Below are 72,089 nucleotides of genomic sequence, written 5' to 3'. Positions count from 1 at the left end.
TGACCCCTGTAGCTTTGAAAATTTTCAATATTTTTCAAAAAATTCTTTGAGTATCCGATTTAATCTCGACTTGTTTCTAACACGTATTTTGGGCTTCGAGGGCTCGTATAAGGGACAATATGTTTGATTTCGATTGGTTTCTGACATGAATATTATATTATATTATATAAAATATTTGAAATGTCTGTTTATTTGATCTGTAAACTCTGGTAATGCTCTGTAACCCTATTCTGACGATAGATATAGGTTAGGGGTGTTACATTGGACATTAGATATAAGCACTAGAAGATATAGACATAGATGTGATTGACTGGACTAATAGTATATCGGAAAAGACCTAAGTAGAATAGATCCTGGATGTGTTTATGGGTTTATTCACTTGTGACGTTTGTGGTGTGACATACCTAAATTCTGAGTGGATGACGGATTATGTATGCATAACTTGTACACTTTAATGTAAGTAAAAGTTTGAGTTCAAATAGATAAGGAACCGAAAGCTGAAGCATTGGGTATGTAACTTCTGTAGTATATAATGCCATTCACAACAATGGAATTCATAGCCCAAAGCATGGGTAAATGATATCCTCTCATTGGCATTACATAGTTGATGAAAAGTAAATGTAACCATGAGTTGTGTAACACCCCTATCCCGTAACCGTCGCTAGAATAGGACGAGACGTTACCAGAAATTAGGAATCGGATCAGAACAGTAAAATTTTGAACCCTTTCTTAAATAAAAGATCATTTATTTATATAACTAATAGACACAAACAAAGATCGAATTTAAAACTTATAAAAGTAAACTTCCATAAGATGCCATATTCGCATGGCTTATATACAATAGTCAAAATATCATTCTACTTATAGTCTATCCTATACATGCCATAAGCTAAGTCCAAATCACATGATTACTACAATAGTAGATAATGTGACGAAGTGCTGACGATCCCTGAGCTAATAGTAAGAGTCAACGATATACAAAAATAAACAGAGAAACATAACATTCAAAGTAAGCTTTCATAAGCTTAGTAAGTCTTAAGCAATTTAAACAGTTGAACTTAAAAACAAACCAAATGTTCGAAATCACATAACACTTTCTAAGTACAATACTATTTGGCCGATTATGCACAAACACATATCATTTTACTCCATTTATACTCAAACTCATATAAACATAGTATTTACAAGCTTCCGGATTAACTTTAATTCTTTCAAATTTCACTAGTGTATCATTTCTTACCCACACTTACTTTCAACATTCATAGTTAAATGGCATATCGAAAACTATCTTGTAACTTTGCATAATAACTGAATGCACACATATACAAATATACATATGAATTTACAACATCTTTTCATATGCTTCTCATTACACATTCTTAATTCCCGTCGATCAATCTCACATATAATATATATATATATATCACATACCGTAATCACTTAATGTGTAATACGAGTTCAATTTATCATCTTAGCATAGGATCTCGTAGTCATATAATTTATCAAATTCACTAACACTTGGCTGCGAGGTATAAACCCGAACATAACACCAAAGACGAAGCTTACGGGACTTTAAACTCAGATATAATATCTAAGCACTAGGCTCGGGATTTAACCCGGATATAATACCAGTATGAAGCCTACGGGATTTAACCCGGATATAATTCCAGCATATAGCCTGCGGGTCTTTAAGCGTAGATACACATCAAATATCATGCATATTTAATCATATATTAACACATCTCATTCAACATATCATATTAGTAGTCATTTGCTACATTCGGATATAAGCTTCATATGAACACTATCATTTACATTTCGATTCACACCAATCATCAAATTCATTTAATTCACATGTACTTAATTAGGTTGTTCGTACCTGAATAATTTACTTTACGGAACGAATCCACATATCGTATTAGCCCATAGTCTTATAGCACCACACTCTTAACAGTTTACCTCATCGAAGTTCACATTTAATCACTTTAGTGCCAAGCCATATTCGGCTACCACAAAGGACTAATAATAATAATTTTATACACATCATGGTTTCCTTTAGATATTTAATAATCACAAATCATGATATCTCTACTAGCACATATACGGCATAGTTTATTCATTGTAACACTCATTTAGTGCATCAAATTTCCAAATCCAATTCAACTTAAGCATAATAGTCATAATCAGCTTATAACCTTAAATCATTACATATTCAGCACATTAACCAAATAAAATTTACATTCTCCTTGCCATATTAATTTTAACTCTTAAGCATATAAAAGGGAATCAAGCTTAAACACTTAAGAACTTACCTTGAAGGTTTCCGAACGATTACAACGGCTATTCGATTACTTTCTCTTTTCCCTTATCCGTATTTGCCCCTCTATGCTCTTGAGCTTCAATTTTCCTCCTCCTAGTAACCGAATATTCAAGGGTTTCCTCCCCTATTTGCTCTCTCAATTTTCGGCTATGAAGAACAAAGAATGAACAAAAACCTTCATTTACTTCCCTTTTGTTATTCTTATTATTCTTTATTCCTAAACATTTTATGACACAAAATGGCATATATTAATTGGTGCCATACTTATGCCATAACTTCAATAAAAAATTTGCACATGTTGTTTATCATGACCATCATCCATTATAACTATTATAATGCTAAAATACATATATTATCTAATACCCATCACCTTGGCCGGCCACTACACATAAAATGGGAGGTTTGACATGCAAATCCTCCTATTTTGCACTACTATTTATTTGGCCACTACAAATTAGCCTATAGCATTTTCAGAAATTTTCACATAAGTCCTATTTCATAATTTCACTCACAAATGACAAAATCAAAGCATGAAATTTTCACACATGCACTTTCACATGTAATAATCACAGAATATAACATTTAATTATTTTTGTGACTCAATTTTGTGGTCCCGAAACCACTTCCCGACTAGGGTCAAATTAGGGCTGTCACAAGTTGTCCATCTTTGTGATAGATGACTTTATCACTATTTGATAGTGATTGACTTTTCACGAAGGAAGATGTAATGGTTGTTATGAGACAAAATAGGATCATATTGGGAGAACGAATATTACACCAAAGAGATCAATGATATCTTATGAGGGTAACACACTTATAATAAGGTCATTGGACGAGCATTGAGTAGTTGCTTTTGTAATGGTATGTCGTTAAGGAGAGCTCAGTCACGATACTATAGTGGAATGACTTCGTGACTAAATGAGTTTATAATTAATAGGGGAAAGTCTAGAACTTAATTATATCTAGAAGTTAATTATAAATCATTTGAGCCTCAACTACATATGTCCAATTGGTCCGTCCGCTAGCTCATTGAAGCCATAAATGAATTGTGTGTTTAATTAAAAATGAACGGAATAAATAGAAAAAGAGAAATGGGAAACATTCAGGAATGATTATGGTTTTCTCTGAAATGGAGAAATGGAATAATTTGAAAATGAATGTAGGTTTCAAAAAATGGAAATTTACAATACTATATAGGATTACTTGAAAAATGATGGAAGAATGAGTTTATGTTTTTGGATTGTTTTGAAGCCCAAAAATGAAAATAAATCATTTGATCATAATGAACATGTTGAGTTCTGACTTCTTGAACGAAATTTCTTGAAACTTTATTGGGGGTAAAATCTTCAAAATTTTACTGGAGTAAAATTGGGATGAGAATATTATTTAACATGTAAATATTAAAATTTATTTTGTGAAATAGAAAAACTGAATCGGGTTGGATCACATTACAGAGTACTGGGTCAAAAAGGTCTAGGAAATACTCGTAATTGGACCCGATATGAGAGAAGCCCTAAACCTCTTATATAACATGAAGGGGGCAACAACTCTAGTAGAAATACAAGGGTGAACTGTTCACTCCTCTCCTACTCTAAGTAGGATGTTGCTTTTCTATTTAAAATAAACCTCTACAATTCTACAAAGGTTCTACTTCTCTTCTTATAAATAGATAGCATCAATGGAGCTGTTAAAAATAACTTTTAAAATATTTTTATTCTGTCAAAAAATAGAGAGAATCTAATCTCAACTTATAAACATATTTTTTAGAATAATAATTTAAGCATATTATAGGGACCAAAATTAAAATTGGACCATTCATTTAAAATCTAAAAAGAAAGCTTTGTAATTTGGATAGGTGTAAATAGGAGGAAGAAAAAAATAAAGTATAAAAATTAAATTTAAAATTTGAGCATGATCAAAACTGAAATTAAGCCATTCATCTAAAATCTTTAAAAAAAAAAAAACCTTTGTTTGTAATTTGGATGGGTGTTAGATAGGAGTTAGGGCTTGGACATTACTTTTATATGGGGATAAATCTCAAAATTATACATGAACTTTGGCTTGATGTGTAATTTTGTATATGAGCTTTGATTTTGTGCAATTTTACACATGAAATTTTGATTTGATTCAATTCTCACAAATTATTGACACAATTATTGATATAGCATCATTTTATGTTTATATATTGCATACACGTATTATTATATTTATCCAATTAAAATAATTGATATATTTATTTCCTTAAATGTGTATGATTGAATCAAAATTAAAGTTTCATATATACATTTGAACTCAATTAAATTTTGTGTGTATAATTGCACCAAATCTAAGTTTATATATCAAATTGCACATTTAATCAAAGTTTATATATAAATTTGAGATTTGTTCATTTTATATATATGTTGATGTGTTATGATTATAGTTATTATGATCTATTAACTAGTATGGTTTCAGCCCACACTTCGCGTTGGATTTATTATCTATTTGTGTTAAATTACAGAGCAAAAAAGTCAAATGTTAAAATATGCTCTAAGCCCCTATATATTTTCTACATTTGAAATTTAGTCTTTCTATTTTTATTTTTAGGAATATAATCCTACTTTTTGGATATAAAATTTTGGTTCAATTGTTACCACCATTAAAATTCTTTATTGTATTCTCTTGTATGACATTTTAAAATTAAAAAAATTAATAGACATATAACAATAAAAATAATGTTAAAAATATTGATTAAAATTTCCCTTAAAATACTCATTTGAAAATTGTCAAGATGAAATTTTTTTATGTTGGAATAGTTTTCTTGTGAAAACTTAATGACATTATTTTGATTGAAATATTTAAAGATGAGCTTAGTAGTTTAAAAAGCCCTAAAACATTTTTAAAAAAATCAATTAAGTTCTTGAGAGCTTTTTGTACCCAGTTGAACCTCTGAACTAACAAAATTGGTCAAATAGGCCCTTTGACTAATATTAATCGTCATAATGCTGACGTGGTTGTTAACGACATTGATATGATACCCCATGTTAGTAAAAGTTGCTAATGTGACAATGCCACATCATCAAAAAATAAAAATTCAAAGTTTTTTTTTAAATAATAGGAATATTTAAAATTTTTATTAGAATAATATCCAGGTTCATTCGCTTCAAAGTTTAAATTTTAAAAAATTAAAATTTTTAAAACATTATTAAAATTTATAAAAATATTAAATAAATTTCAAAATTTAAAAAAAACCATTTAAAAATCAAGTCTATAATAGATCTGGACATATTGGTTGTCCATATGTCCAAATTCATTCAAGATAATTTTTCTAAATTATATAAAGTTTTAAAATATTAAAAATCATTTTGTTTTTAAAAATTGACTATGTATCAATGTTTTAATTCTATTAATACCTTTTAGGATGTATGAAAAAATATTTTATAAAATAAATAAATATAAATAATTTTAATTTTATTAATTATATAGATACACAAATTTAGTTAGAGAAAATATTTTATGTTAAAGGTTCAATTTTTTAAAGTTTACTCAAGATTTATTATTGATATAGTAGTAAATAATTTGTTTATAAATCTGTTAAGTATAAGTTCAATCATGTTGATTTTAGTTTTTTAATATATATATATATATATATATATATATATAGAGAGAGAGAGAGAGAGAGAGAGAGAAGTATGGAAAGATAAAAAGCCATCAAAATAATAATAGCTTTCATCTAATAAAAGGGTATGTTAGTTATTTCCTAACTGAGTTGGTGTCCAGTTAACCCGTAACACCAACTCAATTAGGAGTTTTATTAATAGTATAAAAATAAAGTTTTAGTTGAAAGATAAATTAAAGGTTTTACTAATGTAATTGATGTGGATTTAGATCTAATCATATGCATATTTTTATTGGTTTTTTAAGTGAAAAGACTAAAACACCCTCAAATAATATTACTTATTTTAATTACAGAAGGATATTTTCATAACTTCCTAACCAAGTTGGTGACTTGATTTAGGGTGACATGAACTCAATTAGGAGCTTAAATAATAGTATGGATATGTACAATTAATGAAGGTAATAAAGTGTACATAATAAAATTAAAATATATTGAAATATTAAAATAAAACTTTAGCTTAATGGTAATTAAATGATTTACTCATGCAATTGATGTGAGTTTAAATATCATAATATGCATATTTTTATTTTTAAGTGAAAAGAATAAAATATCTTCAAATATATAACTTATTTTAATTACGGAAGGGCATTCTAGTAACTTTTTAACCGAGTTGGTGACCAAATTGAGGTGACATCAACTCTATAAAGAGCTCAAATAATAATATAGATAGACAACTGATAGAGATGATAAATTATGCATATTAAAATAAAATTGTATAATTAATTAAAAATGGTGCTTTGGTTTAGTGATAAATTTAAGTTTTATTAATCCAATTGGTGTGGGTTCAAATCCCACCATATATCTATTTTACTATTTTTTATGAAAATAAAAGACTAAAATACACTTAAATAATATAATTTATTTTAATTATGAAAGGATATTTTATAATTTTTTAATCGAGTTGTGGCTCGATTTTGAGTGACACACTAACTCAATAAAACACTTAATAAATAATATAATTATATTAAAATATATATTTAAAATTAATATTTCTGAATAATTTTTATATATAATAGTTTTAAAAGGAATAGGTTTAATTCATTTCTTATTAATATATATTGATATATAAGTAACCCACGTATATTATACATGAGTTTTGCCTAATTTATGGATGGTTAATATTATGCACATACCGATATTTTTGGGTCTTAGATGAAATAATAAATTAAGTTTTTTTAAAAAATTATAAAATATAATATAATAAAGCTGAAAAGTTTTTAAGGTCTTAGGAGATGAATCATTTATAAAAAAAATTGAAAGCTCTAAGTATTTAATTAATTTATTTTAGTTTAAATTTTTTTTACATTAAAATTGAAAAAAATTGAGACGGTTGTACTCTAAAACAACTCTCACAGTTGGGCCCGATTATGCATAGAAGCTATTAATTTTGTTTTTATTTATATTATTCATGGACGTGGAAGTAATTAAATGTTGAATATATTAATTGTAATTTTAAGCATTTTATTCAAATATATTTAGTTTAATAAGTCAAATTTCATATTTTTATCTCATCAAAATGTGACCATTAGCAAACAGAATTAAAGATATAAGACAACAACGAAAAAAAATTTGTGAAGAAAAGAGAGAGAGAAGTGAAAAAGAAATTTGCAATATTTTTATATAAACTTTCAAAGTGTATTTAGTTGAAGAATTTTAAAAATTTGGAGATTTTTAAAAGGGTAAGTATTAGATACATTGTTGGTAAAATTTTTTAGATTTTATAAGTGGGTTGAAATTTTTTTTTACTACGCCCTTTAGTTTATTTGTCCAACTCTTAATTTATTTGTGGAGTCTAAAAAACTCCACTGGCAGTGTCCTAAATAATTTTCCTTTTTAAAATGCTAGCATTTTAGATTTCATCAATTCAAAATGCTAACAATTATATGGTACAAGGAGAAGGATAAAAAGCATAGCTAGGCTAGACAAGGCCAAACTATTCTAGAGCAATTACCGTATAGCAGTTGAAGAACTTTATCCGACGATTACATGTAAATATACCTACCCAGAAGCTTTGAGGACGCCATTGATGTCAAACCATTGGCTACCCAATTACCCTCTCTAAATATATGTGTAATCCAAACCATCCAAGATAATTGAAATAGATCTTTAATAACTCATAATACAACTAAATGATGTTGTTTTACTGAAATTGCTTGAATAAGATAAATAATTATAGTACTATCCATATTAAGCACCACCCTTTTTAGCCCTAGATTCCAAGTTACATGCAGTTCTTCAAGATCACCCAAAAGATGGTATTGAATACTATCCATGTTAAGCACCATCCTTTTTTGCACTAGATTCGAAGCTACGTGCAGTTCCTCAAAATCACCTAAAATATGGTATTGAATACAGAACAGCACAATTATAAATACTTTGCCATTATTTTTGCATATAATACAGATTCTACTTCTATTCATAATCCTTCCAAACTGTCATATTTCTAGTTGCTGGAATAATAAGATAACAACTGAATTAACACTACGTACGTGGAGTAGAAGAAAATAATTAAGTTATAAAAATACAAAAGCATATTAATTACAAAGTAATACAATCAAGTCAAAATGTTCTGCAAAAACCATAGGATTAAGAAAAAGAATTACTGAAAGCAAAAGCAAAAATTACCAAGCTTGGAAGCCACCGTCGACGGCGAGGTCATGGCCAGTAATCAACTCCGACTCATCACTTGCAAGAAACAGCACTGCATCCGCCACGTGTTCGGCTCTCAACACCGCTCCTTTCAGAGCCCTTCCAGCCTCGTAGATTTCCTCAACCTCCTCCACACTCTTCTCATGCACCTCGCATGTCATCGGCGTCGCCAACCCATTCGGCGACACACAGTTTACCCTTATACCATACATCCCTAGCTGTTTACTCGCCAATCGAACTAATCCCAACACCCCATGCTTCGACATGCAATAGTCCGTCCGCCGTTTCGATCCATGGCTGGCCGCCACACTCGCCGTGCATACAATACTTCCTCTCACCTTTTTCTCCACCATCGCACGCGCCGCGTGCTTAACGCATGCAGACATGCCACGGAGGTTGACCGCCATCAACCCATCAAACTGTCGGAAATCAAGATCAAGAATGCTCTGATCGGATTTACTTATAATCCCAGCATTGCTAAACATTATATCAAGTTGACCATACTTTTGAATACTTAATTCGACCAATGCTTTCACTTGGTTTTCATCGGTAACGTCGCAGCGACTGTAAGTACAATTGTGGGAACCGATTGAAGTAGCTACTTGTTGGCCGAGTTGGTCTTGGATATCGGCGATGATGATCATACGGGCGCCGTGCTCGGCGAACAAACGCGCTGTGGCTTCGCCGATACCGCTTGCTCCGCCGGTGACTATGGCTACTTTTCCGGCTAATTTCTTCTTGGTTAAGTCTGTCATCTTAGATAACACGATGAAATTAATTGGTAATTCTAAAGTTGAACAACAATCCAAATGGTTATTGGATTAGAAATATGTGAGGACAAGCATGGTCGCTTTCACCTTTTTTTTCTCAAGACTCTAATGCTTGGCTTGATATACACATAAGGTTCGAAGTTGGAAGATTCTTATCTTAATTTCTTCAATTGTATCAAGTTAATTATTGAGAAAAAGGCTTTTTATTTTTGAGGAATGGCTTGTTTCCATATAATAAATTTTAAATTTTAGTCTTAGTTAAATATTCTTTGTTATTTTTAAAATTTAATATCGTAAATATGTTATCACGTGTAATACATCTCATACCAACTTTGTAGATAATTTTTTTTATATATTTCTTTTATCTTTATGTTTTATTTTGTGTTTCCTCATGTAGTTGCGTGTCGAATTTTATACCCAGCCATTATTGCTCACAATTATCACATTTGCTTTTAACTTTTAGCTCAATATTTTTAAGTTAAACCTTTTACTCTAAGACTGATATATGAAAATGATGTGGGAGATTGGTTTGTTCAAAATGTAGAAAAGTTTAGGTAAAAGTATGAACTTGAACTATTATAAGTTATTATGTTATTATTATTTGAATATTGTATAACTCTTGTTTAATTGTTAATTTTGTTATTATTTTAGAGGCATTAACTTGTTAAGTTACAAGTACCTTAGCATTATTTAAGTATAATTGTTTTCTTTAATATATTTTCAATTTATTGAGAAGTATTTATTTTAATATTTTTAATATATTTGATGTTTTATATTATTTAAATTTGTTTTATATAAAAAATAATCTAAAAAATTAATACAAAGTAGCTAGGTTTGGTTTGGGTTTAATATTTTTAATATGGGTTGGGTTTGGTTAGAATTTCAGGTCCATTTTTCGGGTCGAGCCAAGCCTGAACCTAAGAAATGGACCTAAAGTTTTGCATTGGCCCTACTTGAATCGAACCCGACCCATGATTAGATTTATGTGGGACCTATATGATGCCTTTGTAATATTTATAGGATTTTTTTTTATATTTTCATATTTTTCATTACTCTTTTAAAAATAAATAGTGAAAATAGACGTGGATCCTACAATTTTTTTCTTTTTAAAGTGCAAGTATTAAATAGGAAATAAGATTCCTACTAAAAAGAAAAAAGAAACAAAGGAAAAGACATAAAAGCAAAATTATCCTTTTTATAAATGAATTTTGATTTTGTATAATTTTATATAAAATTTGATTTGATTCAATTTTCATAAATTATAAAAATATTATCGAATTAACACCATTTTACATTGATATATTACATACAAAAACAATTATATTAATCCAATATGAAAATAAATGTATGTATTCATTTATTCAAATGTATACAATTGAATCAAAATCAAAGTTTCAAGTATACATATTAACCATGATTCAAGTTTCATATTTATAATCTTACAAAATCAAAATTCATGTATAACATTACTCATTAGACCAAAGTTCATATATAAATATCATATTTATTCCTTTTAGTTTTAGTAATGTAAAAAGCATGAAAATGCGTTGGGTTAAATCACTTTTTAGGACCTGAATTTAGCAACTATTCTCATATTAGAGTTTAACTTTTTTTTTACCAAGTTAGGTCTTGAAATTGGCAATTGTTTTCACATTGGGGTCTGAATTTTTTTTATCCAATTTAGACATTGAACTTAGCAGTTATTCTCATATTGGGACTTGAATTTATTTGTCTAAATTAGTCCCTGATATTTCTTTAAAAACCTTAAAGTTTAGGCCCAATGTGGAAACAATTATCAAATTCATGCCTCAAATTTGAAAAAATATTGTAGGAAGAACTTTTAGATCAATATAATTAAAAAAGATTACCTTCCATAACACTCATATTTTGAATAAAACATCACAAAAACATTACTTTTGTGATATTATAATGTAAATAAAGCAACAAAATCATAATATAAATATATACAGTAGACTATACGAGAAATTAAGATCAAATACTAGATTATATAACCATAAAATAAAAAATGAAAGATATAACCACAAAATATTTCAAATATTTGCACAAGAGTCTCGCTCTCGCTGCATATTGTCTTACATTCCAAAGGCAATCATTTCCGTTTTGTTGGAATAATTGATAGTCTGCGGTGAAATTATCGGAGCTGGAATTATTTAGAGTTAAGTTATTTGCCTAGACTTAAGTTTGAAAAGATTTAAGTAAAAATATTAGAATCTATTTAAAATATAGAACAAACTCGAGTTTAAATATTCTGGGCCAACCTACTAACACCTGTACTCTTTGCAAATCCTTAAAAGGTAATATATGCTATTTGAGACCCCTCCTTAACCTTGCATAAGTTGATAATAAGCTTTGTACCCAAAGAAAAGTAATTTATGAAAAAGAACTAAAAGAGCAAAGACCAACCTCTGCATTTCAAACATATTCAATATCACCAGAAAAGGAAAACAACTCTCGGTTGCTTCTAAACAAACTTTGCTGACTTTAATGGTCTTAATCTGTAATTACAACAGAAAACATGACTTTGAAGGGTAAATATTACTATAATTGCAGCTTTTGGCATACTAGGTTAATAACAGCTAGCTGCGGCTATCAACTTAGGATGCCATGTTTCATTGTCCTTCAATGAAAGGGATTAGAGACAAAAAAGAGTTACGGAGTTTGAATTTTAATCAATAATTCAAAGCAAAGATCCAAATACACCACCATCATTTTACCCATAACTTTTTTCATCACCTTTTCCCCACTTCAAAATGATTGTCCAAACACAAAACACTAAAGTTTATCTTTCACCAAACTCCACCCATGTTTAGTTAAACGAGCACATTATCTAAAATGCTTATTCTACTCTTAATTTCAGATATAATCCTATCATCTCCATTAGAAACACATTTTAGTTCTAAAATGCAGGATGCAAGTGTGTGTGGTATGGGGGTTGGTTGCTTTGGCAACACTGAAACTCAGAAGCTATTTGCTTGAGAAGGATTGTTTTTGCGCACACCGTGGAGGAAGTCTTTAACAAAGCTGTGAAACGGGAAGAATTGCACTTCAGGAGAGTTCAAAGTTGCCACGGGGAGTATCATCATCAGGACGGGTCACTGCTTGCTTGGGAGATTGGTTCAACGTCTTATGGTGGAAACCATTGATTTAATTAATGGGGTGATGTTGAGAATAGTAATGTTCCATATATCTGCACTTTGAAAGAGAGAATGGAGTGTTAATTTCATACATGTTTTTAGAGAGGCCAATCAATCTGCAGACTACATGGCTAATTTTAGATTGCAGACGAACACGGGACTCATTTGATAGAATTCACCTCCGAGGGAATTGAATCTTTACTGGAAGTTGATTGTGTTGGCCACAAGTTCAATCGTCTGTAACTAGGATGCTATTTAGCATCTTCTATTTATTACCAAAAAGAATAAAATGGTGGTAGCCTTCCTTTATTTCAATAGGCACCATGGCCCGGCCAGCTCATGAAAATCCAGATTATAAATTTCATAATACACAAAAAAAGAATCAACAAAATAGCATGAACATAAAGAAAAAGATGCAATGGAATGAAGATCCATCTGGTAATAAAAGTGAAAAAATGTCTCAAGCAATATTTGTTTTCAGCACTGCAGTTTCAAGTCACTGTCACAGCACAAGTGACAAGGATTCAAAACCATGCACACATAGATCAATTTCGAGATAATATACAAAAGCCCCCCAGAGTGGGACAAAATCGAAGAACATCCTACGAAAGTCGAGGAGATGACAGCAGATTTTATGTGCAACAACCACCGTTAAATCAATATTTGTATGTTCATTCAACAATAATCTGAATGAGACTCGTAATCACTTGGGTAAGGCGACATGACCTCTTGTTCCAGTAACTGAAGTACCTGGCACATTGTTGGCCGTTCATCTGGATTTGCATCAGTACACTTCGCTGCTATTTCGAGAATTGCTTCGACAGTTTCCATGATAGTATCAGTACACCCTTTATCAACTATGTCTTCCAGATGGTTCTCTCTCAATAAAGTGTTTGTCTGCAAATGTTCGAGCAAAACAGAAAAAAGGTTATGTGTACATTCTCGGACAAATGAAAAACTATTAGTTTTTCATCGAACTCGAACAAGTTCAAGTCCTTACCCAGCCGACAACATTCAAGCCCCTCTTTGCAAAAGTTGGATCAGTTGGCCTTTTCCCGGTTACCAGCTCCAGTAAGAGAACTCCAAAGCTGTAGACATCCGTCTTTTCTGTCGCTATCCCACTTTGCAGATATTCTGTTCCGTAGAAACATAGCAGTAAGTGGATAATTTCTATGTTCTCGGAACAACAATGTTGGTGTACACATGCATATCACAAGATTTTACACATGCCAAGAGGCACCACTAGTTGACTCTCTATGGATCTGTCGTGAAACTTTGGAAGGAAAGTGCGTAAAATAAAGGTGAAGTGACAAAAACTACGGACGACCAAAACATTCTAGATGATGGGTTATAATAGAGAAAGAAAAACCTGGAGCCAAATAGCCAAAAGTGCCGGCAACGACAGTTGTGACATGGGCATCCTCATCCACCAAAAGCTGGGCAAGACCAAAGTCGGATACATGGGGCTCCAAGTTTTCATCGAGAAGGATATTGCTGGACTTTATGTCTCGATGAACTATCTTCGGACAACAGTCATGATGCAAGTATGCTAGTCCTCTAGCGGAACCAAGGGCTATTTTTAAACGAGCACTCCAGTTCAATAGCCTGCCTTCTTCTTTGCATTCTGAAAAAGTAGATCGATATACAAGACCACACAATTAAAATAAAGAACGATATCATGTTAACGAATGCATTTTATCTATTAAGAAGCTTACCATGTAGGAAGTCATCCAAGCTGCCCATAGCAAGATAATCATAGATAAGAAGCTTCGATGCCGGAAACCTGCAATAACCTCGCATATTAACTAAATTAATGTGTTTGATGCTGCCCAAGATCTCTAGCTCTCTCTCAAACACTTGATCAGATCCTTCGCGACTTCGATCTATTCTTTTAACAGCAAATGATTGACAATCATTCATGACCATTCGATATACCGTACCAAATCCCCCAGACCCCACGACATCTTCTTCATCAAGGGACTCCAGCTTTTCTATAATCTCACATGAAGGATACGGTAGATCCCCATGAAAAGTTATAAGTTTAGTACCTACAAAAATGAACATAATTAACAAGCATGTATTTATACGAAAGCCAAATTTTGATAAATAAACCAACTTACTCGTATCGTGGTTGACTTGCTTTTTAACTTCCGTGTATCTTTTAACAGCCCTTTCCTTCTTTGATAGTAGATATATCCAGAGGAATGCAAGGAGCATGACAAGCACAAGGGCCATTGTCAACATTGCACCAATCATCACACCTTTTATGTAATGAGATGATCGTTTCGTAGGAACTGCAAAAGCCAAAAAGGATAGCTGCATCTTATTACATGCATAAAGCTTTATAAGAATGTAACAACTAAAGCGGCACGTAACAACAAAGCATGCCTGCTACTTCATCACTTTCAGCATGAGGTAAGACTGCTGGAAATCCCAGTGAAGTTTGACAAGGCTTGTTAACCTGTTGGCCACATAGATCCAAATTGCCAATAAACCTGAACATAAGCAAAAAAATCCTGATCAAGCTACATTGGTTAGGTTATTTACCGCTTCCACATACCTTGATGCAAAAAGCTACAATCTTATGCTAAACTTAAGAGTTGGTGCAACTCTTCATTTTTCTTGAAATACTAGTTTCCAACTCACATCCGAAGATGGTTATGGGAATATGGCCCTCCAGATAGCTGTGTCGGCCACATATATGTATCCAACACTCCTGAGCCCAAACAACATAGTATTCATCCACATATTATAGCAAAGCATAGACATAAAAAGATGGTCATGGCAATGAGAAGGGTACTCACGAGTTGTTCCTAAAAGTGCTGAGGACTCCAATATCCGGGATTTCACCAGAGAAAAAGTTGGTAGACAAATTGCTGCCACAAATAGCAATCATCGAAAGTTTAAGGAACCTCATTTTCTTGTTTACAATTATATTATTAATTCAATCCTAAAACAACCCAAATTAACATTGGCAAGCAACAATTCTTCATGAACTTACAGGTAATGCAATCTTGTAAGATGACCTATGGATGAAGGTATAGCACCCTTTAGCAAATTGCTCGATAAATCCCTAAAAACCAATTTTCCAACATATTTATTCCGTTGCTAAGCACAATTAACAATTATGCCATGCAACTAAAGAAACAGTAGCATATCCAAGAATCTTACAGTATGGTGAGAAAGGTAAGGTTTCCAAAATTTGACGGTATGCCTCCTTGCAGGTAATTATTTCTTAAGTAACTGTGCAGACAATCAATTCCAAAAATGAGACAAGAACAAGACAAGTGAAACATGAACTAATGCCTAAAATGAATTTATTCTGCTTACAGGGCTCTCAGTTCAGTACAATTGGTAAGTTCATTAGGAATTTGTCCATGTAGATTGTTCTGGTGCAATGCCCTGCAAAAAAAAAAAAGGTGGGGCATAACAAGAACAAGAATCTAAATCAGCCTAATGTTTGTTAACATTATTTAGTGTTGAAAAATGGGAATTGAACTCACAGTCTTTGTAATCCCTTGAGTTTGCCAATGCTGGGAGATATTATGCCTCCTAGTTGCATGTATGGTAGATTGCTGTAAAACCAACCCGTAAGAATGAATATATATATATTATATAAGTAATAGAAAATAAAACTAAGTAGAAGTAAACGGGAGGCTTACATTGAACGGACTCTATGGTCATTAGGATAACAAGAAATGCCAGTCCAATTACAAGGATTTTCATCAGTTGCTTGCCAGTTTCCAAGAAAATTTTTACTGTCATTCAATGTGCTTTTGATCTCCAACAATGTTAAACCTTGTAAAATCCAATATAAAAACAGAAATATCAGCTCATAGAAAACAAAAACAAAAAAAAGTTCAACTTTACTTCAGATCAAACACTAAGCTGAAAGTTTAGCACTTTCCCTCTACTTTCCCATAAAAAAAAATTCAAACTTTAGGTAAAAAAAAACACTAAAATAGTGATGGGTATTTTAGTTATTACCATCCAGAGTGAGAGCAGAAGAGCCAATGCTCCAAAGGGTTGAAGCAAAAATGAAAGAGAAAAGGCAACTCAACAACACCCTCATTTTCAAGCTCAATCTTCAGGGAAGTGTTATAAAAGGAGGAAGGTTTGAAATTTTGTATAATAAAAAGGGAGGTTTGAAATTTGATTAAACCAATGAAAGAGAAGAGAGATGCTGTGTGTTTTTACCAGGCAAGACCAATATTTTATGGAACAAAAAACTAAAGGCAATCTGTTTCTTTTAAAAAAGAAAAGATTTCATAGAACATGGTGCAGGCAGAAGTAGCCGTTGTTGTGCCCCAAAAACAAAATTCAAACAGATTTCATATTAAAAGTAAGTATTGTTTGAAAAAGCCTGACACTGCACTGAAACCTGTCTGACTCACTCATAAAATTCCAACAATGCACGGAGCTGGAGCTGTTTCTCTGGAGCAAGGCTCTGTTTCCATAGGTGCAATGTAATATAAGCTGCTTATTTACCTTTTATCTCTTAATTATGGATTGAGAATTTTATCTTTGTTTATGGAAATACAGCGCGTTTGATAGTAATATAATAGAGTTGAGTTCAACTTGCTTAATTTTGGTTAAGGCTGTACCTACTGTCATTTACTTTAAACACCTTTTATTTAAGGAACAAATTAAATATTAATTTAATTAATAATTCAAATATTATAATAAAAATTTTCAAATTATAATTAAAATGTTTTTACTATATTTTATTTATAATATAATTTTACTTTATCTAATTAATGTAAAATAATATTATTTAAATCATTGATTGAATTAGTGTTACTATCAATCAAGCACAAACTCAGTTATTAAAATTATTAAAATGTACTTTCTTATTTAAATAAGTCTATGGGATTTTTTTTTGGGTAATTGGATTTTTTTACATTTTCTTCATTCAAAGAAATCATCTTTTACTAAAATTTTGGTAGATTTAAACTTTATCAGATTTTTTGTTTTCATTGGTAGGGTGTTTTTCAGATGTTGTCCGAGTAAAGAAAACATCATTTCTAGAGGTTCATCGTTTTAGGTTTCGTTGATGGGGTATTTTTAGTATGTTCTTCAGATAAAACATGATATTCACCAATTTATTAACTTTGTATATGCCAAGGCTGTAATTTTAAAATTGCATTTTGTCCATAGCTATTTCTTCAATTGGGTAACATGTTTAATACTGCTTAATTATTTTGTTGTAGTACAGTCAATATTTTTTAAATTGAATATGTGCTCTGGTCAATCATTTCAATGTTTTGAATCAATATTTTAATTAATTTTCGGTTTAATTAGATTCAAACAACATTAAATTAAAGTGAAAATGGTGAATGTGTGCTTAGATGCTACAGTTACTATGTTTAGCTAGTAATGATTAAAATAAATATATGGCTAGTTCTTTTAAGGTCTTTCCCTTTTCATCATCTCAATTCTCTCTTTCTAACTCATTTTATTTAGATTTAAATGTTAAAAAGTGTAAAATTATTAAGTGGATCCCTCCCCATCAAAATATATGAGTGCTCTCCCCTTGCCTTCGATGGTTAGGTGTTTCACACTTAAACCTAAGTAAGGTTCCAGAGCTGGTAAGAAGAGAAATTAAAGATTATTTGTCTTATTTGATGGTTCCTTTGAGTTGTTTTTTATTTTATTTTATTTGGATAATGTTTTAATTTCTTTTAACTATACTGATCCTAAGATTGGGTTTTTCTTACTTTTTGTCGATTTTCCATCATCGATATGGCAAGTTTCATTGCAACCGTCACTGGAATCTGACCTTCAATCCATTATTTTCTTGGAATTGTTTTTTTAAGTGTTTTTATAAAATTTTAAATATTTTTATTATTTTTTTAAATTATTAGAAATAATTGGATTTTTTTATATTTTTACACTATTTATCATTTTTATATATTTTTTTAACATTTAACAATATTTTTGTTTTTTGCATTTAAATTTCACAAACATTGTTAATCTTAGTCTGCGAAATGGCACCTTTTGTCTGCAGAATAGCTCGTTTTATTTTAGGACTCTTTAGGATTATTTTTGCCCAGGTTTTCACGTTTTGCTTGGTGTTTTGTTCGTTTTTTCCCTGCTTTGATTTTCAGTTGGATGTGTTGACTAGTTCTCACCGAAAATGAAATGTCGGATCTGGGTATTGGTGTAACAGTCTAATTTTCAGTGGTATCGGGAATAGAGATTTAAGATCATCAAATCCGACGGGTGAGTTAAAAATTTAATAAATTAATACCTATGAGTCAAATACGAATATAAAAGCATTTTTGAATTAGTGAATTTGGTAATTTAAAAAAATTAATTAGGTAAATTGGGTCGAGAATGAGGTATCGAGACCTCAACTTCATAAATCGAGCCATAAATATTTTTAGAAATATTTATGGAGTGTTGGTGAGGTAGTAATAAAATTTAGTCAGAAAATTTTTACGTTTGGGTGGTTAATTAAATAAAAAGGACTAAATTGAAAAGGGTGTAAAAGTTGCTAGAAGGATTAAATAGCTCAATTGTCAAATGAGGAAGGACCTAAAGTGAAAATAGTCCTAAAGGAGATATTTTGGGCAGCAATAGCTGAGAAAAATCAGGAAATGGATGAAATAAGGGTAAAATTGGAAAATTGCCAAAATTGGCTAAATAAAAATGGGACTAAATTGGAATATCTAGAATTCTCTTCATTTCTCTTCATATTCATCAGCTGAAAAACAGCCATGGAGGAGGGTTCAAGCTGGTTTTCATACTCTAGCTTCATGTAAGTTTAATTCTTGCTTTCTCCTTGAAATTTTTATGTTTTTGTGACTTTTACAACTAGGTCCACTTGTTGAATTCATTAGTTTTTGATTCTATGAAAGAAATTGAAAGTTGTTATGAATATGTGCTGGAAGTATATGATGATTTGGCATGGAATTAGAGCTTTAAATTATTTATATGCTGATTTTATTGAAAGAATTGAATAGAAAGTGAATGTTTGGGACCTAATTGTAAAAGAGTTTGAAGTTAAAGTTTCATATGGAAATTCTGAATTTCAATAGTTATGAAATAACTTATAATGTCTAGAAAAAGTGTTAATTGAGAAAATTATCTTAATTGAGGGGTTAATTGAGCAAGGACTGAATTGTATGAATTGTGAAATTTGGGACAAAATGGAAATAAACATTTTGCACTAAAATTGTTTTAGACAGCAGCAGTAGTCTAACTTTGAAAAATCACTAAAAATTATAGAAATCGAATTAGAGGATGAATAAAATATGAAATTAAATCTTATTGAGTCTAGTTTCTTATAAAAGAAATTATGTAAGCAATGGAATTGTAAATCATCAGATACAATAACTTTTGTGAGACAATGTCAGGATGATTTCGAGTTCCCCTGTTCTGAGTTTGGAAAATCATAAAAAATTGGATAAAAATAATTAGGGGCTTAAATTTATATGTTTAGAATCCTGAATGAGTCTATTTTCAATAGAAACAAACTAGGACATCATTTGAATTCTGTACAAGAAGATAATTAATTTTTAGTGAAGAAGGGTCAGAACTGTCAGACAGCAGAACAGGGGAGACTTTAATGAATAAACTGTATTAATTGGCCTAACCAAAAATTATGAAATTTTTATGGTAAGAAGGTATATGAGTCTAGTTTCAGAGAAAATTAGCGGATCTTAATTTTGAGTTCTGTAGCTCAAGATAAAAATAATTTAGTGACTATGACACAGATGGATAGCTTGAATATTCACATAAGTAGATAATGAAAATTATGGATAATGTTACTTACAAGTGTGTTGTTTATACTAAGGATGTGGATTGAGAGGAGGAGGAGGAAAAATATACATATATATGAATGACTCGTGTATAAATTGATCACATGCCCGGTTATAATCGATGAGTGTTGGATTAGAAATGATATAATGTTTTATTTGGAATATTTATTATGAAATTATGATTATCGTTATAATACAAAAATTGAACTTGTGAATTTATATGGCTAAATTTTAGTGATTATTTGTTAATTTTATGAATTTTATGATGAGTTATTTCATATGTATTGATGATAAAATCGTGAATAATGTAAAAGCATGAAAATTGAATAAATGATCAAATTGAGCATTTCAGTTCAGTGACAAGATGAATTGAAGGAAAAGACCATGGTTGAACCATGGAAACAAGTGATAAGTGATAGATTCGGCTACACTTATCTGATCAAGGACAAATGAAAGTGATAAGTAATAACTTCAGCTACACTTATCTGATTAAGGACAAGTGAAAGTGATAAGTGATAGCTTCGGCTACACTTATCTGATCAATGGCAAATGACAACTGAAAAGTGGTAGCTTCAGCTACCTGATCAGTGAAAAGTGGTAGTTTCAGCTACCTGATCAGTGAAAAGTGGTAGCTTCTGCTACCTAATCAGTGAAAAGTGGTAGCTTCACTACCGATCGATGAAAAGTGGTAGCTCGGCCACCGATCGATGAAAATGGTAGCACCAGCTACCTGATCAGTGAATAGTGGTAGCTTTGGCTACAAGTGACAAGTGACAAGTGACAAGTGATTTCTGTATAAGACCATATCTGGGATATGGTATCGGTGTGATATATGCTACTGTATAAGACCATATCTGGGATATGACATCAGTGAGATATGTGATTACGTGTAAGACCATAGCTGGGCTATGGCATCATTATGTAAAGATGTGTAAGACCATAGTTGAACTATAGCATCGAAAAAAAAAACGAAATACTCAATTCCGTAAGATGTTCACTAATTTGAAGAAGTTTGGTAAGTATTACATGGAATTATGTGACATAAGGAAATACGAGTTGATGAGACATGAGCATAAAACTTGGTTGATGGATGAATTCATTTGTGATTATATATTTCTACGCCTTGAGTGTATTATCCGTATGAATTGGTATTCTAAATGGGTTAATGAGAAAACTTCTAGTATGAAATAATCTGAGTTCGAAATGAAATATCATGAAAACGTACTTGAAATACATTGGTATGTATTGTATATGCTATTTGAATTCATAAATGTGGAAAGCAAATGTATGTGGAAATATAAGATGATGATATTTGTACATGGAATTTATTGATGAATACGTACATCAAAATTTATATGATAAATTTTAGTGAACATTGAAATTGGGCTCAATAAGTGATTTGGCAATTTAAATCGTAATTGGTAAGAAGAGTTAATGAATTGCATATTTATGAATTGTTACACGTATTTGTCTGAAATACGAGGAAGTGATGGTAATTGATACATGGAAATATGAAACTATGATATATATAAAAACATGGAATATGTTTAATAAATGTGTTCATTCATAATTATAGAATTATGTACCTCATGTGTGCTATTTGCATAAAGATGATATTTCAAATACTTTAGTGAATAAAGCTTAAATATGAAATAGTATGAAATCGAAACAAATTGTTATGAAAATGTATTTAAATTATCTGTAAGTGTTTCGTGCTTTTCGGTAATGCCTCGTACTCTATTCCAACGACAGATACGGGTAGGGGGTGTTACAATTGGGGAAGAAGATGATGAGGTCTTGCGGGTTGAGAGGGTTTCGGAGGATCAAGAGAGTTTGTCTTATCTTTCTTTGGTAGGTTGTTTTATTACGGCGAGTGTTGTGTATTTTCCGACCATGCGTAACACTTTAGTGAATCTAAGGTATCTATTGGGGGTATTCAAATCTTAAATTTGGGGGAGAAAAGGTTTTTGTTATTTTTTTCCACAAGGTTGACATTGAGAAAGTTTTGAAGAGTGCTCCTTAGATTTTCAAAAATTATTTATTGGTGTTTCATCGTTTGAAAGAGAATGAAGACCCGATGAATATGGCGCTGATTTATACGTACTTTTGGGTTCAAATCCATGGTTTGCTGTCGGATTTCTTCTCTAAGGTTGTTTCTAGAAAATTGGGGAATTTTATTGGGTTTTTTTTAGGAGAATGACTCAAAGCATGCCAGTGAGGGTTTTATTCAATTTATGTGGGTTAGGTTGCAGTTGGATATTAAATCTCTATTGAAACGTAGAAAGAAGATCCAAGTTTCCTCCCAAAATCACATATATGTGAAGTTTAAATATGATAAACTCACACTTTTTTGTTTTCTATGTGGATGTTTGGGTCATAGTGATAGTTTTTGCCCAGTCAGACTTAGAAAATGGTGGATGAATTGGATAGGGCTGGGACATTTCGTTACAAGCGCCGATATGAAGAGTTGTTACAGTAGATAGCATTTGGCTACGAAAATGGGGTGAGAGGGTTTTTCGGGAGAGAATTTGATTAATTGGTCAAGAGGAAGAAATGATAATAATTTCTCAGGATCAGGTAATTGGTAGAGGATTAATCTGATTTTGGGAATAAATCTAAAAGGTGCCTCTTCGGGTGACGAAGAGAGACAGAAGGGCTCTGTTACTAGTACGAGGCAGGAAGCGCTCTGTTACTAGTACGGGGCAGGATCCTATGATTTATGATTTAGAGGATTACCCGATTGAGGGTTCTGATAGGAAAAAGAGACAAAGAACTATAGATTTCTTTGGTATGGTTTATAAGTTTTCGAATTCTGAGGAGAAAATGGATGAGCTTTTTTTGGCTTGTCAAAATAATTCATTGATTTCTACCAAGAGGCTGGTCGGTCGGCAGCAATGAAGATCATGAGTTGGAATCTTCATAGGTTAGGGAGCTCACGAGCTATGAGGAGGCTTTGCACATGCTGAAACCTTATAATCCTCAAATCGTCTTTTTTATGGAGACAAAGCTTGATTCAAATAAAATGGAAAAGGGTACGTAGGAAGGGTGCTTTTGTTCATGGTATTGAGGTGAGGGCGGGTGAAACCAAGGGAGGGCTTAGTTTGGGCTGGAAAGTAGATGTATCGGTAAAGTTAAGGAGTTTTTCGAGAAATCATATTGATGTTGAGATCGAGGGGATATAGATAGTGAAAAATAGAGATTGATAGGGTTTTATGGCTCACTTGATATGCGTTATTGGTCTGTGACATTGGATCTTTTACGTTTCTTAAATTAAGATCAACATTTACCTTGGTTGGTATGGGACTTTAATGAGATCTTCTATTTTTTTGAGATGAAATGGGTATTCCAAGGGATAAGGGATGTATGGAAGAATTTCATAATGTGTTAGGTGGTTGCCAATTAGAGGATTCGGGTTATGTGGTACCTTGGTTCACTTGGGAGAGGGGGAATTTGCCAAAAACAACATTAGAGAGAGATTGGACCAATGGTTGCTAACGTTGTGTGCTAGGAGAGGTTCTCTACTTTTTCATTGAGGCATCTGTCTCATTCATTCTCTGGTCATTGTCCGTTGTTGGTAGATACTTTGCAGGAGGTTGCACGTCAAAGAGTGGGGGGATTCTGTTTTGAAGCTTGTTGGATGTTGGAAGTGTAATAACCCGAATTTTACGGTTATCAAAAAAACGTATTTTCGAGTCTTTGTTACTAAAAAAAATAGATCCGTAAATATTTATCAAAATATTTAAAAAGTTAATTGAGTGGTTAATTAGAGTTTAATTAAGTGAATTTAGCTTAATTAAGGATAATTGGATAAAATGATTAAATTGAATAAAGTGTGAAAGTTTAATTATAGATTAAAAGAAAATAAAAGGACCAAAATGGCAATTATGCTATTTAGCATAAGTGAGGTGGCATATAAAGTAAAAATCTAAGATTTTTACTTAGATTTTAATTAAAAAGTATATATATTAGTAATAAATGATATTAAATTAATTTATTATAATTATATTATAAGATATTTATATGATAAACAAATTAGTATAAAGGCAAATGTATAGTAAATAAAATATACAAGTGTATGGATAAAAATACATACATTTGTAATACATGTATTAGATATTAAATAGATATTTATTATTTTATAAAAGATATTTATTAATTAAATAATTATATTATAAGATTTTATATGATAAATATATTAAATAATGACAAATGTTTGGTTATAAATAGGTACAAATGTACTAATAATATACACATGAATAAATAAATAATACTTATTATTCAAGTATAAATACATGCATGTGTGTATATATATAAAGGACGGAAATAAAAGGAGGAAAAATGAGAGAAATAAAGAAACAAAGCAAACGAAACAGAAAGCAGGGGAAGGAAAGAAAGAAAAAGAGAAAAGAAAGAAGAAAAGGGAAAATTGAAGGTGTGAAGCTTAGAAGTTTAATAGGAAAGTCAATTTAGCCATTTTTACTTAATTTTGATGTTTTAGAAGCTTTGGAACAAAATTTTGATGAAATTAAGTTGATATTTTGAAAGATATTAGATTTCTGGATAATGTTCATGTTGAGTAAAATAATGAAATAAGGGTTAAATTGATAGAAATTCAAGTTAGAAATGGAATAAGGATTGAATTGTAAAGTAATCCATAAGTTTTATGTTGAAGGGCTAATTTTTAAAGTTATTATGGATGAGTGCTGGACGCATATGATGAATAAACATAGAATTGAAGCTTAAATTTTGATATATGATAATTTTATCAAGTAAAATTAACGGAAATTGATTTTAGGACCTAATTGTGAAAATGTTTGGAATTAAAGTCTAGTCCTGAAATTATGATTTCCAAAAGTTGTAAAGTAGTTTAAAGTGATATAATAAAGTGTTAATTGAGAAAAATCAGCTCAATTGAAAGGCTAATTGAGTAGGGATGAAATTGTTATTTATTAAAGCTTAAGGGAAAAATGGTAATAAACAGCTTACACTAAAACAATATTGGACAGCAGCAGTAAACTAACTTTGAAAAATCACCATAAATTATAAAAATCGAATTAGAAGATGAACCAAATATGGAATTAAATATTATTGAGTCTGGTTTCTTATAGAAGAAATGATGTAGGAAATGGAATTGTGAATCATGAGATATAATAAATTTTGTGAGACAAGGTCAGAATGATTTCGGGTCTCCCTGTTCTGACTTTGGAAAATCATAAAAAGTTGGAGACAAATAAATAGGTTCTTAAATTTATATGTTTAAAATCCTTAATGAGTCTATTTTCAATAGAAATAAACGAGAACATCATCCGAATCCTGTACAATGAGATAATTAATTTTTAGTAAAGAAGAGTCAGAACTGTCAGATAGCAGAATAAGGGTGACTTTAAAGAATAAACTGTACTTAATGGATAAACCAAAAATTATGAAAATTTTAAGGTAAGAATATACGTAAGTCTAGTTTCATGAAAAATTAGCGGATCTTAATTTAGAGTTCTTTAGCTCAAGATATAAATAATTTAGTGACTATGATGCAAATAGACAGTTTTGAATATACATATAAGTAAATAGTGAAATTATTGATAATCTTACTTGTAGCATGTTATATAAATTAAGGATGTGGAATGGAGAGGAGGAGGAGGATAATATGTATGAATATTCAGCTAGCATGGCTAATTTGTATGTTCTAGGCTCAGGGACTAAATTGAATAAAAGTAAAACTTTAGGGGTAATTCTGTAAAAATATCAAAAATGACCATATTGAAGGAAATGAATTGTTTTATTGTCTAAGTTAATAAATTGAATGAAATTATTAATTTATATTAAGATTGGGTGAAAAACCATGGAAAATGGAAAAATGGAAAAACTATCAAAATGCCCCTGAATCTTGGTATTTTTGCAATTTAGTCAGGTAAGTTCATGTAACAGAATTATGCATAATTATAAGCTTGAATTAAATATTATACTTGTGAATTGTATTTTTGTCATGCATAAGAAATTGATATGGCTATATTTGATAATGCCCAATAAAACGATAAATCTCTTGAACAAAGGAAAATCGATGGATGTAAGTTTCCCGAATTGATTGTAGTTCTGCATATGTTGCAGACACACCATAGCTTGAAAGAGCGTCCTGATATTAGCCCTCTCGAGCTTCCCGTTATAGCTCTTTGGAGCGTCCCGATAGGTTGTGATCCGCATGTGTTATGGACACACCGTAGCTCTTAAGAGCGTCCCGTTATATGGCTCTTCGTGAGCTTCCCGATAGGCTCTTTGTGAGCTTCCCGATAGTGCTCGCTTGAACTTCCCGATATATGGCTATGCGGAGCTTCCCGATATGGTTCTTTGTAAACTACCTGATTTTGGCTCTATTGAGCTTCCCGTTTTAGCCTGGATTAGCTTCTCGATATGGCTCTTTATAAGCTCCCCGTTAAATAGCTCGAGATGGTAAAAAGGATTTAGCCCGGACGGGTGATCCTATCTTGATATAGCCCTCCCAAAGAATACGTGTAAAATGGATTTAGCCTGGACGGGTAATCCAAATTAGGGTCTGAATTTAGCCTGGACTGGTAATTCAGATCCAATCTCATTAGAGTAATTTTCGTTGTGGGATTTAGCTTTGACCGTAATCCCGACAATACTCTATGAGTTTATATTACAGGAGATTTAGCCTGGACTGGTAATCCCACTATAAGGATGAGGTTCGCGGGAGTGTGCTATCTGATATGAAATGTATAAGACCATGGTTGAAAGATACCATGGCAACCTGATATGAAATGAATAAGACCATGGTTGAAAGATACCATGGCAACGTGACGAGGAAATGAATAAGACCATGGTTGAAAGAAACCATGGCAACATGACAGAAAATGAGTAAGACCATAGTTGAAAGACACTATGACATCATGTCGAAGATAAATAAGATCATGGAAGAGAGACGCCAAGATATCTGTTGAACAACTAATATTCAGGTAATATGTACCAGATGACAAATAGTTATATGAATTGGTTATACAAAATGGTTGTGTGAAATGTTTACAGGAATTGGTCATATGGAAATATATGTACAAAATAGTTGTATGAAATAATTAAGAAGATCGATAAATGAAATAAGTATAGGTACATGGAATTTAATTTATGTTAAGTTTAATACTGAACTATTACCAAGTAAATATACATAAGATATAAGGAAATGATTGTGCATGAAATATTGATGTAACGAAATGAATGATATATGCTTATGAAGAAATAGTAAGAGAATAATATATTTTGTGACATGTACATGTATAATTATCTTTGATATGTTGATACAAGGAAATTATGTAAGTTGAGACTATTTTTAAACTTAAGTGTGATATGTTGAGAAAATAGGTATATCATTGTTGAATTTATATGAAATATGTGCAAGTATACTAACAATGTTGTTGTTTGACGCTTAGACAAGTGACAAGCTATTGATTGAATGGTAATATGTTTAATTATAAGGAGCATTGAAATGGTAAGTACTTAGATGAAAATATAATTTAAGATTTAGCGAAATTTTTCTATGATCTCGATTTTATTCTGGCTAGTTTCTAATGTATGTTTTGGGCTTCGAGGGCCCAATAGAGAGACGTTATGATTATTTTTAAAATATGAATAATAAATGACTCAGAATTATCTGAAAATGTTTAGTAAACTCCGGTAATGCCTCGTACCCTATTCCGGCAATGGATATAGGTAGGGGGTGTTACAGGAAGAGTTGTGTGAAGTTGAGATTCGGTGTTTGAGGATAAATAGTGTAAGAAGAATTCCTCAACTGTTATTGATGGTGTGTTCGGGACTCAATCGTTGGGAAAATTGTTTGAAATAAAAAATGGAGCGCTTTAGGAAGTTACATGATCGATTGAGTGCTCTTAATAATGAGGATAGGGATGAAGAGAATCTCTCTAATCTGTTAGGAACAAAGCTGGGAATGAACCTTGAAATTGATAAGGATAAGCTATACTATGAACAACGAGCTCATACAAATTGGGTAAAATTGGGAGATGGTAATACAAGCTTTTCCATTGCTTTGCATCGCAAAGTTGGAGACTTAACAAGGTTAAGGGATTAATGGGAGGAGATGGTCACTTTGTTACAAAAGGAGATGGTTTGTTCAACATTGCGAATGATTATTTCGTGCGTTTATTTACATCACGAGGGGAGGAGAACTCTAATAATATTTTAGAAGGGGTGCATCTTTGTATTACTAAGGAGATGAATGTGTGTTTGAATACTAGACATGAGAGTGAGGAAATTCTTATTGCGTTAAAATCTATGGGACCAATGAAAGTGGCTAGGTCGGATGGTCTTCCTGCTCTGTTTTATTAAAATTATTGGCATATAGTGTAACACCCTTCGCCGTATCCCTCGCCGGAATAGGGTTCGAGGTGCTACCAGATTTAAACTCATCCATTTATATAAAACCAGACCGTAAAAATTTTTGATCAATTTTAAACTTTTCATACACACGTATATTATCCTTTAATCGGGCTTACAAGGCCCAAAATATTCATGAGGCATTATTAAATATTTACCAATATCTTAGTCTTGTATCATTTACTTACTCAACTTTACAACCCTAGACTCGAAACACTAAGATTTACTTACACCGATAGTGTAGACTTGACAATGTGATAATATCTTTGACGGCCTCCAACCCGATCTAACCTGGCAACCCTAGGGAATATGGGAAAGAAAAGGGGAGTAAGCTTTACACTTGGTAAGTTCATAAGAAAACAATAAGCAACTCATTAACAAGTTTTATTAATGTTTACAACATAATCACAAATTCACTACAAGTTGTCTTCCTGAGCAATAGTCACTAAATTATTTATAACTGGAGCTACAAAACTCCAAATCAATTGCCGTTAATTTTCCTGAAAAAAGACTCATATATCTTCCATCCATAAAATTTTCAGAATTTTAGGTTTGGCCAATCAATACCAGATTTTTCTTAAAGTTTCCCTGTTTCCTTTGCTTAACTAATCGACCACTCTTCACTATGAATCAAATTTCTCATTGTACAGAATTCAAAATATGTTCTATTTGATTTCATTTGAAACTAGACTCATTAAGGAGTCTAAGCATATAAATTTTATCTTATAACCATTTTTGTACAAATTATAATGATTTTCTAAAAACAGAATAGGGGACCCCAAAGTCATTTGACTCTATCCCACGCGACTTCAAATATCTCATTATCAACAATTCTTTTGCTTACACGGTTTCTTTTATAATAAACTAGACTCATTAAGCTTTAATTACATAATTTATTCAGCTTCTAACTCAACTCTAACAATTTATGGTGATTTTCCAAAATCACGTTATCTTCTTGTCCCAAGCAGATTTATTACAAATTTACTCTTTCACACATTCTTTGCATTCACATTATTTAAACATGTATATCACCAATCAATTTCATCACATATCTATAATTTCACTCAAGCATAATCTCAATACAATACATCATGCTCAATGATTCGCACACAACCGTTCAAATTAGCAATTATAAGATGATTCCGCACATAGTCCACCCTTATCGATAATTTACGATGGTTTTGCCCTTATTCACATAAATGACATAGGCATTTTCACCTATGCTTCTCATTTCACACTCATGATTCAATTCCAATTGATCTAACATGCATAAGAATATATCACATACCTGGCCAACTTAATGCATTGAATAAATTCAATTGCCGATTTAACACAAGGTCTCATAGTCTTAGACTTTTATCAAATCACCGGCATTTAGCCTGCTAGGTTTTAAACCCGATAATATTATTCACCAGCTTAAAGCTTGCTAGGCTCAAAGCCCAAATATCACCATTATAAAGTCATCTCATAAACAATTCATATAATATAGCATGTATACTTGTTCACTTTACTCTATTTAATCATTCAATCACAATTTATACTTTCCCTTTGAATCATTCGATATTTTGCACACTAAGTGTTATTCTCAATATCTCGCACACTAAGTGCCATTCTCAATATTTCGTATTAATCGAGTACCATATTTGATTGCCCCACACACTAAGTGCCACATCTTGTCGATATGTCGTCGACATTAAAATATTCACGATATACAATTTATACAATATTAAAGCATTAGAAACATCAATTTAACAATGCTTATTGCATACGAACTTACCTGGCTAAATTGTAGAGATACCAAAGTTCAGGGGCATTTTGATAATTTTCTCATTTTTCTTTATTTTCCACCCGATCTTGATCTAAATTAATAATTTCATTCAGTATATTAATTTAGACATTAAAACACCTCATTTCATACAATTTGGTCATTTTTGTCATTTTTACAAAATTACCCCTAAAGTTTTACTTTTATTCATTTTAGTCCCTGAGCTCAAAACATGCAAATTAACCATTTTTAACCATAATTAAGCTTATCCAAATGTTCATGGTATCAAAACAGTCCATAATTCATTTATGGAAAAATTATAATTTTTCCCCTAATATTTCAACTTCTTTACAATGTAGTCCTTATATCATAAAAATGCAAATTCATGAAATTGAGTAAAATTATACTATAGACGAATATCACTAGTGTCTCTAGCAGCCCACACATTTCATTTATTTTACATTTTAACCATAAAGTTTTCACATTTATCAATTTAGCCCTTAATTGTCAATTTCACAAAAATTCACTTAACAAAAAGTGTTTAACTATCAACAAAGACTCATATTCTTCCATTAAACTTCAAAGCCCTATTGTACTCATCAATGGAAAATATCAAACTATTCAATGGTTTTGCAAAATAGTCCCCTCATTAGATAGATTAAGCAACAACGATCCCGAAAATATAAAAATAATTCAAAACGGGACTAGAAATGCCTACCATGCATTAGCTGAAAGTTGGAAGCTTCTTCCATGGCTTCTCAAGCCTTCATATTCGGCTGGTAAAAAGAGAATGAAAAAGATGACACCTTGATTCTTTTATTATATTCATTTTATTATTATTTTTAACCAATTTACAATATTAACCTTTATACACTTTATTTATTACACCAAATGCCAAGCCATCATATCCCACTATCTCTTTAATGGGCTAATTACCAAATAAGGACTTCTACTTTTAAGTTCTATATCTATTTAATACCTTTAGGTTATAGAACACAACTTTTTAATCGCATACAATTTAGTCCTTTTGTTTAATTAACTATCGAAACGATAAAATTTTTCAACGAAACTTTAATACCATCTTATTGCCACTACGTAAATATTTATAAAAATATTTACGACTCGATTTATAGAAACAAGGTCCCGATACCTCATTTTCTAAACCCACTTGACTTTAGGGTCATACCACTTGAACTTAATAAATCGCTTATAAAACAAAAATCACAATATCAAAAACATTTTTAAAATAACAATTAACTCATAAATATTAAATATAATATTTACCAACCTACTCGTTCGGATTTGGTGGCCCCGAAACCACTGTTCTGATCAACCCTAAAAAAAACGGGCTGTTACATATAGTGGGGCAAGAGGTTGGTGATTATTGTCTTGAGGTGCTAAATGATGGTAAGTCCATCACGGACATAAATAAAACAACTCTTATTCTTATTCTGGAAACCAGTGACCCTAGTGTATGCAACAGTTTTTATGTTCTGTTTTGTATAAGATTATTTCAAAAATAGTGGTGAATAGGTTCTAGAATGTGTTGCATTTGTGTGTAGATAAGGCGCAAAGTGCTTTTATTCTAGGTAGGTTAATAATGGATAATATTCTACTTTCTTACGAAATTTTTAATACATATAAATGTAAGAGGTTGGGTAAGAAAGGTCATTTTACTCTTAAACTGGATATGAGCTAATCGTATAACAAGGTGGAGTGGGAGTTTTTAACGAAAATGATGTTGCAAATGTGTTTCTTAAGAAGTTGGGTTGACTTTATATTCATTGTATTAGTATTATTTCTTATTTTACGTCTTTAAATGGTGAAATGAGAATGTTGTTTTCTCTTGAAAAAGATCTTAGGCAAGGAAATCCGCTTAGTCGTTATTTGTTTCTAATTTGTAGTGAGGGGTTATCTTCCCTTATACGTATAGAACTTATGGAGAATATGGTGAAAGGGGCTAAGATTTGTCGGAGGGTCCAGAAATATCCCATTTATTGTTTGCTGATGATTATGTCCTGTTTGAGGAAGCAACTGTGACTAGTGCAATATGTCTGTAATAGCCCAATTTTTCAGTGATGTCGAAAACAGTGGTTTGAAGCCACCAAATCAGCTAGAAAGTTCGTAAATGATATTTACGAGTCAAATATGGTTTTAAAAAGATTTTTAAATTTGTAATTTGTGTTTTATAATGATTTATTAGGTCAAGTGGTTTTAGAAAGTGAGGTATTGAAACCTTGTTTCTATAAACTGAGCCGTAAATATTTTTATAAATATTTACGGAGTGTCATTAAGGTAGTATTAAAGTTTCATTGAAAAATTTTAACGTTTTGATAGTTAATTAATTAAAAAGGACTAAATTGAAAAAGGTACAAAACTTGGTAATTATAATAACTTAGTATTAAATGGCTTGATTAATGTAAAAATGGTAATTTTGATGAAATTAAAAATAAAAAAAATTGAATTTAAATGTTTTCTAAACATTTCTTCTTCAATTTTCAGCCAAAACAGCCATAGGAGAGAGAGCTTAAGCTGTTTTTTCATTTTTTTGCTTCATGTGAGTTCAATTCTTACCCGTTTCTTATAATTTTTATGTTACAATTAAGTCCAACTAAACCACACCTTTGTTTTTGATTTTATTGAAAATTTTGGAAGTTTCCATTGATAAATATTAGATTTTTTTTGATGAATAACATGGATTTAGATTAAAATTAAGCTCTTATGAGCTTCTGTTGGCCTATTTGGGACTACTAGCTCTTATAAGTTTCTGTTGACGATGTACTCTTATCCATAAGTAATTCTTCGAATGAAAAGATTTCGATAAAGTGATTCATTTAATGAATTTGAAATACTTGTTATTTATTTTCGTATTGATTTGAATACGAATGTATTATTTAATTAAAGTTGTGAATGATAGGGAATTGACATGAATAATTTTATTTATTTGACTAGTTATAGTAGGTTCGGTAAGATTTTTGTTTAACCCGTCGAACTTACTAAGCTTCATTAAGCTTATTTGTATAGTTTAATTCCTTTGTAAATTTTCGGAAGGTTAGACGATCGGGTCAGCACTCAAGTCACACTATCCAGCTTATCTCGGTAGTTTTTGAAACTTAAAAACGATTTATATGGCATGTATAGGTTTTTTGTATGATCTTAGTCAAAGTTTAGCTTATGTAAATATTAAGAATAATATTTTGTTTATATAACCAACATACATATTGGTATGAAATTAATGTATGATTGTGATTTTAGTATAGTGATATATGTATGTATATAATTGAGTTAAAGTGAACTTTGGTAACATGGTTAGGTAAATTAATTAGGTAAGTTTGGATATTTGGTGGACACATTTTTAAGTTATCATTTGAGAGACCTAAGGGTATATGGGTTGTATATAGTCATAATACATGTTTAAGACTTGTGTTAAATGCCTTGTTATGGCTTGTTGGTGTGTAAATTGTTGAGGCTAGGTTGGTGTCAATTTGGGTGAGAAATGTGGCTTAAAAAATGACCTATTTTCGTTCATACGGTTAGAGACATGAGCGTGTATCTCAGCTATGTGTGACACACGGCTAAGTGACACGGCTGTGTCCCCTGTATCTTTTTAAGAAATGCAAGTTAGTATGCTCACACGGCCTAGCACACGGGTGTGTGACTTGGCCGTGTAACCTAAGTTAGAGAGTTACATGGCCGTGTGTCCCTATTTCGAATTCTCATACGGCCTTAGACACGGGCATGTCTCCTGACTGTGTGAGTCACACGGCCTGACCACACGCCCGTGTGACCCCTACAGTGTTGAAAATTTTAAATGTTTTTAAAAAATTCTCTGAGTTTCTGATTTAGTCTTACTTGTTTCTAATACGTATTTCGGGTCTTGAGGGCTCATTTAAGGGTCGATATATATGTTTTGATTGATTTTATTATGAGTATTGATATGTAATGAAACGTTTGAAATTTTTGTCTAATTGATCCGTAAACCCCGATAATGCTCTGTAACCCTATTCCGACAAAGGATACAAGTTAGGGGTGTTACAGTGTTTGAATTAAATTTTGGTTGAGTATGAGAATTCATCAGGCCAATGTGTTACTTTCAACAAATATGTTGTCTACTTTAGCACTAATGTGGATGAGCAGAATAGTGAAGCTTTAGTTGTGTGTTTACGGGTCTGTTCTTTTACTGATCAAGAGTGTTATTTGGGTTTACCCAACATGGTGGTAGAAATAAAAAATTGGCTTTTCAGGTCTTAAAGGACCGTTTAAGAAGTCGTATTACTAGTTTGTTGCAAGCAATTCCTACCTTTGCTATGTCATGTTTCTTATCATTTACGCCATTTTGTTTGGAGTTAGAACGAATTATTAGTCAACTTTAGTGGCAGAAACATGGGGGAAAGAGAGTAGAGTATCCATTGGTGCGCGTGGATGAAAATGTGTCAGCTAAAAGAGGATGGGGGTTAGGCTTTCGTAATTTGGCAAAATTCAATATTGCCTTACTTGCAAAACATCGATGGCGTTTGATTAAGTTTTCGAATTCCCTTTTAACGATGTCACTCGAAGCAAAATAATATCCGTCAATGAATTTTTTGAATGCTAATCTTGGTGCTTACCCTTCATATACCTACAAAAGCATTTGGGCTGCGCGAGGATTGCTCAATTTAGGTTTGTGCTGGCGTGTGGGGTCGGGCACAAATATAAGGATTTGGGAGGATATGTGGGTCCCTAGCTTGCCAGAAAAGAGAATACCAGTTCTAGAAATTAATACGTTAGTAAGACTAGTATCGAATTTGATTAATCCTCAAACAAGGCGGTGGATTGAACAGAAACTCACCACGCATTTGACTGATGAGGTTGCGAAGAGAGTCAGATATATTCCTCTTGCTAGAAATCTACTAGACGATATGGTGGTTTGGGGTGATGAACTATCGGGTGAATTTACAGTGCAGAGTGCTTACAATATCTTCCTTCACGAGGATATTTCACCTGAGGTGCTTGGTACTTACTATAATTACAGAGCATTTTACAAAAACCTTTGGTAAATTAATTTACCAGAGAAAATAAAGATTACAGTTTGGTGCATCTTTAAAAATTACATTCCTAACTATCATAATTTCTAGAATAAGAGGTTGAGAAATTCAACTATGTGTCCAAAATGTACAGGTGGCGCAGACTGTTGAACATATATTTAGAGATTGTTCTTCTGTAGGGGAAATATGGAGAATGTTAGATTTGAGTGGCCTGAAAATATAGCTAATGCATCTTTACAAGAATGACTTACGTATATTTTTTCCATGGTCCCAAGTACTATATGCAGAATTGTGGTTTGTACCCTCTGGTTTATTTGGTCTGCGAGGAATAGGCTGATCCATGACAAGGTGATTCTTCTACCACAGGATGTATTAAAAAAAGGTTGAGAATGATATGAATGAAAATGACGCAATGCAGAATAAGTTACCTGTCGGAAAGATTGAGTATGAGAGGTGGAGGCCCCCGGATTCTCCTTTTCTTAAAATAAATTATGATGTTGCCTTCAATGGAAAAGGAATGAAATCATGTACAGGGATTGTTGTCAGAAATGGAGGGGGTCAAGTGGTGGGTTCGAGAGAAATTGTTAATTGCCACATACCTACGGGGTTTGCAATGCCCTCGTTTGTCTTCAAGCGTTGAGCTTGGGGGTTGATTTAGGATTTCGAGAGGTGATTCTGGAAAGTAATGCTCTGTCGATGATTAAAAAAATGAGATCATGCATAAATGATGGTTCGGATATAGGGGCCTATATTTATGATGCTAAGATTAAAGTAGAGATGTTTAGCAGGTGTTCATATAGACATGTTTCCAGATATGCAAATACAGTTGCTCATATAGTAGCAAAAGAGGGGTTGAGGAGGGGTGGGAGTGCTTACTTGGTGGGGAATGTGCCTGATTTTGTTAGGGCCATGGTGGAAATGGACCGACATGGTCGGCACGGGGGAGTTGGGAGGAGAAATGGTGAATGTAGCACCTAAAAGTTCTGATCGAAGGTTAAGCTAAGTCCCTTGAGTGGGTTCTTGAATAATTTGGAGGGTGGGAAGGGGTAGGATCGTATTTAGGCGTCGGTTGAATGATGGGTGTCTTCGTGGTGGGGGAGCTGGGATGGGGACTGAGGTTGAGTGGGATTGGTGAAAGGGTAGGTTTCTTGGGGGAAGGCTGTGCTATTGGTTTGGAGATTCAGATGTATTTGGGTTGCTGTACTTGGGATAATGGGAGGGGAACGACGTAAGGTTTTGCTGAAGAGGATAGTGTTGTTCGAGTTTTTCCATGTTCTGCTAAGATGGTCATGGAATTGGGAAGATAAGATGGCTTTGGGAATTTGAAAAGGTCTAAGTTCATTGAATGAGGGCCAACTCATTGATGAGTTACTTTGCTTTATTTGTTTTGTTTCCTTTGTTGCTTTAGTTAGTAGACCGTTTCTTATGTATTTTATTGTTTTATTAATAAAAAATAACCCACTTTCCTTTTAAAAAATAATATTTATGTTTTTTTTATAATTTTTGATTTTTAATATTTTAATGTAAAAGTATTATATTAAACATGAAGTCATCACGTGTTACTATTTTATTGGTCTATTAATTTATTTTAACAATCAATATGATCAATGATGAAAACTATTAATGGAGGAGCTTAATTACTTATTTTAGTTAACGGCAGGGTTTAATTGGGTATGAATTTAAGATCCTATTCCTGATTCGGTCGCCTGACCCGAGCTATAAGATATTACAACAGTAAAACATTAACATTGTTCTCTACCCAGTCATAGATAACCAAATAATTTATTTCATAATTCAATTACAACCATTTCCATGTTATTCAATCATATTCGAACTTAAATCGAGCATGCGAAGCATTTAAAATAAACTGGGAACAGTTCTAGACTAAACTGAAATTTTTACAAAAAAATTAGGTAAAAAGTGAAAATATGGATTACACGGCTGTGTGGTCTGGCCGTGCGACAGAGCTTAGCCCGTGTGGCTTATGGGCATGACCGTGCGGTCAAATCATCTATCAAACTATGCCCGTGTAATTCAGGGACACACGGCCGTGTTGCTAGGCCGTATACCTCACTATGACTGTGTGGACAAACTTGCACAAAAAACCAATGGGCCACATGGTCATGTCATGCAACCATGTGTGGCACACAATCGTGTGACATACAGGGGTTTAATTGTTTTTTTTTTATATTTTTAAGGGTTTTTTTTGATATATAAACATTTTTAATATATTTTTAATATTTTATATTTAATTTTAAATTTTTAAAATTTGTTTAGAATATTATTAAGAAAAATTTAAAAAATTAAATTATATTTTAACTATAATTCAGATACCAAATTAGTAATTTAAACGTCGAAGGAATTCATATTTTGAATGAATATGCTAAAAGGAAATTGAAAAAAATAAAAGCCACAATTATTTCTTTTAAATTCCTCCATTTATTTGACGTGTAAAATTCATGTCATTTATGCTTTTTCTATTTCTAAAAAATTGGACACGTGTCACTAACATTGGTCAGTCTGGCCATGTCAATTCAGTAACGAAATGGACAACTTTTCTAGATGGCGAAATAATATAGTAGAGGTGTGCATGGCCAGGCCGGGTCGAGTTCGAGCCGAGTTCAATTAAAAATTTAAGTCGATTTGTTAGGCCCGGGTTCGGCCCAACCCGACCCGAAAAATGGGCTTAAAATTTTGCCCAAGCTATACTCGAATAAAAATGTTAAAACTAGGGCCTAACCCGGCCTGCCCATATTAATTTTTATATAATTTTAAAATATATATAAACCATAAAAATACTAAAACATCAAATAAATATTTCTCAACAAATTGAAGATAAATTTTAAAAATATGTATACTTAAATAACACTAAAATAGATACAACTTAACAAGCAAATGTTTCTAAAATAATAACAAAATTAACAAATGTCTTTAAAATAATAAAAAGTTAACAATAAAATAAGTTTTATACAATATTCAAATAATAACAACAAAATAGTAGCAACATAATAGTAAAATAGTAGCAAAATAAGAAGAAAACAATAAGAAAATAATATTAAAAAAAAGATTTTTTGTCATGTAGTGAATTTGGGCCGGGCCCGGACCAAAAATGCCTTACTCGAGGCTCGACACATTTTTTAAACGAGCATTTTTTTTGCCTAAGCCCATTTTTTGTGCCTCTATTTTTGCCCAAACCCTCTCACATTTTGGGCTGGCCTTCGGGCCAGGCCAGGTGGCCCGGCCCATGCACACCTCTAAGTATAGGTACCAAATTGATAAAAAAATCTTGAGATATCATATTGTTGGATGAGGTATAGCTCAGGGGCCAAATTAATATTTAATCCAAAAAATAATTATTTGGGCCTGAAGGAAGGATAGGTGTAAATATGAAAATGCCCGGCCATTGAAAAAGTTTAAGCCCAACCCAAGCTTCAGTAAGCTAAGGAGAAAACCGTAATTTTGACAGTAAAAATAATATGTATATCCGAAACATCGTAGGCCGATCGATTTTCTTTCCCCTAATTTGAAATCGGAATAATAACCAGCAGGAGGAGAAAGAAGCCCTAAAAGATTTAAGAAAATTTGTGAAGAAGACAGAGCTTCAAAGAGAAATAGAAGATGAAGACAACGAAAGGGGGCAAAGTTATGAACCCTACGGATGCCTACCGTAAGGAGCTTCGTAAGAAAGAACTTAAACGGGTACAATCCTACTTCTTTCCGTTTCTTTTCAGGGTTTTCTGCTTTCTTTTTTACTTCAATGATACTCAATTCTTGGTTTTAATTGTTTCGGATTCAATTCGATCTTCCTGTTGGCTTTTTTTTTTCTTTGTTTCGGTTTGAAAGGGTAAGGAAAAAAGATGTCATCTAAATTGATTTTTTTTCTGTTCTTTTAATATTTACTTAAAAAAAAAGTGAATTTCCGAAGAACCCTGGGGAAATTATTTTGTTTAAAGTTAATATTCGCCTTAAATAAGCTGTTGAATTTTATTTATTCAAAATTGAAAAAAAAAAAAACATAGTAGAGGATTGCATAATTTTATTTCGCTTACTTTGGAGCTGACTTTATAAATATAAGCCTTGTCTCGGTTTTAGCATTCATGTACATTTGAATGTTTAAATCGTGGTTGGTGTTTTATATGTTATAACAGAACAAGAAGGAAAGAAAGAAGGTGAGGGAGGTGGGGATTTTGAAGAAGGATCCTCAGGCAATCATGGAGCAGATTGAGAAGTTAGAAGTGATGAGTAAGTCGTTCTTTTTAGATGTTTCATGATTGATTAATGAGTAAATATCTCTGTTTACTGAACTCGAATAAGAGTAGAGCTTATGGTGGTGGTTATACTTTAATTGCTAAATTTTATAGCATTGGATTTTACCCTTTTTTACCTGTAGTGGTCAAAATTTTAGGACTGTACTTTTAATGAAGGGACTGAACAAGCCTTCGTTACTGATTGATTTTTTTTTGCTTTATTTTTACTTCATCTGGAGTTGGTTTTGGTTATTATCTTTTGTGGTGTTTGGACATTTCCTTGAACATGGCATTAGCTGAGTTTTTACTAGCGTGAGAAACATAATAATTTCTAAATCAAATGGAAGAAAATCAGTATTTCCTTTAAGCAATGATTTGATTTTTTTAAGTCAATACTAGGATGTTTGGCTATATGTCTTCCTGTGAAGTATTTGTTTGATCAAATACAGCATAAAGATGGAAGTGAATTGACTATTTCCTAGTGTAAGATGGCAATCTTAACAAAAAATAGATATTAACTACCTAGATAAGTTATCTTTTCCCAATTCCTTTTTTCTTTCTTTCTTTCTTCTTATGTGAAGAAATTAACTACCTAGGTGTAAGATGGCGATCTTAACGAAAAATAGATATTAACTACCTAGATAAGTTATCTTTTCCCAATTCCTTCTTTCTTTCTTCCTTCTTATGTGAAGAAAGGTTGAAAGGGGGTATCATAGAGGTATTACTAGTAGGTTTGTTCAATGTAGCACTGATTCCTATTGGATGTTTATTGCTTCATTATGTTGTGTCCTCTGTTCACCTTATTCTCTCTACTAATACATTGATTATTTTTTTGTTGATTTTAATTTTAGAATCTGGTCAATAACTTTGTTGAGTTACTGCAGAGGCTGAAGGTGCATTAGACAAAGCAAGAAAACACAAGAAGAGACAACTCGAAGACACACTTAATCTTGTCTTAAAGAAGAGGAAGGTAATAATTTATGATTTTCTGACATTTATTAGAATTACTTGTCTGTATGAGATAACTACAGTTTTCATTACTCCCTTGGTCAGGAATTCGAAGACAAAATGAAGGAGAAGGGTGAGACCCCTGTTATGTTCAGGTAAATAGACATTATCGTTTTAATATGTTTGTTAATGCTTCATTCTTATCATCTCCCAATTCTTATTTACCTACTATTGTTTGTCTTCTGCTGCAGTCACTTGGGGCCTCCTCGCAGAAGGACAACTGCAGAAGAGGAAGAGAGAGCAAAGCATCCTAAGCCTGAAGTAAGATTTGAATCAGATGACTAACATGTACAATAATTTTTTTGATGGACTCTCTATTTGCTTTGGAGCCTAATTCTTTTCCTTTGCTGCTCTGCTGCTGTTTTTTTTTTTTTGCAGGACTCTGTTTACTATCACCCTACTCTGAATCCCACTGGGGCTCCACCACCTGGAAAGCCACCTATGTACAAATCGTCAATAGGTCTGGCAACTTCCTCATTGATTTGTTGTCTGCTTAAACATAGTTCTCTCTCCTGCATTTTTTACTTATTATTTTCTCTCACTCATGCTTTTAGTCTGCTTTTGTTTTGGCCTTCAGGACCTAGAATTCCCTTGTCTGCAGCATCATCAAGTGCTGCCGCATCATCCTCACAGACAGAGTCGGAGGATGTTCCTCTAGCTGTACCACCTCCACCTCCTTTGCCAGATGCTGGTTCAAACTCTGGGGATGGCACGGTTGTGCCTTCATCTTTGCCTCTACCACCCCCACCTCCTGTGCCGTCCACGCCTGCCACAGCAAACTTGGGTATTCCTTTGCCTCCACCACCTCCTGGTCCCCCACCTAAAGATCAAGTTGCTGTTCGCCCTCCACTACCTCCACCTCCTCCCCTTCCACAGTCTGCACAGCCACCTCCACCTGGCACTAGTGGGAACATGCCAGATGACTCGACCTCCAAGGATCTGGCTCAGGTAAGCTCTTCTAACATCCTCTCTGGATATGCCACCTTTCTGGCTTGAGCATATAAACAATATGTATGTTTTAAGTGTGTGTGTAATCTTAAGATCTAAAGAGTTTAGTTTATCTACAAAACATGCAAAATATTTGGTTGGACAATATACATGATTTCCTCAAGGTCCCATGTCTGTTGTTGAATACTCAAATATTGAGCAGTAGAGAGTTTGATACTGTGCCCTTTCTCACTAACAAAGGTACATCCATTGAGAAAAGCTAAAAATAAAATAAATTTAAGAGATCTCTTGCCTATGGCCTTCAAAAAGCCTTGCTTGGAAGGGTCTCTAGTGAATTTTTTGTTTAGCCCTAAGGTGCAAGGTCTAGGCGCATGTCTTGTCAACATTGATCTTCTTACACAGAAAGATCTACACTTGGTCAAAAGCTGAGAACGGTGAAATTGTTTCCTAATTCTTTAGAAATATTTTCTGTGAGAAAAATGTTAATTTGTCTGTCTTGCTCTCCTTCTTAGGTGCCAACTGTACTCCCTCCCCCTCCTCCTGGAATGCCCCCTAAATTGGCTACTAATCAAGGTGAAGGTGGTCCGTCAGAAGCTGATACCAATAACCATACAGCAATTTCTAAAATGGTTCCACCACCTCCACCTCCTCCCAGACAACCTCCGGTGCCTGGACCTGCCATGGTCCCAGCTTTACAGCCAGATATTTTACCCCCTGGAATACCAGGTTTCCCTCCGCCGCCGCTTCCAGACATGCGGGCAGCACTATCTGCCAGTGGACTTCCTAGTCAAGCTGCTCCTCCAGGAATGATGGTTCCACTTATTCCAAAACCACCTTTAGGCCCCCCACCTGGACCTCCTCCAATGATGAGACCACCACTTCCACCTGGTCCACCACCTGCCGCGCTGGATGATTATAATCTTGCAAACCGACCACCCTTACCACAGAAACCATCATATGTTAAATCTGCTGCATCTACTGTTGTTAAGCGACCACTGGCTCAGCACCAGCCGGAACTTACGGCTATGGTAAGTGCACTTTGCTAGAATTATGTTGGTTTATAATTATTGTGACTATGAATATGATTTGATACATATTCATGGATGCATGAGACATAGAGTTTTGGAGCTTATTGAGCCACATTGCTGTAGCTTGGTGATTAAAATGTTCTTTTTGTTATAATTTTTTTTGGAACATGTCCCTTTTGGTATGATGTGGGCATCAGCATTGAGTGAGTTCCCATTCCTTTAGATTTGGGATGTTGAAACGGTTAAGTAGTTTCACTTCTACCCCTCTGGCTAGTAGCTTTCTTTTAGATGATCTTTAAGGTCTATGCCAACAACCTACATGTAAGGATTAGAACTTTGAAGAATCTTTTCTCAAATATGGTCAAGTATGCACTGTTTCTATATTTTGTGCCATTTATGTTAAGTTGATAACTTATCTTAGCCAACATTGTTTTCTAATCTTGAAAACTATACCAGATAAAGAAATACTATTTTTGTGAACGTTCTTAGCACTTCCTAAAGACCAATTTGCTGTGTTGGTATATTGCCAAAACTCTAGAAAATGACGGCATATATGTTATCACAGTCCTGATTTAAGCTATTACGAGTCTTAGGTGCCTGCATCTGTTCGAGTAAGGAGGGAGATTGCTGCCCCAAAAGCAAGACCAAAGCCTTCACACTTAATCATGACAGCGACCACCAAGCCTGTAGCTACTACCATTGTGAAGCCTGAATCAGCTAGCACATCATCAGCTCCGAAGGGACAGAGTATAGATGACTCGTACACAGCATTCCTCGAGGATATGAAGGCACTTGGTGCACTTGATAGCTGATATTGCCATAGCGAGATTTCAAGGAAAAGTGGCTCCCATGCAATCTGAATGAAGCAGAGGTATAAGCTAATTTTATGGATGTATGGGTTTGGGGATAATTGTTATTCTTTGGTCCAGTTTTTCCATATAGATGTATTATGATCAACTGATTGCCACATTTTTCTGTTGGCAAACTTACAAACTTTCTCAGTTGATGCGATAGGTGTAATGGAGGGCAATTTTCCTCAAGTGAATGATAAAATGTATCTGCTCTGATTATCATATCAATTTTACATGCATTTTGCGTTTGAAAATTGTATCTTAATCTTCTGATTTTTAGCCACAAACTGATAATATTTATATTATTGATTCACTGGTTTCCTGTTAATCAACATTTTTGGTAGAATCAAACTGGATGAGATAGGTCAAGATTGTTCTCATCCTTTCTTTTATACTTATTCTCTTTTAGCCATTTATTCAAGATTGACACAAAGGCCAGAAATAAGGGAGATCAAAGAGGACTAAAAGGAATAAAATATGAACTCAATAATGCATAAGAATCTAGGTTACATAAACCATTATGAAAACCGGAGGTCACGCTTAAAGCCAAGATCTATTTTGATCATTTGTAAATCTTTAGCCACTAGGCTTCATTCAGTGCGTCGGCAATGATGTAGATAGTTCCATGGATCAACGGATACATAAATTCTTTACGTCATTAAGCAAAAAAGAAGAAAAAGAAGCAGCAGCTTCTTCACCATCAAAAGTGTCAGATTGCAAATGCAAGTGTTTGTGACGAAATTTTAAAAATTATATTAGAAAAAGAACTTCTCTGATTTTTTTTACAATTGTACACATCAATCTTAGTACTTGTGTATGAACCTGTCTGATGCCATGGGGAGGTGGTCAAACAGTAAGGATTTTATAGGGAGGTCTTCAGATTTTTCGATCAATTCGATTGTAACTTTAATCGATTTTAATTTTCTATCTAGTAACCTTCTTTGTTATTCTCGAATTCACAGATGTTCAAAGAGTCGGCTCCAAAGCAAAATAACAAACACAAAACTAATTGAAACTTTGAGCAAGAAAATCAAAATTCTCTTTAGGGGTGACAATATCAATTTTTTAGATTCATATTATTAATTTTTCATGTCTTATGAATAATAACAATCTCTCTTTAAATCTAAAAGTAAGAAGTAAAAAAATCTATTTATTTTATGTTGAAGAAAAATAGCACAAAATGAATTTACAGAGTTTCACTAAGGTAAACTGACCATATAAAATTAGTAATTGAACGGGGAAGGAAACCATCGGAAAAAGTGCAGGCGATTAACATAATTTATGTGTTGATGAGAAATGACAAGAAAATCATTAATTTTTCTTTTTGTAGAGAGTGTAAACTCTTACTAGAAAATTAACCACAATAACATTTACATCGGAATTTCCCTAAACCTTAAACCCGTAATGCTGAGGGGGAGTGAACCAATTATCTATTGGTTTCTCTTACAGTTGATGTACTTGGGCTGTACGATCTACTGAAAAGAAATTCGAAATGTCCTTTGTCTATGCTATGTTAAAACTGGGTGAATCAGTTGAAGGAACTAGCTATGAAGTGTCTACGCCAAACTAGTATGATGACAGGTGCTGCATAGGGAAATACAAAAGCTCTGAATCAAGATAAGGGATGACCTGAAGAGGTTGGGGGCAATGAACTCAAGGGGTAGTATGCTCATTAACATCAGGCTGACCCCTACCAGCTCGACGAGGTTGACGTCGACTACCACGATTGCTTCCAATGTCAGGCATCAGATCAGCTGGTTCTGGGACATCCTCATCGACAAATACCATTTGCGCTTGTGCTTCAGCTTGCTGAATTCTAATCCATCACCCGTTGGATGTGGGTGCCCTCCGGATAACTAGATACTAGTCCTTTGGATAAAAAACCTAACCCACTTGTCCTATACCAAATCATATACCGTGGATCCATATGGAAACAATAGTCTTGGATCAGTTGTCCAATGATGAAAAAAACATGACGCCATTGCCACTAACGGATCCAATCTCGACGTTCTTTAGCTCAATTTGTGTCCTGTCGACCTCTCCCTTGGAATTGGTTGCCGCAACACCTGATCATTACGTTCGACTCGATGATGTTGAAGCAGATAACAGTAGTTTATGCCCTACCCAATGTCTGGGCCTCCTCCGCTGTGTCCCTTGGTAGTACTGCTTGAATATCCTCCGCCAAATACTACGTCGCTTGGAACTATATTTTCTAATTGCAAGTTAACAAAAGACTGAATGATAATTACGTATTGGAACTATAATCCTTTTGACAGGTTGAGTAACTAACCCCTTGAGCTGCATATCTATCAATATCAATCTGGGTTTGTGTCGGTTCCTAATAATATGTGGTGCGATCCAAATTCAACCTAAATTTACAATTATTTTTAAAATTTATCAGCAACATTATAAAAATAAATCCTAAAAATCGCGCATGCATTGTATATAAATGTCTTTTTATCTTTTTGCTAACGTAAAATAGAACACATAAGAGGGGACGTTATAAACAACATGCACATCCATGCCCATATTTGAAAGAAGGTGTAGAAACCATTTAATTGCTTTGTTTTCTGATTAGTTGAACTATTAAGAGCTCAGTACATGAATGCTAAAACCACAAACCCCCGGCTATAACTACGTACATGACTAAGGTCCTGCAGATACATCAACTAGCAAAGACCCCTTGACTTATCTGCCATCAGTAGACTGTCAATGTTGCATAGTATTATTGAAAAATATCTTCATTGCTCCCACTGTTATCCAATTGATTCTTGATCAATGAATGCACCAATGTGAATCTCACTCGATTGCTTAAGATCTTTTGTAACACCCCCTACCCGTATTTCGAGTCTAGAATAGGGTACGAGGCATTACTGAACTTAATATGATCACACTACAGGAAAATAGGGTTTTAGCGGCGTTTTATCAAAAAAAGCCACAAAAATTGTAAAACACAGATCAATAGCGGCATTTTTGGTAAAACGCCACTAAAAACAGAGCAATAGCGGCGCTTTTTATTAAAACGCCGCTAAAAGTCGGAGCAATAGCGGCGCTTCCGGTAAAACGCCGCTAAAAGTCGGAGTAATAGCGGCGCTTTCAGTAAAACGCCGCTAAAAGTCAGAGCATTAGCAGCGCTTTTGATAAAACGCCGCTAAAACCCTAAACCCTAAAAAAATCATGAACCCTAATCTATAACCCCTAAACCCTAAAAACCTTAAACCCTAAACTATAACTTCTAAAACACTAAACCCCAAAAAACATCACATGGATGTTGATGTGTATATACATATATATTAATGTAAAAGCTTATGTTCATATAATAAATTATGGAAGCAATACTTAATATTGATTAAATTTATTTTTTGGTTTACGGTTTAATATTTAAGGTTTAAGGTCTATGGTTTAGGGTTTTATGGTTTAAGGTTTAATGGCCATGGGTATATAGTATGTTAATCTCAATTGAATCATATTCAATAATTAAATCCTAAACCCTATAATTAATTATTGTTATCGATAATAGATATCTTGATTTTGATAAAAATGTTTTTATATATTAATAAGGTGTTATATTGTTTAATGGATTGAAGGGATATTTTGTGAAAATGTTTTAAATGATAAGTTTACCTTTAAATTTTATTAATAGTTTTTGTTTATACTATTTTAATATTTATCTATACTTGATTAATTAAAATATATATTTATTTATCTGAACGAAAATTCTCTGCACTCATTTGTGTCTCCACGTTTCTTAATTGTAACTCATTTTCTTTTTAAAATATATATTTGTGTCTCCACGTTTTTCATTTTCTTTTACACAATTATTGATATAACATCATTTTATATTTATATATTGCATGGATACATAAATATTTATATTTATTCAATATAAAAATATATTGATGTATTTATTTTTTAAATGTGTATGATTAAATCAAAATTAAAGTTTTAACTATACATTTAAACCACAATTAGAATTTCACGTCTACAATTACACATTAAATCGAAATAAAAATAAACTCAAAAATAAAAATTTAAAATTTAAAATTTAAAATTTAAAAATAAAAATTAAAAACTTAAAAACTTAAAATTAATATTTTAGTCCATATTTCAATTAAAAAGTTCAATATTCAAAATTAAAAAAATTCAAAAGAGAAAAATAAAAAATATGTTAAAAAATTTTAAAATTAATATAATGGCGTTTTTAGTGAAAACGCCGCAAAATTTGATAAGCCCAGGCATTTGAGAATCAAGCTGTTGCACTAGAGAAAAGCCATTGGGAACGATCTTTAACGGATTTTTAAAGTCCATTTTTGAAACAATATAGAACCCACGTGCTTCGCACGCCAGCACCCAATCCATTAAACCCTGTGTTTTCTACTTATATCCCTAAACTAAAAGATTACCCGTACCACCATTTCACTCACTTTCCTCAAAAAGCCTTAAGAACACAATGTCTGTGCTTCTCAAATCCTTCCTTATCCTCTCCTTTCGCGCCAGAGCTCTCCTGCTTTTCCTTCCATTCTAACTCCAAAATCGCTTCAAAGGAACCGTCAACCCGAACCCTTTCCTCTGCTTTCGCTTCCACTTTTCAATCTCCTCCTCCTTTCGCTTCCAAACTCCCACCCCATACCCCTCTCTCTGACTCTCTCCGTTGGGTCTCTTGTACCGCTTATTGTGGTGATTTGTCTAATCAAGATGTGGGTTTTCGGGTCCGTCTTTGCGGTTGGGTCGCTCTCCACCGGGTCCATGGCGGCCTTACCTTTTTTAATCTCAGAGACCACACCGGCATTGTCCAGGTATTTACTTATTTTCAACTTTTTTCTATAAATGAAATTGTGAATTTTCATCCCCGATTCAACCAAAATACAGACCCGAACCAAGACATCCGGGTTCGACTACTCCCCTTTGAACAACTCTTCCCGATTACCGTCGGTTTTCCTATATGGCCGTGATTCCGAACATTGGCTTATCATTTTGGAATTCCCAGAACGCCCAAAACCTTTGAAAGAAGAAATGATCGATACCTATGTTAAAACCCTCGCTTCTGTTGTCGGCAGGTTTTTAAATTATAATTATTCCTTCAGATTTCATTAAATTTTGGGTTTTATTTTTCTTTTTTATTTGTTCTGATCTTGTAATGAAGAGGAAGCGAAAAAGAGAATATACTCTGTTTGTACAACGAGGTATACTGGGTTTCGTGCTATTTTTTCTAAGGATTTGGTCGAAGAACTTAGAGGTAATTTCATTTCTCATTTACTAAGGTTTAGGGTTTACATGGTTTTCCCTTTTTCTAGTGTAATTGGAAGAAGAAATGGGTTTTCTGAAACAATGGGCTTTCAGAAAGAAAAAATAATAAACATTGGTACCTTGTATGTGTCCTTGAATTTTATTGAAGGAAATATTTTTGCTTTCTCAGTTTGATCTTTTGGTAAAAGTAAGACCTTCATTCTTTTGCATTTGCATTTTGCAGGAAACTATAAAAGTAATGGTTTTCTCAAAGTTTCATGCAATGGGGGCTTGAATCAAATGCGTGCTGCCGTCTATGTCTTTCCTCTAGCTCATCTTTTCCTTGTTCTTCTATTCAACATTATGTTATTAATTTAAGCTGATTAAGCCTTTTTAGATCTGTGACATGGTAATCGTTGCTCGACTTTTAAATCTCACTTTGGTTGTTCCAAAACTTGATAAGACATCATTCAGGCGGACCCTAGGTAAATTTATAATTCGAAAGGTTGTTTAGTTCTTTCTCACCGCTGTAAATTGTCTTTGACTCATGATCTGCTTGGCGTTGATTTTGGTGACATTTTGATGTGAGCCATTTCATTGATTCTCTAATCGATGAAGTTCGGATTATCAAAAGGTCGCCAAAGAAGTTTAATAGGAAATATGGGTTTCAAGCTTTTCAGATGTCTCTGTTAATGGTCAAATGAAAAGTACTACTTAGAACAGTTTGGTTGCTCGTTATTAATTACTATTTTGTAATACCCTACACGTATTCATTGCTTAGGAATAGGTACGAGGCATTACCGAGTTTACTTAATTATTTTTTTTTCAATTCAACATATTTTCATGATAGATTCATGCATTTATATAAGATAACGTCATCACACATCTATAACTGTGTTTGTTAACCATACTAATGGCTAACTTTACATTCATTTCACGTTAACATTTACTTTGTTAGCTTATACATGCCATTGATTTCCAAAATAAAGTTTCTTTATATACCGAAATCCTCGAGGTTGACAAGAAGGTGATGTGTCTCCCACCAAATCCGACCTCCGAGCTCTTAACACTACAAAACAGGGAAAAAGGAAACGGGGTAAGCACTTTGTGCTTAGTAAGCTTATGTAACAAGAATTATACTTACCTAATATTTTCAATACAATACAATAAACATCCATATATCCATTCAATGCATTATTACCCTAATATGCACAAACTCAACATTCAAGTTAGTACAATAGTTTCCATGTACCAATAATATATACTATGATTGATGAGCTCTTCAATACCATGATTTCCATTTCCTTGTTATTTTTCCATATTTATCCCGTTGAATTTATCGAAATTTCGATGGATTTTCAGAGGTACACTTTTAGTGTACAATTTCGGGTCCGTCAATTCATATTCATGTGCGCACATATCCATTTCAGAGAGCACACTCATGAACCTCAACCTTGCGGTGGGATTACCGGTCCAAAGCTAAATCCCGCAACGATAATTACTCTAATGAGCTTGGATCCGAATTACAGTCCAAAGCTAAATTCAGACCTAATTCAATTTCCGTCCGGCTAAATCCATTTTACACATATTCTTGGAGGGCTATATCAGATAGGATCACCCGTCCGGCTAGATCCTTTTACCGTCAATTCCTTTTCGAGATCCATCGAATTTTCCTTTCATTCAAACGGATTTCTTCCCATTTTATCAAATATATCAATGTTTCATAAATTTCCATATAATGAACATTCAAATCATATTCATATAAAAACATGCATTTCAAGCATTTAAGAATATAATTCAAGTTACACGAACTTACCTTGATACTTGTTTGTAAACAAGAAAATCTATTAATCCCGAACTTTTTCCTTTCCTCGATCTAACTTCAGATTTAAATCTTCTGGATCTAAATAAATAAATTTAATTATCAATTTAATACATTTCATGTTCATATGCAACATTCTCTATAATTCAACTATTATTTATAGTTCATTCAAAGCTGTCTACTTGAGTCATAGTCACTAAATTATTTATAACTTGAGCTACGGAACTCCAAATTAAGATCCGTTAATTTTTCCTGAAACTAGACTCAATTATCTTTTTACCATAAAATTTCAGAATTTTTGGTTTAGCCAATAAGTACAGTTTATTCTTTAAAGTCACCCCTATTCTGCTGTCGACAATTCTGACCCTTCTTCACTAAAAATTAATTATCTCTTCATACAGAATTCAAATGATGTTCTCGTTTGTTTCTCTTAAAAATAGACTCATTAAGGATTCTATACATATAAGTTTAAGCCCATAATTGTTTTTCTTAAATTTTTTATAATTTTTCAAAGTCAGAACAGGGGAACCCGAATTCATTCTGACCTTGTCTCACAAAATTCATTATATCTCAAAATTTACAAATTCATTGCTTACACTATTTCTTCTATGAGAAACTAGACTCAATAAGATTTAATTTCATATTTTTTTCATCTTCTAATTCGATTTCTACAATTTATGGTGATTTTTCAAAGTTAGTCTACTGCTGCTGTCCAAACTGTTTTAGTGCAAGCTGTTTATTACCATTTTTCCCCTAAGCTTTTAATAAATGATAATTTCGTCCCTACTCAATTACCTCTCAATTGAGCTGATTTTAATTAACATTTTATTCTATCACCTTAAACTAGTTTAAAACCTTTAGGAATCAGAATTTCAGCAATAGACTTTAATTCCAAACATTTTCACAATTAGGTCCCAAAAATCAATTTCCATTGAAATTGCCTAATAAAATCATCTCATAAACAAATTAAAGCTTTAATTTAATTCTATTTCATCATAAAATTACAGCACTCAACCATGGTGACTTTCAATTTCATCCATGAAATCAAAAACTAATGAATTTAATAGTAGGATCTAGTTGTAAAAGTCTTAGAAACACAAAAATTACAAGAAAAAGGAAAGGATTAACTCACTTGGTGCAAAAATTATGAAATACCAGCTGAGAGAACCCTCCTATGGCGTTTTTAGCTGCTGGAATTGAAGAGAAATGAAGAAAAATCTAGATATTTCCTATTTAGTCCTAGTTTTATTTAGTTAATTTTGCAATATTCCAATTTTACCCTTAATTTATCAATTTTCTGCTGATTTCATACCCTTGCCGTCCAGCCCAAATAACTTTTGGGTCTAATTGCCTTTTATATCCTTTCTCATTAGACTAATAAGCTATTTAATCACTCTAGCAACTTTTACACCTATTACAATTCAGTCCTTTTCATTTAATTGACTACCCAAACATTAAAATTTCCTAACGAAATTTTAATACCACATTAATAACATTTCATAAATATTTATAAAATTATTTTTGAATCGGTTTTACGAGATAGAGGTCTTGATACCTTATTTTTACCCAATTTCTTCAATAATTTCTTTTTCTAACTAATCACTAAATTGATAAAATTTTCCTATCAATATTTTCATATGATTTTCCTATCATATAAATTTTCAAGCAAAAATATTGAAATAAATTTCTCTTTAAATCGGATTTGTGGTTACTGAAACCACCGTTCGATAACATTGAATTTACGCCATTACAACTCTTCCCCTTTTAAGGATTTTCGTTCTCGAAAATCTTACCAAGAAAGAGGTTTGGGTATTGTTTCCTCATTGCCTCCTCCGGTTCCCATGTTGCTTCCTCAATCCTGCTTTTGCCACAATACTTTCACCAAATTTATCTTTTATTTCTAAGCTCTTTTGTCTCCGTGCCAATATCTTAACCGGTTCTTCACCGTAAGTCATATCCGGTTGAATCTCTACTCATCGGAGAAATAACATGTGAAGGATCTGATCGATATCATCGTAACATAGATACATGAAAACATTATGGATTCTATCAAGTTCGGTGGTAATGCCAATCGATAAGCGACCATCCAATTCTTTCTATGATTTCATAAGGCCCGATAAATCTTGGACTCAGTTTACCCTTTCGACCGAATCAGAGGACTTTCTTCCAATGAGGCACTTTCAAAAATACCTTGTCACCGATTTGAAATTCAATCTCTTTTCGTTTAAGGTCGGCATATGATTTTTGACGATCGTAAGCTGCTTTTAGACTATCTCGAATAACCTTTACTTTTTCTTCTGTTTCCCGGATCAAATCAACCCTATGTATCTTCCTTTCATCGAGCTCATCCAATATAACAAATGTTCTACATTTTCTACCATACAAAGCTTCATACGGAGCCATTTTAATACTAGACGATAACGTTATTGTAAGCAAATTCAATCAAAGGTAGATATCTCTCCCAATTACCTTCAAACTCTAGTATACAACATCGAGCATATCTTCCAATACTTGAATTACACGCCAGATTGACCATCCGTCGAGGATGAAATGCAATCTTTGAAATACAACCGAGTACCCAAGGCTTCTTGCAATTTGTCCCGAAACGAGACGTAAATCGGGATCTCTATCGATATAATGGAGACAGCACTCCATGTAGCCTAACAATCTCGAGATATATACAGTTCAACTAGTTTATCTAAAGAATAATCCATACGCATCGGAATAAAGTGAGTGACTTTGTTAATCGGTCAACAATCACCCAAATAGCATCTTTTTTCCTGAGACAAAGGTAGCCCGATACAAAATCCATAGTGATTCTTTCCCATTTCCATTCCGTATAGTAATTGGTCAAGTAACCTCAAGGTACCGATGTTCACTTTAACTTGTTGACATATTAAACACCTTGATACAAACTCGAGATATCACGTTTCATTCCCGACCATAAGTACATCTTTTTCAGATCATTATACATTTTATTACTCCCGGATGTACGGACATAGTACTACTATGGGCCTCGCGTAGAATCTTCAGATGAGCTCAATTCGAGGTACACATACCCTACCTCGAATAATAAACAATCATCGAACCAATCAAATTCGTAATCATTACCGACTCACACTGCGTCTGCTTAACTCAGTAACTTCTCATCATTCTTCCGAGCTTCACATATTTGCTGTAAAAATATCGGTTTAGCTCTCAATTCAGCTAGATTGAACCATCATCATCAATGATAACCGGTATTCATAGCTCGTAAAGCAAACAGAGATTTCGGTTCAAAGCATCAACTACAACATTAGCCTTACCGGATGGTAATCAATAATCAAATCATAGTCCTTTATCGTTCAAGCCACTGCATTGCCTCAAATTCAAATCTTTCGTGTCATCAAATATTTCAAGCTTTTATGATCAAGATAAATATGACATTTCTCACCGTACAAGTAATGCCACCATATCTTCAAATAAATACAATAGCAGCTAATTCAAGATCATGTCTTGGGTAATTTCTTTCATGTGGTTTAAGTTGTCTTGAAGCATAGGCTATTACTTTACCTTCTTGCATCAAAACACAACCTAAACCATTTAATGAGGCATCACTTTGTAAATAACAAATTCCTTACCCGGTTCAGTCGCACTAATACAGAGTGCTTTCGTTAATAGGTCTTTCAATCGGTTGAAACTTTGTTGACATTCATCACCCACTCGAACTTTACATTTTTCTCGCAATAATCGAGTCATTGGAGAAGCTATCATAGAGAATGCCTGTACAAATCTCCGATAATAACCACTAAACCCAAGAAACTTCTAACTTCGGATACATTCTTTGGTGGACTCCAATTGACAATAGTGAGATTTTACTTGATCTACCCATGCCTTGGCAGATACAATGTGTCCAAGAAAACTCACTCTCAAGCCAAAATTCACATTTCTTGAATTTAGCATACAACCGCTTCTCTCGTAGAATTTGCAACACAATTCTCAAATGTTCGCATGTTCTTCTTCATCCCGAGAATAAACCAAAATATCATCAATGAATACTACTACAAATCTGTCTAAGTACGGTCTAAATATCCGGTTCATCAAATCCATGAATACTGCAGTGCATTAGTTAGCCCAAACGGCATAACTAGAAACTCATAATGCCAGACTGGTTCTAAAGCCCTGCTTTTGGCACATCCGACTCCTTTACCCGTAAATGATAATAACTCGATCGAAGATCAATCTTTGAAAACACAAGATCACCTTTCATTGATCAAATAAATCATCAATCAGGGGTAACGGAACTTATTCTTTATGGTTACTTTATTAAGTCATCGGTAGTCGATACACAATCTCAAAGACCCATATTTCTTTTTCACAAAGCGAACCGGAGCACCCCAAGGTGAATGACTCGGTCGAACAAACCCCCATCAACAAGCTCTTGCAACGTGTCTTTAACTCTTTTAATTTTATAGGAGTCATCCCATGCGGAGCTATGGAGATCGGAGTAGTTCCGGAATCAAATCTATAGAAAATTCCACTTTCTTTCGGTGGCAATCCGGTAATTCTTCCGAAACACATCGAAAATTCACATACCATCGAATCGCTCAGTATCTTTGACTCAGATACCTTGGTGTCGAGTACATAAGCCAAGTAAGCATCATACCCCTTTTTGACATACCTCTGTGCTGCCATTACTGAAATCATATCAGATAACCCCTCTGTCTGATCAGATTTAACCTGGAGCAACTCACCATTCTGACATTTTAACACAATATATTTTTGTTTACAATTTACTACCGCATCATGCTGGGTTAACCAATCCATACCCAATATCACGTCAAATTCATCAAATGGCAGTAACATCAAATCAGCCGGGAAACAATAACCTCTTACCATCAGTGGACAATTTTTACAAATTTTATCCACTAACACGACCGCCTGGGGTTCGAGACTTTAACCACAAATTCAAGAGGTTCAACAGATAAATTTTAATAATTGCAAGTTTAACACATATATATGAATGCGTATAACCGTGGATCAATCAATGCAATAATATCAAGATCAAGTAAAGAAAATGTACCAAGAATAACATCGGGTTTGAAGCATCTTCTCCGCACAAATGGCATATGTCCTAGCAGTGCTCGTACCTCGAGCCTACCGCAGATCTTTTGTAGCTCCTCGACTACCATCGACATTACCGGATGGTCGAGGTGGTCTACCTCTCAAACCGGATTACTCGGCCCGATATCATTCACTTCTTTTTCACCCATTTCTGGACAATCTCTGAGGAAATAGTCAAAAGGACCACATTGGTAACAAGCCTCGCTCTTTAATCGACATTCACCAAAATGAGCTTTATTACAATACTGGCATCTCGGTTTAGGAGTGCCAACACTGCAAACACTGGTCACTGATAGAATAGAAGGCCTTGGATTAGTGCGTTGAGAACCTCGTTCTTTGCTCGAATACCCAATGGCTAAAGTAGAACGATCCTGATATTTCTTCAATTTCTTTAAAGCAGAAAACTGGGATTTTCCCATCGGTCTTTTACTAAAAATTCGAGCTTCCCTCTCAGCCTGTTTCTTTTCTTTGCTCAATTCTTCTGCTTTATAAGCTCTCTTTGCTAATGTAGCAAACTCTCGAATTTCAAGAATTCCGATCAGTAACTTAATGTCTTCATTCAACCCTTCTTCGAATCGTTTACACATTTCAACTTCTGACTGTACCCATTCTCGAGCATATTTACTCAATCGAACAAATTCTCTTTCATATTCAGACATCGATCTATTACCTGCTTTTAGCTCAAGAAATTCTTTTCTTTTCGGTCAAGGAACCTCGGTGATATATTTTTTTCGAACTCATCAAAGAATTCCCATATAATTTCTTCTTTCGAACAACTGAAGCTTTAGTATTCCACCAATGGTAAGTTGTATCTTTTAGAAGTGAGACGGCACATTTCGACATTCTTCGGTGTACAAGATAATTCCTCCGAACTCGAGTAGTGTTTTCTAACCGAATTCAGCTTGCTTCGAATCATCATCAATCCGCTCAAATTCTTCTACCCCATATTTTCTAATTTTATCTCTCTGGAGCTTTCCTTTTCGATGATTCAATACACTGCACCTTGTGGGATCTCGAACCGGTGGAGGAGCAGGAGGGGAGCTTGAACTTGTCGCACTACTGAGGTTAGTTCTTAAGTATTGATTAAACCATTCATTCATCATTTGAAAGAAGGTGTTTTTGCCTCCTCCCCGACCCTCCGTCTCGGGCCTTCTATCGCTAGTTTCTTCTCTTTGTAATTGAAGCGGAGCATGACTCCCACTTCCTCAGATTGAGCTCGGTCGGATGACATTACTATAAGAAAACACATTTTAAATGGTCGGAGATATCACACTATCAATAATAATTTAAATGGCATGTATAGCTAATCCCGTATTTGCTACATCGGTCCTAGAACCGCTAAACCGTAGCTCGATACCAATAAATGTAATACCCTACCCGTATTCATTGCGGAATAGGGTACGAGGCATTACTAGGAGTTTACAATTTTTTTTCAATTCAACATATTTTCATGATAGATTCATGCATTTATATAAGATAACGTCATCACACATCTATAACTGTGTTTGTTAACCATACTAATGGCTAACTTTACATTCATTTCACGTTAACATTTACTTTGTTAGCTTATACATGCCATTGATTTCCAAAATAAAGTTTCTTTATATACCAAATCCCGAGGTTGATAAAGTGTGATGTGTCTCCCACCAAATCCGACCTCCGAGCTCTTAACACTACAAAACAGGGAAAAAGGAAACGGGGTAAGCACTTTGTGCTTAGTAAGCTCATGTAACAAGAATTATACTTACCTAATATTTTCAATACAATACAATAAACATCCATATATCCATTCAATGCATTATTACCCTAATATGCACAAACTCAACATTCAAGTTAGTACAATAGTTTCCATGTACCAATAATATATACTATGATTGATGAGCTCTTCAATACCATGATTTCCATTTCCTTGTTATTTTTCCATATTTATCCCGTTGAATTTATCGGAATTTCGATGGATTTTCAGAGGTACACTTTTAGTGTACAATTTGGTCTGTCAATTCATATTCATGCGCACATATCCATTTCGAGAGCACACTCCATGAACCTCAACCTTGCGGTGGGATTACCGGTCCGTGCTAAATCCTCAAGAACGACAATTACTCTAATGAGCTTGGATCCGAATTACCAGTCCAGGCTAAATTTAGACCTAATTCGGATTTCCGTCCGGCTAAATCCATTTTACACATATTCTTCGGAGGGCTATATCAGATAGGATCACCCGTCCTGCTAGATCCTTTTTACCGTCAATTCCTTTTCGAGATCCATCGAATTTTCCTTTCATTCAAACGGATTTCTTCCCATTTTATCAAATATATCAATGTTTCATAAATTTCCATATAATGAACATTCAAATCATATTCATATAAAAACATGCATTTCAAGCATTTAAGAATATAATTCAAGTTACACGAACTTACCTTGATACTTGTTTGTAAACAAGAAAATCTATTAATCCCGAACTTTTTCCTTTCCTCGATCTAGCTTCAGATTTGAATCTTCGGATCTAAATAAATAAATTTAATTATCAATTTAATACATTTCATGTTCATATGCAACATTCTCTATAATTCAACTATTATTTATAGTTCATTCAAAGCTGTCTACTTGAGTCATAGTCACTAAATTATTTATAACTTGAGCTACGGAACTCCAAATTAAGATCCGTTAATTTTCCCTGAAACTAGACTCAATTATCTTTTTACTATAAAATTTCAGAATTTTTGGTTTAGCCAATAAGTACAGTTTATTCTTTAAAGTCACCCCTATTCTGCTGTCGACAATTCTGACCCTTCTTCACTAAAAATTAATTATCTCTTCATACAGAATTCAAATGATGTTCTCGTTTGTTTCTCTTAAAAATAGACTCATTAAGGATTCTATACATATAAACTTAAGCCCATAATTGTTTTTCTTAAATTTTTTATAATTTTTCAAAGTCAAAACAGGTGAACCCGAATTCATTCTGACATTGTCTCACAAAATTCATTATATCTCAAAATTTACAAATCCATTGCTTACACTATTTCTTCTATGAGAAACTAGACTCAATAAGATTTAATTTCATATTTTTTTCATCTTCTAATTCGATTTCTACAATTTATGGTGATTTTTCAAAGTTAGTCTACTGCTGCTGTCCAAACTGTTTTAGTGCAAGCTGTTTATTACCATTTTTCCCCTAAGCTTTTAATAAATGATAATTTCGTCCCTACTCAATTACCTCTCAATTGAGCTGATTTTAATTAACATTTTATTCTATCACCTTAAACTAGTTTAAAACCTTTAGGAATCAGAATTTCAGCAATAGACTTTAATTCCAAACATTTTCACAATTAGGTCCCAAAAATCAATTTCCATTGAAATTGCCTAATAAAATCATCTCATAAACAAATTAAAGCTTTAATTTAATTCTATTTCATCATAAAATTACAGTACTCAACCATGGTGACTTTCAATTTCATCCATGAAATCAAAAACTAATGAATTTAATAGTAGGATCTAGTTGTAAAAGTCTTAGAAACACAAAAATTACAAGAAAAGGAAAGGATTAACTCACTTGGTGCAAAATTATGAAATACCAGCTGAGAGAACCCTCCTATGGCGTTTTTAGCTGCTGGAATTGAAGAGAAATGAAGAAAAATCTAGATATTTCCTATTTAGTCCTAGTTTTATTTAGTTAATTTTGCAATATTCCAATTTTACCCTTAATTTATCAATTTTCTGCTGATTTCATACCCTTGCCGTCCAGCCCAAATAACTTTTGGGTCTAATTGCCTTTTATATCCTTTCTCATTAGACTAATAAGCTATTTAATCACTCTAGCAACTTTTACACCTATTACAATTCAGTCCTTTTCATTTAATTGACTACCCAAACATTAAAATTTCCTAACGAAATTTTAATACTACATTAATAACATTTCATAAATATTTATAAAATTATTTTTGAATCGGTTTTACGAGATAGAGGTCTCGATACCTTATTTTTACCTAATTTCTTCAATAATTTCTTTTTCTAACTAATCACTAAATTGATAAAATTTTCCTATCAATATTTTCATACGATTTTCCTATCATATAAATTTTCAAACAAAAATATTGAAATAAATTTCTCTTTAAATCGGATTTGTGGTTACGAAACTACTGTCCGATAACATTGAATTTACGCCATTACAATTTTTAGCTTAAAAATATTCATGTCAAAACACTCAAATTATCATAGCAAAAAGTGGTGTACCATCTGTTTAGGAGACACAAAGTAGTGATTAGTGAACCCCAAAGATTCACACATCCTACAAATAAGATAGAAAATCGTGTCATGCGACTTAGATATGAGAACTTCTAAAGTATAATGTCGACAGGGAATAAAAATAATAAAGATGATGCCTTCATTGTTGGTAGGCAAATAACCAAAGTATGACCATGGTGTACCCTTGCCTTGTTTTTTATGAGTTGCATCAAATGTTTGCACTAGTGATGACAAGATATTAATCGCACTTTTAAATCTATGAAGTATCTTGTGATCTTAATATTATCGGTTTCAAGAATCGGGACGCTTAATGATACGTAAATGTAACTAGGTAGTTACCCTTTTCTTTCGGTATGCATACCCTTGGTGGAGAGAGAAAGAGATAATGTCAAGAGAGGAGACAACAAGGGTTGTGTCCTCGACACCAAGAAGCGACGTTATTTTGCAAGCATTAGGTTTCGATAAGGAAACTCGATTTACATAGCTTCGGTGAGATTTGTGGCGTTGAACGGAGATTGGCATCGCTAAGAGCTGCATTTCCACACATTGTGAGATTTTGACCTGTAAATGTTTTGCTCGGGCATTTGTAAGGTTGTTTAAAGCTTGGTGAGAAATCGAGTTTCTATATTGACAACTTTTTCGGATATCTTGATGATAATATCTTATATTTTACATGGTTATGATTTAAGTCCTTATTTCATTGATATCTTTATATTTAATTTAATTTTATTATTTATTTTAGTTTTGATTCTAAATTTTATTTTTATTTTAATATTTTTAGTTAAAATTTAATAGAAAATTTTATATTTATATCATGGATATTATTCTTCTCAATATTTTGATAATGAATTTTAAATTTTTATATTTTTCATGACTTTTATAATATTTTATTTTTTTAAAATTTCATTACCTTTAGTGGCGTTTGTGGGAAAAGCGCTAAAGGCCATGACCTTTAGCGTTTGTGGGAAAAGCGCTAAAGGTCATGACTTGTAGCGGCATTTGTGGGAAAAGCGCCACTAAAGGTTATGACCTTTAGCGGCATTTTTTTAAATAAACGCCACAAACTTTTGTGGCACCGTCTATAGCGGCGTTTTTTGCGGCGCTTGTAAAAACGCTGCTAAAGACCTTAAAAAATGCCGCTAAATGTCAATTTTGTTGTAGTGTCAATCATGTAAAAAAAACAGCCATAAAATTTCTTCTAAATTAAAAACTTTCATACATATGTTTAACGTCCCTTATATGGGCCTACGGGGCCCAAAACATACATTCAGGGTGGTTCGGGACCAAACCGTAAACATATGAAACTTTTGCAACACTTAGAAAATTTTCACACTTTGGAAAGTCACACGCTTGTGTTTTCAACCCGTGTAACTCTCTGTTTATAACTTCATCACCCTTGTCAGTCGTACACTTCATATAAATAACAAGAAACGTGTATGGGCTTAATTCTCATTAAATTTCTCATATATATATACAATTTCACGTTATGTAATCATACAACATATATCAGCCATATCTCTGTAATCTAAATATATTTTCATACCAACTTATCTTGATTTCATACTATTTCATATTTAAGTTTTATTTACCAAAGTATTTGAAATATCATCTTTATGCAAATAGCACACATGAGGTACATAATTCCATAATTATGAATGAACACATTTATCAAACATATTCCATGTTTTTATATATATCATAGTTCATATTTTCATGTATCAATTACCATCACTTCCTCGTATTTCAGAAAAATACGTGTAACAATTCATAAATATGCAATTCATTAACTATTCCTACCAATCACGATTTTAATTGCCAAATCACTTATTGAGCCCAATTTCAATGTTCACTAAAATCTATCATATAAATTTAGATGTACGTATTCATCAATAAATTCCATGTACAGATATCATTATCTTATATTTCCACATACATTTACTTTCCACATTTATGAATTCAAATAGCATATACAAGACATACCAATGTATTTCAAGTACGCTTTCATTATATTTCATTTCAAACTCAGATTATTTCATACTAGAAGTTTTCTCATTAACTCATTTGGAATACCAATTCATACGGATAATACACTCAAGGCGTAGAAATATATATTCACAAATGAACTCATTCATCAACCAAGTTTTATGCTTATGTCTCATCAACTCGTATTTCCTTATGTCACATAATTCCATGTAATACTTACCAAACTTCTTCAAATTAGTGAACATCTTACGGAATTGAGTACTTCGTTTTCTCGATGCCATAGTTCAATTATGGTCTTACATATCTTCACATAATGATGCCATAGCCCAGCTATGGTCTTACACATATTCATATATCGATGCCATAGCCCAGCTATGGTCTTACACGAATCACATATCTCACTGATGCCATATCCCGATATGGTCTTATCTGATAGCATATATCACACCGATGCCATATCCCAGATATGGTCTTATACGGAAATCACTTGTCACTTGTCTCTTGTAGCCGAAGCTACCACTATTCACTGATCAGGTAGCCGGTACTACCGCTTTTCACTGATCAGGTAGCCGGAGCTACCACTTTTCACTAATCAGGTAGCTGAAGCTACCACTTTTCACTTGTCATTTGTCATTGATCAGATAAGTGTAGCCGAAGCTATCACTTATCACTTCCACTTTTACTTGATCAGATAAGTGTAGCCGAAGCTATCACTTATCACTTGTTCCCATGATCCAACCATGGTCTTTTCATTCAATTCATCTTGTCACTGAACTGAAATGCTTAATTTGATCATTTATTCAATTTTCATGCTTTTACATTATTCACGATTTTATCATCAATATATATGAAGTAACACATCATGAAATTTATAAAATTAACAAATAATCACTAAAATTTTAGCCATATAAACTCATAAGTTCAATTTTTGTATCATAACAATAATCATAATTTCATAATAAATATTCCAAATAAAATATTATATCATTTCTAATCCAACACTCATCGATTATAACCGGGCATGTGATCAATTTATACACGAGTCATTCATATATATGTATATTTTTCCTCCTCCTCCTCTCCATCCGCATCCTTAGTATAAACAACACACTTGTAGGTAACATTATCCATAATTTTCACTATCTACTTATGTGAATATTCAAACTGTCCATCTGTGTCATAGTCACTAAATTATTTTTATCTTGAGCTACAGAACTCCAAATTAAGATCAATAAATTTTCCCAGAAACTAGACTCATATTTCTTCTTACCATAAAATTTTCATAATTTTTGGTTGGGCCAATTAATACAGTTTATTCATTGAAGTCTCCCCTGTTCTGCTGTCTGACAATTCCGACCCTTCTTCACTAAAAATTAATTATTTTCTAGTACAGAATTCAAATGATATCCTCGTTTGTTTCTCTTGAAAATATACTCATTCAGGATTCTAAACATATAAATTTAATCCCCTAATTATTTTTATCCAATTTTTTATGATTTAACAAAGTCAGAACAGGGGAACCCGAAATCATTCTGACCTTATCTCACAAAAGTTATTGTATCTCATGATTTACAATTTCATTGCTTACATAATTTCTTTTATAAGAAACTAGACTCAATAAGCTTTAATTTCATATTTTATTCATCCTCTAATTCAATTTCTAAAATTTTTGGTGATTTTTCAAAGTTAAACTACTGCTGCTGCCCAAAACAGTTTTAGTGCAAAATGTTGATTTCCATTTTACCCCAAATTTCTCAATTCATACAATTCAGTCCTTACTCAATTAACCACTCAATTAAGATAATTTTCTCAATTAATACTTTTCTAGGCATTATAAGTTATTTCATAACTATTGAAATTCAGAATTTTCACATAAAACTCTAACTTCAAACTCTTTTACAATTAGGTCCCAAACATTCACTTTCTATTCAATTTTTTCAATAAAATCAGCATATAAACAATTTAAAGCTCTAATTCCATGCCAAATCATCATATAATTCCAGCACATATTCATAGCAACTTTCAATTTCTTTCATAGAATCCAAAACTAATGAATTCAACAAGTGGACCTAGTTGTAAAAGTCCCAAAAACACAAAAATTTCAAGGAGAAAGCAAGAATTAAACTTACATGAAGCTAGAGTATGAAAACCAGCTTGAACCCTCCTCCATGGTTGTTTTTCAGCTGATGAATATGAAGAGAAATGAAGAGAAATGAAGAGAATTCTAGATATTCCAATTTAGTCCCATTTTTATTTAGCCAATTTTGGCAATTTTCTAATTTTGCCCTTATTTCACCCATTTCTTGATTTTTCTCAGCTATTGCCGCCCAAAATATCTCCTTTGGGCTTATTTTCACTTTAGGTCCTTCCTCATTTGACAATTGAGCTATTAATCCTTTTAGCAACTTTTACACCCTTTTCAATTTAGTCCTTTTTATTTAATTAACCACCCAAACATCAAAATTTTCTGACTAAATTTTATTACTACCTCACCAACACTCCATAAATATTTCTAAAAATATTTATGGCTCGATTTATGAAGTCGAGGTCTCAATACCTCATTCTCGACCCAATTTACCTATTTAATTCTTTTAAATCACCAAATTCACTAATTCAAAAATGCTTTTATATTCACATTTGACTCATAGGTATTAATTTATTAAATTTTCAACTCACCCGTTGGATTTAGTGATCTTAAATCTCTATTCCCGATACTACTGAAAATTAGGCTGTTACATCTTTTTTGTCGTCTGAATAATTGTCAAGTGATTTTCTTATTTTTGGCTCTAGATCTAACTCGGTGAACCTGATAACAACAAACCTTTCAATTGAAATGCTCATAGTCAAAAGTACATCTTCCAATATGATTGCCATTTCACCACATAGGAAGTGGAAAGTCACTGTCTCTGGTCTCCACCTTTCTACTAAGGTCGTGATCAATGGTGTTCACAATGGAATGAGATGTATTTCAGTGACCCTTAAAAACCTTGCTGTTACTAGACAGGCCCTAAGCTAAGCATCCCTTCTTTTGACATTAGATACCCTAAGTTCCTTTGAATTCGAAGGTTCTTTTCCTTAACCTAGCACACAGACAAAGATATTTATTACTAACAATTTGAAAATTTTAATATAAATACCAAAAATAAAGACCAAATTACAATATTGATAGTTACTTAAACTATATGGTTCACTTCCCTAAATAAACTCAATATATAATTTAAAAGATCGATTTTGAGGTGAAAATCTAAAATTTTAGGTATATGTTATTGTCAATCAAGGTAGTTGTAGTTAAGCGGTTAAAATGCATAAAACCTCTAAAGTCAACACCTAGTGTTGTCAAGTATAGTATAGCATTTATTATGTTAGGTTTATCTTAAATTGTGAAATTTACGAATAATTCGACATCAACTAATGTTAAGCTTAGTTCCTTACATTTAATAGGGTTAGGATTTAAAATGAAGTACGAAACCACGAATACATGCAAAATCAACAATAGTTGATGTTGAGTTCGACATATTTGTTGTATTTGACTTGGTCAATTACATCAATAAAAAAAATTCATTTACTCAAATAATACTCGTGAACTCAATAAAACTTTAATCATTACTCTTTAATGCAAATTTTGTATGAAAATTGATATCCTTTAATATTGAAGTAATCCTAAAAAGAAAAAAGGTATTTGGAACAATAATTTCCCTAACTTATCATAATAAATAACATGTCAAAACCACCTTAAACCTTAAAATAATAATTCAAATTGTGGTTTAAATTGAAATTTACTTAGTGACCAAATAAATGGGAATGAATGAACAATTTAACCTTTAAATCACATTACAATTTTTCGAAAATAAAAGTATCAAATTAAAATATATTTAAATATATGAGTTAGCTTAGACATAAGGATATCATGATTTAAATCAGTTTTGAATAAATTACTTCTTTCAATTTAGGTGAATTGGGCTCCAATTAAAATTTTAATAACAAAATTATGAAAATATATAAATATATTTTATTATTTAAATAGTAAAATGAAGGTTAATATATGTTTTATGTTTTATACTTTTCAGATATTTAAAATTTAATCTCTTTATTTTTATTTTAGGAATTTAATACATGTTTTCAAGTTTCAAAATTTCTTTTATTAAATTTGTTAGTGTGATATTTGAAAAAAATTCAATTGGTAGTTATATAACAAAAATAATGATTTTGTAATGAGCAGGGGTGAATAAATTTAGATTTGATTAAAAAATATTTTTTTAAATTTTGGGTTAATGGAATTGAGTTTTTCAATTTTTAATCAATTGAATAAGTAATTCGGTTTTTGAGTTGGAGTTAGATTTGAATTTTATAACTAGAATAATTTGAATAACTTGAAAAAAATTGATGTAAATATCCATTGAGTCCTTGATAGTTTCGAAAATGTGCAAATTGGTTCCTCTAAAAAATTACAAAATAATTCAAAATAATTTTCAAAAATTCAAAATATTTAAGAAATCTAAAGAATATATAAAAATGCTAACTTATAATTAAAAGACTAATCCAAAATGATAAATTTGAGGCATTAAACAAGTAAATTATAAAATCATAATACTAATTATTTTTTCTTATTTTATTTTAAAAATTTTCAAATATATATATATATATATATAATATATGACATTTACCTTAACTTGAAATTTTGTCATATTGTCAACAAGATTTCAATATAACGGATTTAATTTTTTAACTTAACTCGAACAAATTTGTTCTGTTTAATTCAAATTTTATTTCACTTTACTCAATCGAAAAAAATTTTAAATTAAGTTAGGATGATAAAATAATACTTGTCAACTTGAAATTTTTTTCACTTGATTCAACTTAATTCAGTTGATTGCTCGTCCAAAATTTAATGGTGTTAACAATTAAATTTATGTTTTTAAACTTGATAAGTAAAGACTAAATTTTTAAAATAAAATTAGAGAGATTAAATTATCAATGTACAAAAATATATCAACTTAGAATATATTTTCTCCTCAAGTGAATAATTCAAATTAGCTGAAATAGCTTGGGATAAATGCTGTTTTCAAAACTAAATTGGACCAATTAAAAGAATTAAGAATTGATTAAGACATCCGTCTTCGATTGAATCGATTAAATTAAATTAAAAATTAATTGAATTAAATTTTTAATATTTAAATAATTTATTTAATTAAAGCAGACAAATTCACCAAACAAGGGATTAAAAATGATGATGTAACCGATTTGACTATGGATACCGTTTCTAAGCCACCGACCTGTGAACCATTAACGCTACTAGGCCGAATAACATTAACCCATAGTACACTACACATTCTTTTTGTAAATGTGTTTTGAAGATTTCACCATTGATTTGCTTGGCTCTCTCCACCGTCTACCTCTCGCTCAAGAAACGAAATAGTTTCTGGTTGGTCCCGCTCTTTTTATACACCGAAATCACAGCTTGGCCCCTTCTCCTTCTTCTTTGTAAGCTTTTTCTATTTCTATTTCCTTTCCTTTTCTACTTTTTTCTTCCTTTTTTCCTTTTAACTTCACTGTAAGAATTTGTTCTCTCTCTCCCTCTCCCTTATTGATTTCACCACTCATTTTATTCCTTTTTATTCATTAATGGTTTTCTTATCTGGTTTTACTTCATATTTGTAATTGGGTTTTGTTTTAATTAATAAATTATGTCTTGGCCTGTTCGAAGGCTTTTCCTTTTGTTTTCCATTAATTGCTTGTCTACCAATTTTCTTCTCTTTCCCTTTGTTTGTAACTCTATGGTTATTTTCTTTCTGGGTTTTTTGAAGTTTTATCATATTTTCCTTAAAAGCTTATTTGTTGTTTGATTAGACGTGGGAACATGATCATGGGTGCAATAAATGCCATTTCTTTTTTATATATTAAGTTTCACTTAAATTTTCTATTTTGAGAATTTGTAATTGAAATTCAAATTCTGTCGAAGCTCATATGGCTATATATTGCATAACTTTACTATATTTTTTCCTTGATTAACTTGAGTAGATGTAGAGAGTTGTGACCTTAGAATAAACATTTGGATTTTCTTTTGAATTTGCAGGATGGGAAGGGTTAAACTAAAAATAAAAAGGTTAGAGAGCTATAGCAACAGACAAGTTACATATTCGAAACGCAGAACTGGAATCTTGAAGAAAGCTAAGGAATTATCAATATTATGTGACATTCACATTATCCTTCTAATGTTTTCTCCAACAGGAAAGCCTACCTTATTCCATGGAGAGCGCAGGTATCATAAGAATGAGAATGTTATTTTATTTTCTTGGAGGGTCTAATTCATACTTTCCTCAATATATTTATTCTTCATTTTGCCATAGATTATACTTTTTTATGATGTTTATTCCCATCATTGTTGTTTCTACTGCACCTCCTGTTACACCTTTTGAATCATTTAATATCATTTTTGTTTGCAGATTCTAGCTATATTAAACCTTTTGGTATCTATTGGCTTTCTGTATCGATGGTGAAATAATTTTATATCTGTATCATGTATAACAATAGCGTAAGTAGAAGCTATAGTAATTCGAGAATGATTTATACCTACTGCAGATAAAAATTCAATTTTTTTCAGGTGTCACCTCACATTTTTATTCTTAGCAACTTTGATAATTACACAGCTTAAGCTTGGTGGACTCTGATTTTAATGATGTATTGGTTACAATTTTGATCTCTGGATTTGTGCTTTATTTGGTTTTCTTTATTTAACAGTATACAAATATGTATCAGAGTCTATGTTACAGTGATTCTTTGTTTACTTAGTTACGCACAGTTTCAGTTTCATATCAATCACTTCAAAATAGTCCTGGGTATAACTGTCTAAATAATGTTATATTTATGCCTGTAGTTATTTATGTATACAGTAGATTCCGTTAGAGGGATAACTTGTTTGAAAGGTAACAAATATGGCTCACTTTGCTTGTTTGCTTTTACCAGCAATATTGAAGAGGTTATTGTGAAGTTTGCACAATTAACGCCGCAAGAAAGGGCAAAGAGGTGTCGAATCTGAATTTTAATGTCTTTCAGTGAATAGTCTGTTCATATTGAAATGACATTATAGCTAACTGATTTTCGTTGGTCTGCAACAGGAAGCTGGAGAGCCTCGAAGTAAGACTACTTGCAACTCATATTCTTCAATATGTTCTTCTTCCTTCCTTGCCAAGTGAAGATTTTAATTTTTGGGTCTTGTGATTGAGAATATAGGCACTGAAGAAAACCTTCATGAAATTGGATCATGATCTAAACATACATGACTTTCTAGGTGCAAAGTATGTCGCCTTTATCTCAATTTCTTCCAGATAATTATTTCTGTTTATGAGGGATCTTGAGAAGAATCTAATTTTTATTTATTTTATTTTGGGCCCCTTGCAGCCGTCAATCTATTGAGGTAAGAAGTTTTCTGACATTACATGGGTCCTTTTCTATCTTCGATTTTCAAGTTATTGTTAATTCTGTTATGTGTCTGGGGCATTGCTATTTTTCAGGAAATGACAAAAGAAGTATCAAGGTTTCGAGCTCAGCTTGCTGAAGTACATAAGAGACTGAGGTGCACCTTTGGAGCTTTTGGTTGTTAAAGTATTGATTTTTCTTTTTGGTCTTGTTTGTAAAATGCCAGCATGAGATGACAGTCACATCTTACTTCTTCTTCTTCTTTTTATCCCATTATAGAAAATTATATTTGTATTTCATTTCTTAAGTAGCTTCTCCCTATATTTTAATTCCCCAGCCTTTGGACCTGAAATATGATGGTTAGATACTTACAACTCATAATAACACAAATGCAGTGCAATAATTTCAACCTCTGTCCATTATAACATCGTTTAACAAAACTTTAGACCCTAATGAAGTTTGTCTCATAGTTGGGTGTTTTAGGTTAATGGTTCCTCAAGGACAGAACATACAAGATGCATCACAAACCATCATGAAAATTTCAACACCAATGCTAAATTAAGATTCTTAGTGGCTTGCTTACAAATAGAATTAAGATAGAGCTGGTATGAACTAGATTCATATGTTTAATGTTGCTATATATTATCATTGGGGTATTATAATTGGAAAATTATAGTCCAACGGATTTTTCTTGTTGGTTAAGGCTAGGTCACCCCAAAATGATTTCAAATTTTTTATTATCTGAAAATTTCCTGAAAATAGTTGTGCATCTGGTTCTGGAAACCTCATTCAGTCTTATGTTTTTACCTCAATCTCAATTCAATTTCTGTAACTGTTGTCAAATGATAGCTGGCCTCTTATCATGTGGATGATGGTGATCAATGTGTATTTGCTTGTAACTTTATCCGCATTTGGTAAATCTTTATTTTGGCTCGGTTACCTCCATAGTTTGGACATTCACACATGCATTAACAGAAATACATATAACTAATAGCAACAATATGATTTATTTGCTTTCATGGTGTAACTCTGGTAAAATATTGTGCAATGATTTCAGCTACTGGAGTAATCCAGATAAAATTGACAACATTGAGCATCTTAGGCAGATGGAAGATTCACTAAGAGAATCCATTGAGCGTGTTCGTATACACAAGGTATGTTGTTTTGTTCTAGTAATAATGACCTCTATGCACTGCTTTTATACGTTATCTTTCAAAGTCAATGACACATAAATAAACATGCTTAGCCTCTTGCATTGATATATAATATATAATCAAGATATTGCATATTTTTTCTTGGTGTGGAAAATAGTATTGTTTGAAACTTCTTTGATTCATTAGCCTCTTGATAGATACTGATAGAGAATGCTAATTGATTTATCAGTTCAATAAAATATGATCCATGTCAACAATAAATGACTTATGCCTTCTACTTTCTTTGCAGGAAAATTTTGGAAAGCACCATCTTATGTCACTAGAATGCTGTAACCAGGTAGCAAAAATATTCTCTCCCCCTGTGTGTGTGTGTTTTTGGGAGAGATATCTTACGACTTATGATGGCTTACAGTTTCAGAATAGGATACCTTTGTCTGTAATGATTGGTGCGGTGCAAGAAGCCCAACCCGTTATGTGGCTTCCCAACAATGAAAATCATCATACGTTATTGCATAATGAACTGAACTTTCTACCTCATCGGTAAGAGAGATATTTCAAATACAATTCATTTTAGTCTTCAGATATTCAGTTTTATCAATATAAGTTTATACTTTGAAATAACCTAGACTCTCGTGCCTATCTGCGTAGACATGATTGTTTTTAGCTTAACTGTTCATCATGTTTCTCATTACCATTGGTTGACTAGTTTCTTTTGCTCCAGAGATGCAGAATGCTCTACGGATTGCTCCCTTGCTGGCTATTCTGGTTTCTTTGGCTCCGGTAAACAAACAGAGATCAGCAGTTCAGGACAAGTTGATAATGTGGTACAGGAATGTAATGCCCTTAATGAGTTAGGTAGTAATGCTTGCTTAAATTTAGAACCCGGTGAGCAATATTTCTACCAGCCATATAGTGCTTCAAATTACCAGGATGATGAGAAGTTGAAGACTGAGATGGAGGTAAACCTTCAAGGGAATCCTGTGGTTAACCAAGTTATTAGCAACTTCAAAATCCCTAGACCTATGTATAACAATGGGCATCAAGCTTGGGTATTGTCTTCTGGCCCTTGTGGCATTGCAAAGTTTGATGGGAATTCTTACCATCAGGTGAGGATAATTTAATATTCTATGCATGTAGTAGTGCCCTAGGTTACTTGGACTTGAGTTTGAGTGTCCGACATGGGTATGTTTCTAACAGCGATATGTTTGATTTTTTTCTAAGTTTTCCCATGTATTTGGAGGATCCTTTGAAATTCATATAACCATACTTAATGGTGAATATAGGTGTTGGACACGGATACTTCACGAAAAGTAGAGTCAGAGCAACATAGGTAGCAGCTGATTGAACTGTTCAATCATGTCAAAGTTTTAGATGATGAATAGCCGTTGAAAGCAATTAAATCTGTGTCCAACAATTATTTTTTGTTGGCTTTACTTCGTATGGTAAAAGATTTTTTCTCGATTGTTCAAGAAAAGTAGAGTCGGAGCAACATTGGTAGCACCTGATTGAACTGTTCAGTCATGTCAAAGTTTTAGATGATGAATACCCTTTGGA

The 72,089-nt window shown here is 32.6% G+C and overlaps 4 protein-coding genes and 2 long non-coding RNA genes across 11 annotated transcripts in view; 2 read left to right on the top strand and 4 right to left on the bottom strand.

Annotated features, from left to right (window-relative positions):
- Positions 1–8,068: 8,068 nt before the first annotated feature.
- Positions 8,069–9,528, bottom strand: LOC108484648 ((-)-isopiperitenol/(-)-carveol dehydrogenase, mitochondrial-like). Its single transcript, XM_017788519.2, has 2 exons — positions 8,604–9,528; positions 8,069–8,310 (listed from the first exon to the last, which is right to left on the bottom strand). Exons 1-2 carry the CDS (start codon positions 9,380–9,382, stop codon positions 8,307–8,309), a joined length of 783 nt encoding a protein of 260 aa, XP_017644008.1. The 5' UTR covers positions 9,383–9,528; the 3' UTR covers positions 8,069–8,306.
- A 3,443-nt stretch (positions 9,529–12,971) lies between these two features.
- On the bottom strand, positions 12,972–17,071 carry LOC108484643 (LRR receptor-like serine/threonine-protein kinase FEI 1). 2 transcript variants are annotated; one of them, XM_017788510.2, is made up of 13 exons: positions 16,540–17,070; positions 16,215–16,350; positions 16,056–16,127; positions 15,883–15,954; positions 15,724–15,795; positions 15,554–15,625; positions 15,357–15,428; positions 14,941–15,047; positions 14,673–14,846; positions 14,268–14,600; positions 13,922–14,176; positions 13,553–13,686; positions 12,972–13,449 (listed from the first exon to the last, which is right to left on the bottom strand). In XM_017788510.2, exons 1-13 carry the CDS (start codon positions 16,622–16,624, stop codon positions 13,228–13,230), a joined length of 1,806 nt encoding a protein of 601 aa, XP_017643999.1. In that variant the 5' UTR covers positions 16,625–17,070; the 3' UTR covers positions 12,972–13,227. The 2 variants fall into 2 exon arrangements, with proteins under 2 accessions (XP_017643999.1, XP_052886865.1); XM_053030905.1 differs by having other exon boundaries at positions 14,268–14,846; positions 16,540–17,071.
- Positions 17,072–28,748: 11,677 nt separating this feature from the next.
- On the bottom strand, positions 28,749–31,267 carry LOC128295284 (uncharacterized). The gene is made up of 2 exons (XR_008285636.1): positions 31,196–31,267; positions 28,749–29,012 (listed from the first exon to the last, which is right to left on the bottom strand). It is a non-coding gene; the product is annotated as an uncharacterized LOC128295284 (long non-coding RNA).
- A 4,022-nt stretch (positions 31,268–35,289) lies between these two features.
- On the bottom strand, positions 35,290–36,890 carry LOC108485550 (uncharacterized). 2 transcript variants are annotated; one of them, XR_008285999.1, is made up of 4 exons: positions 36,378–36,890; positions 36,101–36,191; positions 35,753–36,002; positions 35,290–35,674 (listed from the first exon to the last, which is right to left on the bottom strand). It is a non-coding gene; the product is annotated as an uncharacterized LOC108485550 (long non-coding RNA). The 2 variants fall into 2 exon arrangements; XR_001871320.2 differs by having other exon boundaries at positions 36,101–36,890.
- Positions 36,891–38,971: 2,081 nt separating this feature from the next.
- Positions 38,972–43,837, top strand: LOC108486535 (protein EARLY FLOWERING 5). The gene is made up of 9 exons (XM_017790638.2): positions 38,972–39,200; positions 39,650–39,743; positions 40,633–40,718; positions 40,802–40,851; positions 40,948–41,017; positions 41,135–41,216; positions 41,334–41,704; positions 42,217–42,732; positions 43,326–43,837. Exons 1-9 carry the CDS (start codon positions 39,120–39,122, stop codon positions 43,542–43,544), a joined length of 1,569 nt encoding a protein of 522 aa, XP_017646127.1. The 5' UTR covers positions 38,972–39,119; the 3' UTR covers positions 43,545–43,837.
- Positions 43,838–67,184: 23,347 nt separating this feature from the next.
- Positions 67,185–72,089, top strand: part of LOC108456571 (agamous-like MADS-box protein AGL65) — a 6,344-nt gene continuing 1,439 nt past the window's right edge. For 2 of the 4 annotated variants that reach the window (XM_053030509.1, XM_017755125.2), the window contains exons 1-11: positions 67,185–67,446; positions 68,039–68,224; positions 68,929–68,988; positions 69,081–69,099; positions 69,196–69,260; positions 69,364–69,379; positions 69,477–69,538; positions 70,439–70,535; positions 70,825–70,872; positions 70,948–71,075; positions 71,257–71,641. In XM_053030509.1, the coding sequence (XP_052886469.1) occupies positions 68,040–68,224; positions 68,929–68,988; positions 69,081–69,099; positions 69,196–69,260; positions 69,364–69,379; positions 69,477–69,538; positions 70,439–70,535; positions 70,825–70,872; positions 70,948–71,075; positions 71,257–71,641 (1,065 nt within the window). In that variant the 5' untranslated portion in view covers positions 67,185–67,446; position 68,039. Of the gene's footprint in view, positions 67,517–68,038; positions 68,225–68,928; positions 68,989–69,080; positions 69,100–69,195; positions 69,261–69,363; positions 69,380–69,476; positions 69,539–70,438; positions 70,536–70,824; positions 70,873–70,947; positions 71,076–71,256; positions 71,642–71,818 lie in introns of all 4 variants that reach the window. The other 2 variants (XM_017755122.2, XM_053030508.1) reach the window with 2 other exon arrangements.

This window comes from Gossypium arboreum, chromosome 7 (assembly GCF_025698485.1).
Source record: "Gossypium arboreum isolate Shixiya-1 chromosome 7, ASM2569848v2, whole genome shotgun sequence".
Classification (NCBI taxonomy): domain Eukaryota; kingdom Viridiplantae; phylum Streptophyta; class Magnoliopsida; order Malvales; family Malvaceae; genus Gossypium; species Gossypium arboreum.
Note: the sequence above shows the minus strand (reverse complement) of the source record. Positions and strands in the feature narration are given on the sequence as shown.

What these genes read in the sequence shown, in the direction of transcription:
- LOC108484648 (XM_017788519.2), bottom strand. Translation starts at nt 9,382, where the DNA reads ATGACAGACTTAACCAAGAAGAAATTAGCCGGAAAAGTAGCCATAGTC.
- LOC108484643 (XM_053030905.1), bottom strand. Translation starts at nt 16,624, where the DNA reads ATGAGGGTGTTGTTGAGTTGCCTTTTCTCTTTCATTTTTGCTTCAACC. An exon ending in GACCATAGAGTCCGTTCAAT is followed by an intron (nt 16,128 to 16,214) that starts GTAAGCCTCCCG and finishes TTGGTTTTACAG; the next exon opens with CAATCTACCATACATGCAAC. An exon ending in CTTGGATGACTTCCTACATG is followed by an intron (nt 14,177 to 14,267) that starts GTAAGCTTCTTA and finishes CTACTTTTTCAG; the next exon opens with AATGCAAAGAAGAAGGCAGG.
- LOC108486535 (XM_017790638.2), top strand. Translation starts at nt 39,120, where the DNA reads ATGAAGACAACGAAAGGGGGCAAAGTTATGAACCCTACGGATGCCTAC. An exon ending in TGAGAAGTTAGAAGTGATGA is followed by an intron (nt 39,744 to 40,632) that starts GTAAGTCGTTCT and finishes GAGTTACTGCAG; the next exon opens with AGGCTGAAGGTGCATTAGAC. An exon ending in TATGTACAAATCGTCAATAG is followed by an intron (nt 41,217 to 41,333) that starts GTCTGGCAACTT and finishes TTTGGCCTTCAG; the next exon opens with GACCTAGAATTCCCTTGTCT.